General features: G+C 42.3%; 3 protein-coding genes and 1 pseudogene across 4 annotated transcripts in view; 1 reads left to right on the top strand and 3 right to left on the bottom strand.

The window, feature by feature from the left end:
• Positions 1 to 11561, top strand: part of FBXO34 (F-box protein 34) — an 80559-nt gene extending 68998 nt beyond the window's left edge. For both annotated transcript variants that reach the window (XM_059373259.1, XM_059373260.1), the window contains exon 2: positions 8313 to 11561. In XM_059373259.1, the coding sequence (XP_059229242.1) occupies positions 8323 to 10461 (2139 nt within the window). In that variant the 5' untranslated portion in view covers positions 8313 to 8322 and the 3' untranslated portion in view covers positions 10462 to 11561. The remainder of the gene's footprint in view (positions 1 to 8312) is intronic.
• A 7178-nt stretch (positions 11562 to 18739) lies between these two features.
• ATG14 (autophagy related 14) lies at positions 18740 to 55126 on the bottom strand. The gene is made up of 10 exons (XM_059373261.1): positions 54869 to 55126; positions 41916 to 41978; positions 40689 to 40731; positions 38151 to 38232; positions 35111 to 35348; positions 32221 to 32450; positions 30375 to 30492; positions 28679 to 28769; positions 28515 to 28600; positions 18740 to 21697 (listed from the first exon to the last, which is right to left on the bottom strand). Exons 1-10 carry the CDS (start codon positions 55087 to 55089, stop codon positions 21391 to 21393), a joined length of 1479 nt encoding a protein of 492 aa, XP_059229244.1. The 5' UTR covers positions 55090 to 55126; the 3' UTR covers positions 18740 to 21390.
• Positions 26770 to 26887, bottom strand: LOC132000574 (U2 spliceosomal RNA; annotated as a pseudogene).
• Positions 55127 to 57125: 1999 nt separating the features above from the next.
• Positions 57126 to 72089, bottom strand: part of TBPL2 (TATA-box binding protein like 2) — a 29713-nt gene continuing 14749 nt past the window's right edge. The window contains exons 5-7 of the mRNA XM_059371285.1: positions 71525 to 71692; positions 66528 to 66622; positions 57126 to 57202 (exon numbers count right to left, since the gene is read on the bottom strand). Of these exons, the coding sequence (XP_059227268.1) occupies positions 57126 to 57202; positions 66528 to 66622; positions 71525 to 71692 (340 nt within the window). The remainder of the gene's footprint in view (positions 57203 to 66527; positions 66623 to 71524; positions 71693 to 72089) is intronic.

The following is a 72089-nucleotide window of genomic DNA, read 5'->3' on the forward strand; positions in this document are numbered from 1 at the left end:
GGCAGAGAGAGAGGGGGAAGCAGGCTCCCTGCTGAGCAGAGAGCCCAATGTGGGGCTCGATCCCAAGACTCTGGGATCATGACCTGAGCCGAAAGCAGAGGCTTTAACCCACTGAGCCACCCAGGCGCCCCACAGACAACACTTTTTAAAACCAAACTTACCAAGGGCGCCTGAGTGGCTCAGTGGGTTAAGCCTCTGCCTTTGGCTCAGGTCATGATCTGAGGGTCCTGGGATTGAGCCCCATGTTGGGCTCTCTGCTCGGTGGGGAGCCTGCTTCTTCCTCTCTCTCTCTGCCTGCTTCTCTGCCTGCTTATCAAATAAATAAATAAAATCTTTAAACAAACCCAAACAAAAACAACCAAACTTCCCTCTCTTTCCCTGCTCCAAAATGCTTAGCCACCTTTTGCACTATCTCAGTAAAAGGTGCCACTCTTCATCCAGTTGCTGAAACTATAAGCTGAGGACCCATCCTTGATACCTCTCCCTCAACCTCCACTTAAAACCAGCAGCTAAAGTTCCTGTCTGTTGTTGCTTATTAATCCATTTACTTGTTGTCTCTCTGCTCACAGCACCTTAGCTGGACTGACTCTTCCTCACTTACCTCAGTTTCCTAAAAGCCTCATCTACTTTTGAACCTCTTAGGACTTTGTCTATCCTCTTTTAGGGCTCAGCTTAGAAAATCAGGGATTCTCTGACCTATTTATTTCTGTACCCTCAAGACTAAGCTTGGTATTGGTGGTTCCATCTCGTCCCTTCCTACGCCCCTTCCATCTGGGTGTTGGCCTCCCCACCCCCATACATGGGCTCTCCCAGCACCCGTACTCTCTTCATAAACACACATCACATTCTACTGTAATTGCTTATTGACTTTCCTGTCGTCTTAAGGGCAGTGATTATGTCTTACTTACAAATTGCACAAGTAATATCCAGCCCAGAGTGTTCAGTAAATTCCTTATAATGAATAGATAGTCAGAAATGGGTGGTGGTTAGTATGAAAACAATGTTGAAGCTGTTATGTTAGTTTTATTGTTCTGGTTGCTTTAAAATTTGCATCTTAGGTGCTATGGTTGGCCTTCATCTACTACTGGGTCCTATAGTGGTTCTGTGCATAAGCGCCCAAAGTGTGAAGTATGGTAGGGCAAAGTGGGAGTGAAGCTGATAGGTGGGCTGGGTAGGTTCCACTTCTCATTCCATCAGTAAAGAGGTTAGGCTTTCTTATAAGTAGCAATCATGTAGCAGAGATAGGATGGCTGCTTAAACCAGGGCACTTGTGCCATAAATGAAGAAGAGGTAGCATTTTATTTATTTATCTATCTATCTATCTATTTATTTATTTTGGGGGGCTGTAACTTTTTAAAAATTAACATATAATGTATTATTTGTTTCAGGGGTACAGGTCTGTGATTCATCAGTCTTACACAATTCACAGCACTCACCATAGCACATACCCTCCCCAGGGTCCATAATCCAACCACCCCATCCTTCCTATCCCCCTCCCCTCCAGCAATCCTCAGTTTGTTTCCTGAGATTGAGTCTCTTACGGCTTGTCTCCCTCTCTGGTTTTGTCTTGTTTCATTTTTCCCTCCCTTCCCCCATGATCCTCTGTCTTGTTTCTCAAATTCTTCATTTCAGTGAAATCACATGATAGTTTCCTTCTCTTCAGTTGACCTATTTCGCTTAGCATTATATCCTCTAGTTCCACTGATGTCGTTGGAAATGGCAGGATTTCATTTTTTGATGGCTACATAATATTCCACTGTATATATATATATACACCACATCTTCTTTATATATTCATCTGTTGATGGACATCTAGGCTCTTTCCATAGTTTGGCTATTGTGGACACTGCTGCTATAAATATTGGGGTGCAGGTGCCCCTTTGGATCACCACCTTTGTATCTTTGGGGTAAATACCCAGTAGTATAATTGCTGGGTCATAGGTTCGCTCTATTCTCAACTTTTTGAGGTACTGCCATACTGTTTCCCAGATTGGCTATACCAGCTTGCATTCCCACCAGTATAGGAGGGTTCCACTTTCTTTGCATCCTTGCCAACATCTGTCATTTCCTGACTTGTTAATTTTAGCCACTGTAACTGGTATGAGGTGGTATCTCATTGAGGTTTTGATTTGTATTTCCCTGATGCCGAGTGATATTGAACACTTTTTCATGTGTCTGTTGGCCATTTGAATGTCTTCTTTGCTGAAATGTCTGTTCATGTCTTCTGCCTATTTCTTGATCATATTATTTGTTCTTTGGGTGTAAGTTCTTCATAGATTTTGGATACGAGCCCTTTATCTTATTTGCCATTTGCAAATATCTTCTCCCATTCTGTTGGTTGTCTTTTGGTTTTGTTGACTGTTTCTTTGCTGTGCAAAAGCTTTTGATCTTGATGAAGTCCCAGTAGTTCATTTTTGCCCTTGCTTCCCTTACCTTTGGTGATGTTTCTAGGAGGAAGTTGCTGCTGCTGAGGTCGAAGAGGTTGCTGCCTCTGTTGGTTGTTCCATCAAAATCCTTGAGGATTCCTGTCTTACATGTAGGTCTTTCATTCGTTTGAGTCTTTTTGTGTGTGTGGTGTAAGGAAGTGGTCCAGTTTCATTCTTTTGCATGTGGCTGTCCCCAATTTTCCCAACACCATTTGTTGAAGAGACTTCTTTTTTCCATTGGGCATTCTTTTCCTGCTTTGCCAAGATTAGTTGATCATAGAGTTGAGGGTCCATTTCTGGGCTCTCTATTCTGTTCCATTGATTTTTGTGTCAGTTTTTGTGCCGGTACCGTACTGTCTTGATGATGACAGCTTTGTAATAGAGCTTGACGTTTGGAATTGTGATGCCACCAGATTTGGTTTTCTTTTTCAACATTATTCTGGCTATTTGGGGTCTTTTATGGCTCCATACAAATGTTAGGATTATTTGTTCCATTTCTTTGAAAAAAGCTGATGGTATTTGGATAGAGATTGCATTAAATGTGTAGATCACTGTAGGTGGCATAGGCATTTTCACAGTATTTGTTCTTACAATCCATTATTATGGAACATTTTCCCATTTTTGTGTCTTCCTCAATTGCTTTCATGGGTGTTCTGTAGTTTTCTGAGTATAGATTCTTTGCCTCTTTGGTTAGATTTTTTCCTAGGTGTCTTACAGTTTTGGGTGCAATTGTAAATGAGATTGACTCTTTGATTTCTCTTTTCTTCTGTCTTGTTGTTGCTGTATAGAAATGTAACTGATTTCTGTGCATTGATTTTATATCCTGACACTTTACTGAATTCCTGTATGAGTCCCAGCAGTTTGGAGTGGAACCTTTTGGGTTTTCCACATAAAGTATAATATCATCTGCAAAGAGTGAGAGTTTACTTCTTTGCCGATTCAGATACCTTTTATTTCTTTTTGTTGTCTGATTGCTGAGGCTAGGACTTCTAGTATTCTGTTGAATAGCAGTGGTCATAGTGGACAGCTCTACCATGTTCCTGACTTTAGAGGAAAAGCTCTCAGTTTTTCCCCATTGAGACTGATATTTGCTATAGGCTTTTCCCATATGGCTTTTATGATATTGAGGTATGTTCCATCTTTCCATCTCTTTGAAGAGTTTTGATCAAGAAAGGATGCTGTATACTGTCAAATGTTTTTTCTGCATCTATTGAAAGGATTGTATGGTTCTTGTTCTTTCTTGTATTAATGTATTGTGTCATATTGATTGACTTGCAGATATTGAACCAACCTTTTAGCCCAGGAATAAATCCCACTTGGTCATGGTGAATCATCCTTTTAATGTACTGTTGGATCCTGTTGGCTAGTATTTTGGTGAGAATTTTTGCATCCATCTCCATCAGAGTTATTGGTCTATAATTCTCCTTTTTGATCGGGTCTCTATTTTTGTGATCAAGGTAATGCTGGCCTCATAAAATGAGTTTGGAAGTTTTCCTTCCATTTCTGTTTCTTGGAATAGTTTCAGGAGAGTAGGTATTAATTATTCTTTAAATGTTTGGTAGAATTCCCCTGGGAAGCCGTCTGGCCCTGGGCTCTTGTCGGTTGGGAGATTTTAATTACTGTTTCAATTTCCTTACTGGCTACGGGTCTTTTCAGGCTTTCTATTTCTTCCTGGTTCAGTTTTGATAGTTTATACATCTCTAGGAATGCATCCATTTCTTCCAATTTGTCTAATTTGCTGGCGTATAGTTGTTCCTAATATATGTTCTTGTAATTGTTTATATTTTTTTGATAAGTCTGACCAGGCAGTTAACAGTTTTATTTATTCTTTCAAAGAACGAGCTCCTAGTTTCATTGATCTGTTTTACTGTTCTTTTGGTTTCTCTTTTATTGATTTCTGCTCTGATCTTTGTTTTTTCTCTTCTCCTGCTAAGTTTAGGTTTTATTTGCTGTTGTTTCTCCAGCTCCTTTAGGTGTAGGGTTGGGTTGTATATTTGAGAACTTTCTTGTTTCTTGAGAAAGGAGGGGGAGCATTTTAGTGACTTAGTGATTTGATATGGTTCGGGGTGGGGAGGATCTTTAATTGACCCAACTTTCTGGCTTGATTCTAGGTACTTGATGCTTTCATTAACTAGTTGTGTTGATTTTTGAGATTGTTTCTGACATCCAGCAATGTCTGTGAGACAGGCAATAGGATATGAAGTTTGGGATAGCACACCACTGGCGAGTCGTCAGTATGAACTACAAGACACACTTACATATGTAGCCTGAGTAATAATGGTCTAGAAAAAGAAGGAGCTCTGCGAAACATGGATGTTTAAGGCTGGGGAAGAAGAAAAGAGAGCTGGGAAAAATCAGTGTCAAACTGAAGAGTTGGTGTTAAAGAGGAAATTTGGCAATAAAAAGGCCATTGTTTTTGTGTGTGTGTGTGTTTTAAGGAAAACATAACAAGTAAGAAAATGGGCTTATCTTTTTTTGTTTTTTAAGATTTTATTTATTTATTTGACAGAGAGAGACACAGCGAGAGAGGGAACACAAGCAGGGGGAGTGGGAGAGGGAGAAGCAGGCTTCCCGCAGAGCAGGGAGCCTGATGTGGGGTTCTATCCCAGGACCCTGAGATCATGACCTGAGCCAAAGGCAGACGCTTAATGACTGAGCCCCCCAGGTGCCCTGTAAATAGTTTGTCTTTAACCAGCTGTTAGCATAGATGTTTTGGTACATGTTACCTGCAGGGCTTTCTGTTGGACAGTTCTTCCTCAGCCAGGAACTCCAGAACTCCACTGACACTTCTTCCACATCCAGAACTCCACTGACAGTCTTACAGCAGATCTAACAATGACCTTTAATCCTTGCCAAGTTAAATTTAATAAAACCAGATGGCATAAATTCTGGATCCAGTCCCAGAAGTTCTGAATCATTGAGCCCAGGGATCTTAATTTTTTATAAGGATATTTCTGATTGTCTAAGGAACACTCATGTGTAGGTAGGTGCTAGAGCCCTTCATTTTGTTTAATTGCAAGAGAGCAGGACTTTATTATGGTGAACATTAAAGTACAATTGTGATGGAGAGATTGGCAACCATGGAAACCTGGCTGGAGCTTTCCATTGCACTGGTCTGTGTTTGTGGGGGTGAGGTGGGGGTGGGCACAGTGCCACCATCTGGTGTAATATGTTAGAGATGGAAATCAACTATCTTACAGGTTTTGTGGCAGATGCCCCTGGTGCCCTGCAACAGACTCTCCTGGTCTACACTGATTTCAACCCAGACTCAGATTTCCAGTTTCTCACTTCACTCTAAGTCTCCCCAACACTTTTCTGTTTTCTGCTTCAGGACCTTCAAGCCCAGCAAAAGAAGGAGGGAGGCTGATATTCTGTGCAGCCTTTAAGTACGGGACAAGAGCCCATACCTAATTGTTGTGCTTCTTCAGGGGTTCCACAGACTTGTTCCCCATGCCCCAGCAGTCACCCTGTTTGTATCCAATGACCTCACTGGCTTTTCTCCTTCCCAGTTCTCACGTCTATTCCCTGGGATCATCTCCTATTTTAATACTGCTAAAACCCTGTCCGCTAGCAATGTGTCAGTTGAGCTGACTTCACAGGTTAATGAATTCAAACAAAGCCTTCCATAATTACATTAGTTTCTTCTTAATGTCCCTGCCTATCAATAATAGCACCTAAAATAATGTGTGGGGGAAGAAGGCGAAGAGAACATACTGTGCAGTGCAGAACGGCACACACATTGCTGAAGTTTAAATTTATTCACAGACACTCTGTAATGAGATCATTTTGTGAGAATTTATTGGATTTTTCAACAACCTCCATTTCTTTTTTCACTTAGAGAAGAGTTGAAGGGAATATGAAAAACCAGAAAATCATTTACACAGAAAGTTAACACTAGATGTCTCTTTTTATTAATTAATCTGCTTTTTAAATATGTATTCATCTTGTTCTTGAATTCTCAGTGGGTCTTTTTGTAAAACATAAATATACAAATGATAGAAAACTAATAAAAATGCTATACTGCAGGAAAGGGGGGACATCACAGATTTAGGATAGAAATTGGGAAAAGTCATCAACAAACCAGTCTAGTCTATTTCAGGGATATCTATGAAAAGATTCTTTGTCTTGAATGCAAGATTTTTCTTCACTTCGCTAGAAGATATTCAGATTCTTGTTTCTTCTTATAGCTGAGCCCAGACTCAAGAAATTAAGAGTTGAAAGGTGAAGAAACTTGTCCTGGATGATCACTTTCATCCTTGACAACTAGAATTAATATCTGAAAGCAATTATCATAGAGGCTGACATGTTACAGGCACTCACTAAATGTTATAAAGTGAACAATAGAGGAATATGACAAGTTGCCGAATTTGTGTGTCCTAGACTGGTGTCTCCACAGGTGAGAGTAGGGAAACTCCATATGCTTAGACTTGTGGGGGCTCTTGCCGCCAACCTTTGATTGTTTATGTTTATTGTATAGGTTTATTTTGTAGGAGGCCAGGCATCCCTACAAAACACTTTTTCTCAATTCTGGTAACATGAGATCATTAGTTATTTTAGTATTCTAACCCCTCTGTCAACATTTCAAGTCAGACCCAGAGAGGAAGTGACTTATCCAAAGTAAACTCACCAAGTCTAGCTAATTAATGGTACAGCAAGGACTAAAACACACATGTATGTGTGTAATCACATGTAATCATCTTTCTAATTTATAAGATGGCTCCCATCTCTTCCAGCCTTGGTCAGGGAATAAAATGGCATTTGAACTAGTTCAAAATGGCTTTTAGACTTAATCAGGATTGTGGGTTCTATATTTAAGGCATTTGGAGGAAATTTGATAGTTGAGCTTATATAAATAGAAGATTTAGAAAATCAAGACTAGAGGCAATCAGGGACGCCTGGGTGGCTCAGTCAGGTAAACATCTGCCTTCGCCTCAGGTCATGATCCCAGGGTCCTGGGATGGAGCCCCCGCAGTGGGCTCCCTGCTCAGTGGGGAGCCTGCTTCTCCTCTCCCTCTGCCTGTTCTGCCTGCTGCTTCTCCTGCTTGTGCTCTCTCCCTCTTTCTGACAAATAAAATCTTAAAAAAAAAAAAAAAAAGAAAGAAAGACTAGACAAGCCTGGGTGGCTCAGCTGTTGTAGTATCCAACTCTGAATATCAGCTCAGGCCATGATCTTAGGGTTGTGAAATCACATCTTGTGTTGGGCTCCCTGCTCAGTGAGATTTGGCTTGAAATCCCCCCCTCCCCCGCCGCCCATCTCCCTGCTTACGCATGTGCATTGCACTTTCTTGCTCTGTAGCTCTCTCAAATAAATAAAATCTTAAAAAAAAAATAAGGACTGGTAGATGGGCAAAGTACATAAACAGGTGAAAAATTATAAACATCTAAAATAGTCAATAGTAAGAGAAAAGCTTAGAAAACAGCACAATATTTTGACAGACTGCAGCCAATAAAATGCTAGCTGTGATGACTTAGAAATAGTGTCAGTCCACTAGGGATTCTGGCCAGTTCTTTTAATCTTTTCCTTCTATACTGTACCTTGTATTTGGAAGCTTTCAGTAAGTTATTTATTATTTTTTTTAACATTTAAAGGACCAATTTTATGTAAGAATGTTAACTAATGTCCATTTCTGAAATTCACTGTCTATTCAGCCTCAAATTTACCAATTTATTTTCTGGCCTGTACACCACAAAAAGTGGTTTGCTCTTGTTATTCTTGATCTGTATATTAAAAACAGGCTGAAATGAGAGTTGGTATGGTAAAGATTTAATGGCCTGACAAAATGTTTCTATTACTCGCTAGAACTCTCCGAGATTACATGTTAAAAAAAAAAACTTTTCTAAGAACAAAGGTACTATTTTAATCAAATACGTATTTCTTTCCTGTAGAGCCTCTGTTATGCACCTAAAGCCATACTGGAAACTCCAGAAGAAAGTGCGACCTCCGGAAATCAGCAAGGAAACTCTGAGAACTCCTATGAGCCACGAAGAAGCTATAAATGATGAAAAATGCAAAGCTAGCTACATGAAACCAAGTGTCTTCCCTTCACCCTCTCTTGGTAAAGCATCATCTCGAAAGCCTTTTGGGATTCTTTCTCCAAATGTTCTGTGCAGCATGAGTGGGAAGAGTCCTGTAGAGAGCAGCTTGAACGTTAAAACCAAGAAGAATGCACCATCTGCGACAATCCACCAGGGTGAAGACGGGGAAGGGCCGCTTGATATCTGGGCTGTTGTGAAACCGGGAAATACCAAGGAGAAAATTGCATTCTTTGCAGCCCACCAGTGTAGCAATAGGATAGGATCTATGAAAATAAAAAGCTCTTGGGATATTGATGGGAGAGCTACTAAAAGAAGGAAAAAATCAGGGGATCTTAAAAAAGCCAAAATACAGTTAGAAAGGATGAGGGAAGTGAACAGCAAGTGCTACCAGCCCGAGCCCTTTGCGTGCGGCATTGAGCACTGTTCTGTGCATTATGTCAGTGACAGTGGCGATGGCATCTATGCCGGGAGGCCTCTGTCAGTCATCCAGATGGTCGCCTTCCTTGAGCAGAGAGCCAGTGCCCTGCTAGCTACTTGTACGAAAAACTGCACCAGCGCGCCTGCTGTGCTGAGGCTTCCCGGGCCGCCCAGAGGCGTGCTCCCAGCCTCCGAGCCCTTTCCTGCTCCAGGAGCTTGTGAGGAATCCACGGAAAGAGGAAGTCCTGAGGTCGGCGAGCCGCAGAGTGAGCCAGTCCGTGTGCTTGACATGGTAGCCCGGCTGGAGTCCGAGTGCCTGAAGCGGCAGAGCCAGCGCGAGCCTGGGAGCCTCTCGAGGAATAACAGCTTCCGTCGAAATGTGGGCCGGGTGTTGCTGGCGAATGGCACTCCGGCTGATGGAGGCAAAGCTAACAAAGGCGCCTTGGAGGCACCAGACACTCAGGTGAATCCTGTGGGGTCTGTAGCTGTGGACTGTGGCCCCTCACAAGCGGACTGTTGTTCTCCCGAGGGGAATGAGGCATGGGACAGTGCTCCCCGGGGCTGTCCCCCGCTGCCAGCAAGTGTGAATTTCCTCACAGACAGTGCAAAGTTTGAGCCAGATCAGCACAGTGCTATGAAGAACAGCAGTCGGTATGATGTGGAAATGACAGAGGAACTTGCCGGGTCACCTTTTCCTCCTCACACCTGCTCTCAGGCCACAGAGTCGCGCACGGATGCTGTTGATTGTATGAGCGGAGAGCTCGTGCCACTTCCAAGCCAGGATCCCGAGCAGAGACGGAAGGAATCTTTGTGCATTAGTATCACTGTGTCCAAGGTAGAGCAGGGCCAGCCTTCTAGTTTAAAGCCCTGTGAAGACCCACTTCCAGGGATGTTGTTTTTTTTGCCACCTGGTCAGCACCAGTCAGACTGCTCCCAGTTAAGTGAAGGCACAAGGGAGTCTCCTGAGGCCGGCCGGCTTCGAGATGCTGCGGAGGGTGACAGCGCTTCTGAGGACAAAAGTGTTTCCGCTGATGCATTTGTCCTGCCAGCCTCTCCTGTGGAAAGTACATTACCAGTGCTTGAGACGTCCAGTTGGAAGAAGCAAGTGTCTCATGACTTTCTGGAGACCAGGTTTAAAATCCAGCAGCTTTTGGAGCCTCAGCAGTACATGGCATTTCTGCCCCACCACCTCATGGTGAAAATCTTCAGGTTACTTCCCACCAAGAGCTTAGTGGCTCTCAAGTGTACCTGCTGCTATTTCAAGTTTATCATCGAATACTACAACATCAGGCCGGCAGATTCCCGCTGGGTGCGAGATCCTCGATACAGAGAGGACCCTTGCAAGCAGTGCAAGAAGAAATACGTGAAGGGGGACGTGTCCCTGTGCCGGTGGCATCCCAAGCCCTATTGCCAGGCATTGCCCTATGGGCCAGGGTACTGGATGTGCTGCCACCGGTCTCAGAAGGGCTTCCCCGGCTGTAAACTGGGGCTTCACGACAATCACTGGGTCCCTGCTTGCCACAGCTTTAATCGGGCAATCCATAAGAAAGCGAAGGGGACCGAAGCTGAAGAGGAGTACTGAAGTCTGGAGAGGTGACAAAAGGACAGATTTTTAAAATGGCGGAACACCACCTAGATCTACCATTCAAGTGAATGTTGCCTCTCAAAGCCCTCACTCCAGGAGAATCTGTACTTCCTCCAGCAGGACGGCCATTGATTGCTCAGGCATTTTTTTAAACTCTTGCTTTATGAGCTCTACAAGGAACTGATCTCATTGTTTTAGAGTGGCACCTCCCTTTGGTCCAGGGTGGTATCCCACAATTTGATTCACTTGCCTGTGAATATGCCTGTTCTCCCAAATCAAATCCACCCCCAAAGGACGAAGACTTGCTACCATCAAGGACATTCAGAAGAGTTCATTGCAGACTATGCAGGCAGTCCCCCGAAAGGGGTTCCAGAAATGTTTTAAGCACTGGCACCATATTTGAAATAAGCAAATAGCGTCCTATGGAAATAAGAGCAGCACTCTTGGATGAAAAGTATGCTTACAAAGGAAAAGTCAGGCACCTTACCTTAGCCCTTGTATGCTTGATCTGTGAGATTGAAGTTTGTGGTTGGAGATGGATTTCATGCCCTGTGGTGTTTACAGTGTATATAATGGTTGTGTTTTCATAGGGCTATGAAAGTGCACATTAAACCCGAGCGCCTTTACCTTAGATGAGTGCTTTTGGCCCCTCTGTAAATAACACTATTAAATCCAGTTGTATATAGTGGACAGCAGACTGAACATACTCCCCACAATGCAGCTAGGATAGTGTTGCGGCTACAGTTGTGTGGTTTTTTTTTTTTTTTTTAATTGTCTCGTCTTAAATTTGTACATCCTGTATAAAATATGAATGTTTCCCAAATAAACTATGAATGTTTCCTGTATAATATATGAATGTTTCTGAGAAGAAACTCTAAAATAGTTAAGAGGTTAACCTGTTGAAGATACCAAATAATGGTTTAACTGGACAACCTTATAATTAGCATAGAGAACAATCCTGTTATATTTTAGTGATCCATCAAGAATGAGAAGATATTATATAGTCAGATTATAACATTCTTGTCTACTTTACTCTTTGTCTGGTTACAAATTTTTTTTTTTTTTTTAACTTCAATAAAAACGCATCTTAAATGGAACCGGAGTTGTTTTTTTTTACCCTCCTTTTTTGAGGTAATTAATAATGGAGAATTGTGTTGTGAATTGAATCGTAAGAATTAAAAAATTTTTTGAGTTGTTAGGGGATGGGGGAGAGAAAATTGTTTTTCTGCTGTGGAAAAAAGACCATCTTAACGTTATGAGCTTACATTTTTGTAACACTTTATGCTTACTTTGAATTTGTTGTCTTCCCAGTACCTGCTGCATCTCCTGATGGAGGATGTTCTCACAGCTTGTCTAGGCATGACTAGTTAATCATTAAGAAGTAATTGAGGATATGACCACCTAAATCTGTGGTCATGTAATGCTGGGTGGGAATGGAAGGTATTGGGCCCCAGAAGGCTCCTGAGAAGGACCTAAAAACTAGGTCAGTTTGAAATCTGGTACCCATCAGAACCCATCAGGTTCCCGCTGTGGAGAAGCATGATGAATGTTCCAGGGGGGAGCTGAGGGGGAAGTGGTGAGTGCAGGCTGTCATGGCCCCGAAGGACAGTTAAAGGTTGAGTATGCTCTGGCTAGGTCAGCCAAGCAGAGTGGGACAGAATGGTGCCAGGTGGAGCAAGGGTCACCTGTGGCGGAGGTGTTGGGTGGCCACGGAGCGGCTTCCACGCTGGAATCCGCCTTGGGCTCTTCTGCCACTTCTGCCCCTTATCGGTAGGCAAGCTGCTCCTCCCTGAAAAGGCAGGATACTAACACTGAAAAGTGTCTCTCAATGGTCTGACCCTGTCAGGCAATGATAAGGATGCTTCTGACCACACTGGGCCAGAGCCTGTGACCCAGAACAAGGAGGGGCTGAGGTGCCCTTCCTCACGTCTTGCCCCAGCGGAGGGAGGTAGGTGGGAAATGCTTTTCAGTTGAGTGTCCTGGGCTGAAGTTTCCAGTGCCTGCCCTCCTCCCCTGTGATTTGCTTTAGACTGGCAGTCTCTGCACGCCTTCCTGCTAGCTTTGTCATGGCTCATGACTTAGGATTAAAGCAGATCTGCACACAGGATTTCGAGTACAGCTGGGCAGGTGGGAAGCACCGGAAAACACCGCTGGCATTGTTACTGGCTGTCGGGTCTACCTTTGCCCAGGTGGGTGCACAGCATAAAAAATTGGTTGGTTTTCCCAAGTCAGCCATTCCGGATCTGGTTTTCGCATGGGACACAAAGCCATAACTCAGGGCTGCCTGAAAGCAGAGGAAAGGTAAGAATGCCCCAACCCCATCTTGGCATGTGATCCTCAGGGGCCTTGGAAATCAATGACAATGACCCCCCCCCCTTTTTTTTAAAGATTTCATTTATTTGACAGAGAGAGATCACAAGAGATCACAAGTAGGCAGAGAGAGAGGGAGGAAGCAGGCTCCCCGCTGAGCGGAGAGCCCAATGTGGCGTTCGATCCCAGGACCCTGAGACCATGACCTGAGCCAAAGGCAGAGGCTTAACCCTCTGAGCCACCCAGGCGCCCCTGACGACGACCCCTTTTGAACATTGCAGCCAGACCCGGTTCCCAGTGCTGTCAGAGAATGACGGAGGATTTTTAGCAGGTGGCACCCCCTCTCTGCTCTTGCTGTAGACTAGTGTGACTTCTCTCTTCGGGGAAAGACGCTGTGCTTCAGAGCCCCCTAGTGCCAAGCTTCTGAAAACAGTCAGCCTTGCAGCGCTCCCTGCTTTCCTGCACTGCTGTAGAATCATAGACTTGCAAGAAAGGAAGGAACAATATGGACACCAGGACTCTAGCCTCCTCCCTGCCCTGGGGACCCAAAGAAGACTTCCACCTTTCGGCTTTTGTTCAGAGGCTTTGATGTGCCTGGCCTAGTTTTCCTGTCCTACCATTAGAAAAAAATCAGAGAAGTCTGGAAGTCAGAGAGCCCTCTGCCCCTGTCTCTGGGACAGTTTGGCTTTGTCCCCTACTCAGCGGATGACATCAGATATCCAAGGCAGGGAGGAATTGGAAATGGGAAAGGGGCAAAGGTAAAAAATTTGTTTTCAGGCCTTATCAAAATGACTCGCATTAAAATGGCCATGTGAAAGGATCCTTCCAAACTGACCACGTACCCCGCCTGAGCATATGGTTAGCTCTGTGTTCAGGGGCACCTCTTCTGGGAGTGCCCTGCCCTACCCCACCCACCTCACTGAGCTGCCATCTGACATCGGCTGCCACTGTCCCATCTTGCGGGTCGATCTTGCTCCCTGACTACTCTAGGTTCAGAGCGAGTAGCTCCGTCCCGCCATCCTCTCCGTGCCTCACACATGGTACGTGCTGCTGGTGACCGTCTCACTGTAACGGGTGCTGGCGAGTTCTGATGGCCCTGAGTGATGCTGTAATTTTCCATCTGAAGTATGAGAATGCCGAAGTGGAGAGGATTATAGCTGGTCCCATGGGGGCGTTCTTGGTTAGGGACGTTCGCACAGCAGCCCCGAGTCTGCTGGGTAACTGTCCTGCATTTGATATGATCTGGCCTCTGTTGCCGGTGGCTCTCCTGACCACAGGCTGCTTTGGGCCTTGTGGCTGCAGAAGGCTGTGGGCTGATGGTTATGCATGATCTCGGAGCTCTGTTTCTGGGCTCTGTTCAACTATCCCTTCTAACTCGGACTTGTAAGGGCGTCTCTGCCTACCTGTCTGGACTAGCCTTGGAGACTCTTTATTACATGGGTATTCCCAGGCATCTTCCACACCTTTCACTGCCTTCATTCTTAGCAGACTGGCAATTTATCCTCTCCTTTGTCCCACAGAAAGAGCCTACCTCAAAACCAGAATGAAGCCCGTCTGCGCCAAACTTCTGGCTGTATACGGCGGACGGCACTAGTAAGACTCTCCCTGTTAGGTACCATTGAAATGCTTGGTCTCCTGTGCACATTGCCTGGCATTTGGAGAAGCTGATCTTTTCTATCCCTGTTTTCCCTCTGGGTTCAAACGAGCTAGTGTTGCAATCTTTGTGAGTTGGTAAAAGTGCCTCTGTGGGAAATGTGCAATCCCTTCTATTGACGGTCATGCTGTTCCGGAGTTTGTGGCCGTAGCTGGTGTTTGCACAACCTCATGGGAAGAGCAAACATCCTTGTGTTCGTGCTCCCTTGGGTGACTTCCAATGTATTTATGCCTAAGCAAAACCAGTCAGGCAGCACCCCTATTCTGGGTGGCTCATTTGACTTTGGTGTTCTCTTAGAGGAGCAGAGCCACTAGTGTTGGTAGCTGGGGAGTCATGAACAGAGAGGTGACCGTCTCTTAAAATGCAACGAGCCTGGTGAGAGGTGATGTTCCTCTAAAAATCAAAATGAGCCCCCCTCAAAGGCCCTCCTGTTCATGCTTTAGTGAGCAGAGAAAGGCCTCAGGACAAGTTGGTTTGGGGACAATCTGTTTCAGATTCTCTTTGGAACAATGAAACAGCAGGAATTAAGTTCTAAGGTTGGCATTTAGGGGGGGAGATGGCATATGGCTGAATTACTCTTGGAAATCCTTTGAGTCCATCACCCAGTAGAGAATGATCTAGGCCCTGCATGGTGGTGGGAAATGTGTAGGGCTTGAGAGAGGAGGTTCTTGCGGAGGCTGAGCTCAGCAGAAACTGACTTGAGGAATGGCACAGCCCATCTCCCAGCTCATCAGGGCAGTATCACCTGTGCTGCTTAAATGACTTCCTCTCTGCCCACCACCCCTGAACAGTTGATCTATGAACTGGCATCTTCAGGTGTCTGTTAAGTAGTATGAAGAGTATGATGCAGTTCTTCAGAAAGTTACCACTCAGTAAAATGTGGAGAGCAAGTTTGTATTTGTGTCAGTCCTCGTCTGGTAGGAGGTGAGATGTCCCATTTGCTCAACAGTTTGCAGTCCAGTGGGAGTAGGGGTGAAGCCAGGCCTGGCCCACCAGTCTTCCCCATCCTGGGACTCCGCTCTTGGCTTTCAGTCTGGTCATCCTCAGCAAGCCTCTGGAGGCAGCCGGGCAGGGTTTTCCTGCAGGGCACGGAGCCTGCCAAGGACAGCTCTTGCATTTCAGCCCCGGCTCACTCCCCCTTAAGTAGAGGTGGTAATGACACTGCCCCAGGACACAGCTAGGACCTTTCCCATTCCCTCTTTCACGGGGCCAGTAGTCTTGGCTTAAGGCCCCTCAATTTGTTCTGGTCTGTGCTCTGCAGAGGGTCTTAAGAGGAAACGGAGAGGGGAGAGGGGCACACCCAAAATGAGCGAATTCAAGGAGGACTTATTCTAAGGGTGTAGGTATAGGGGCAAGTCTTCTCCAGTATATTTGTGGCTCAGGGCAAGAATACCAGTGTGACCTTTTGCAGATCCCCTCTTCTCTGGCTCTCCATCTTTTTTCACATTGATTACATGTTGAAATAATATTTTGGGGTATTTTGAATAAAATATAAAAATTTTTACCTACCTTTTTAATGAGGCTAATAAAATTTAGTCACATGCAAATTCCATTATTTCCACTGAATGGTGCTGATTCTGATTCAGGGGTGTCCAAACTCTTGCATTTTTAAAATACACATATACACAGAGACTCATTTATAATTCCATCTTTTAAAAAATGTTTATTGGAGTGTAGCTGACAATGTTTTATTAGTTTCAGGTGTGCAACGTAGTGATTCAGCAATTGTATACCTTACTCAGGGCTCACCACAGGTAAGTCTACTTACCATCTGTCACATACAGTGCTGTTGCAGTATCTTCCGTTTCTGTGACTGCATTTTAAGTAAGCTCTATGCCCAGTGTGGGGCTTGAACTCACGACCCTGAGTGAGTTGTATGCTCTACAGATTCAGTCAGCCAGGTGCCCCTGTGACTTACTGACTGATAAGTCTGTATCTCATCACCGTCATCTGTCTCATCCATCCCCTCTACCTCTCTGTCAACCACCATTTCTGTGTGTTCATTTTTTCCAGATCCCACATATAAGTGAAATCATGGTATTTGTCTGATTTCATTTAATGTAATACCTTCTAGGTCCATCCATGTTGTCACAAAAGGCAAGATCTTGTTCTTTTTTATGGCTGAGGAATACTCCATTGTGTATACAGACCGTATCTTCTCTGTTCATCAGTTAGTGGACATCTGAATTGCTTCCATATGTTGGCTATAGTAAACAACACTGCCATAAACACAGGGTACCTCTATCTTCTTGAAACTAGTGTTTTCATTTTCTTTGGGTAAATACCCAGTAGTGGAATTACTGGATCATATGGTAATTCTATTTTTACTTTTTGAGGAACCTCCATAATGTTTTCCACAATGGTGCTACCAATTTACATTTCCACCCAACAGTGCCTGAGGGTTTCCTTTTCTCCACATCGTCACCAGCACTTATTTCTTGTCTTTTTTATGTTGGCCATTATGATTGGTGTTGAGGTGATATCTCATTGTGGTTTTAATTTGCATTTCCCTGAGATGAGTCATGTTGAGGGTTTTTTCATGTGTCTGTTGGTCATCTGTCTGAAGATTTTAAGTAAGCTCTACACCCAGTGTGGGAAACTCACAACCCAGAGATCAAGAGTTACATGCTCCAATGCCTGAACCAGCCAAGCAGTCCTTTCCCTGTCTTCTTTAGAAAAAATATCTATTCAGGTTGGGACTTGGATTGTCTTTTTTGTTTGTTTGTTTTTGGTGTTGAGTTGTATAAAGTATATTTTGGATACTAACCCCTTATTGGATTTATCATTTGTTAATGTCTTCTCCAATTCAATAGGTTACCGTTATGTTTGTTCATAGTTTCCTTTGTTATTCAAAAGCTTTTTATTTTGGCGTAGTCCCCAAATCCCATACTGTGTATGTGTTCTTTGAGTTTTATGGTTTTGTCTTGCATTTAGGTCTTAACTCCATTTTGAGTTTTCCTGTGTATGGTATAAGAAAGTGGTCCACTCTCAGTAGCTGTCCAGTTTTCCCATAGAAACTATCTTTTCCACATTATGTTCTTGCCTCCTTGATAACATAGATCAATTGACCATATACAGGTGGGTCTATTTCTGGTCTCTTTATTCTGTTCCACTGATCTGTTTTAGTGCCAGTACCATCATGTTTTAAGTACTACAGCACTGTAGTCTATCTTCAAGTCTGGGGTTTATGATACCTTCAGCTTTGTTTTTCTTTCTCAAGACTGCTTTGGCTATTCAGGGTCTTTTGTGGTCCATACAAATTTTAGGATTATTTGCTCTTTTTTTTTCCCCAGGGTATTTTTACCCCAGATCCTCGGAGTGTGCTGTTGGTGGCTTTCTCTCATTGAGCATTTCACAGCTGAAGTTTAGAGGACTTCCCCAAGGCCCGCTCCATTTCGCTGATGTAAGCTTTAATGACCACTAAGGACAGAGCTATCGTTCATGCTTCCCGTTTGGTTCACCCTGTTTCCTGCATCAATCATGACGTAACTCTGGGGTATGCACTAGACAGGAGCGTGTTTTTAAGTGTAGAAGGGCAGTAGAAGGTAGGTAGGAGGAGCTAGAAGGGCAGTAGCCCTGAAGCACATGCCCTATTTGGGAACCCTTCTGTTTGCTAGCCTTGGTTCCTCCTGCTGCTGGACTGCAGGCAACAGTTCCGCCGTAATCACTCCTGGTATCCCTGTCTGCCTGCAGGTGGCCCCACTCTATAACCTGAAAGGGGTAGAGGGCAGATTGGAGGGGGTGATTCTCCAAACTACTTGGTTCTCCTCTCAAATGAACAGATCCCCTCTAACCTCCGATACTTCACTTTCTCTCTTGTCCTGAAAAGTCTGGGCAGATTCCAAAGGCAACCGCCTCAAGGAGCTGTCTTTAAGGCACGGAGTCACTGTAAAGCAATTAGTTCTCAGCTTACCAGAGATAGACCATTATTGTTAATCCACCATAAACTATAATTTTGGGGATTACCAGACCTTTTTCCTTACCTAGCAAAAAAATTCTTAAAAAATTACCCTACAGGGCGCCTGAGTAGCTCAGTGGGTTAAGCCGCTGCCTTCGGCTCAGGTCATGATCCCAGAGTCCTGGGATCGAGTCCCGCATTGGGCTCTCTGCTCAGCAGGGAGCCTGCTTCCTCCTCTCTCTCTGCCTGCCTCTCCGTCTACTTGTGATCTCTGTCAAATAAATAAAATCTTTAAAAAAAAAAAATTACCCTACAATTTGTATAAATTATTCCAGAGTTAAATTTCATTTTTGCTACCCTCGGTGTATCAATAGAAATGAGTAATCAGAGCTTGAAAAAGACACACATATTAGTAAAGTACTGTTAAAAGATTTATTGCAATAATACAATAAAAGTTTAGAAAACATTTGTTATGACTCAAACTGGTTTGGAAGTCGCAGAGTAATGGGAAATTCCTGCAACATTACACCACAAGGAGATTCTCAGACACTGTGGTTCTTTTAAAAACAGCATGGCCCTGAATGTTCTTTCCCAAATTATTGATACATGAATCCTTAAGTGAATCCTGTCCATATACCCAATGTTAACATACAGTTTTTCCCTTTAATTTACAGATGTGCAAAACTTCTCCTATAGTCCATCCCAAAAAAGAAGTCTTTAATCGACCATTTTAAGCAGTCTATTTGGTGCCTGTAGGTTTTTATTAGTATTACCTTGTTTCAACAAGTCATTTTATATGGAAAACATGACCCAAGTTCTATGGCTTTTGTTTAAAAAAAAAATACCAGCTTCAGTTTTTTAAAAAGCTGTTTACATATGGTTCTGGCACCTACATGAAAGATTTTAATGAGCAGCAAAGAGAGTAGGAAAAAACAGTGGTTGAAATGTGTATTTAAGAATATTTACAGAGTGGATCCAGTGCAAAATAATGAAAACCAAAATATCTCAGCAGTGTAAGCCAGTATGTTGGTGTTCCAAACCACTAAAGGGTTTGATCATTTAACCCTAAATAAAGTGCTTCTAGTTGATATAAAAAAACAACAAAATATACTCTATCAATCCCTACTTCCTGTGTCCTTTAAGTTTTGTTGACTTACTCTTTAGACAGGAGTTGTGATCTCTGGTTTCTATTCTTTACTGTAATCTCACACTCATGGTTTCTTAAGCGGCCTACGGGAGAGAAACCATGATAACTGTGCATCTTTTATAAGTCAATCTCTATCCCCAAGCCCCAAATCTGTCTTCCGTATTCTCTCAGCTTGAAACTAAACTCTTCTTGAGGATTTGAAGTGCCTAGACAACCCTAACCTCATGGGATTTTAAGTTCATTTGGTATTTGTTCAAGTCTATGTACCCATTCCCTACGAACTTCCGACCTGGGTGGTACTACGCTAGCTCAGCCGTCACGAAGCTGAGTACTGACACCAGCTACTAAGAGCCCACATGGAGCAAAGCCTGTTACCTCCCTGAGTGGAAAATTCATAGAGTCCGGGAACTTGGAACTCCTGGATAGGAATAAACACCCTTCTTCTGCAACTCTACCAAACGTTAAATATACCAATAGCAAAAGCTATATAGCACCTCGGATTCGGAGGCAAAGTATCAACTATAATAATTACAGGAAGAAAAGAAGCTAGGGTAGGGTAGGTCTCTGAATGATTTATCTGAGGTACGGTCATGCTCATCACACTAACAAGATACGGTAATAATGCCTGTTAGAAATTTTTCCATAGGATTTCTTTTTGTAGTTGTTACATAGGAGTTTTTGCAATTATTAAAAATAAAAAACTACTTACACATTTGTACATAATGCCTCTCTACAGTTTTCTTGTGAGATTGTCACTAAGAGAATGACACGACAACACATTGGCTGAAAATGATCTCTTGGTGAGGGAAAATTCTGTCAGAGAAGAGTAGGATCAGCTGTGATTCGCTCTGCATTTCTGAGTGAAGGGAGTGTCCCTAGAGCAACAAAGACCTCTAAGCAAGCAAGCAGGATGGTTTTCCCTGGGAAAACCCGCCACCTACTGAATCCCTTAGAAAAAAACGGGGACACCAGAAGAATGACCAGAGGCCATTTAGTTAAGTGGCTTTTAACCTGAGCCCAGGTAGGCATTTAGCTTACATAAGGGAACCACCTTAATGACTTTTCACTCAAAAAAATAAGTTCAATTTCAAAATGCACATAGTATAGATGGTAGAATTCAATAACCTAGGTGAGAATGAATTTAATTCCTTTCAGAATATAAGAATATAGTTTTTAAATGTCCAGCCATACTTGCAGCTGGGATTTCTTCTGTTCATGGATGTGGGTGCAAAAATAAAGACCTTCATTTCTTTGGCGTGTGGGAGAAAGAAAAACAGGAATGTCTGACAAGCTATGACAGCAGCAGCATGAGTGAAATAACTTTCTACTACCCCCTCCCCAAAAGCCCCTCCCAAACAAAACCAACATCCTTGACCTAAAAAACAAACATGACCATATTCTAAAGAAATCAAGTATTTCAAATTGCCTGCTGGTGCTCCATACAAAAAATGATGGCATAAGCACAAACTCATATGAAACAGTTTTTATCTTTCAAGTTCTAATCATCAAGAATCACTGGCTTGTGATTCAACTTCTAAAACATAAAGTGTTCAGGAACAGTCTCGGCATCACAAGGACCAAAGTGTCAGCCTGCCTCTGCAGGCCCAGTGGCCCATGACCAAAGGGAGCCCAGGTGAATTTTCTGCTTCAGCAGACCAGCACACACATGCTCGTCTTCCACCAACACGGGTCTGGGCAGAGGGACCCCTGACCTAGCTATTCTAGCATAAGCATGTGGGTCACCCCATCGACCATCTGATACATAGAAATGCTTGTCCTCCCTGCTTTAAAAAAAAACCAACAGTTTAACCTCTTTTTGTTCCAGGCACTATCTTAACGGAACACACAAAGTTTACTCGAGTGTAGCGGAAGAACAACTTTCTTGACACAAACCTGGCGCACTTCGGCCGGTGCGCACTAGCGGTGTCCAGTGTAAGCCTTAAACCAGGAGGTCACCGAGGCGGCGGCGGACGAGATCATCCCGCCCGCACTGCTGCTAGCGATGGGCGGGGACACCTGACTGCTCTGGCTCTGGGAGCCCTCCACGGGCTGGGAAGGGATATCACAGAAGCGGGGACTCGGCAGGTTCTCCCAGTCCGTGCCCAGGTCTGTCTCCTCATCACTGACGCGCTCGTCGCCGCTCTCGTCTGATTCCCCAGCAGCGCTGGGGTCCACGAACTCCATGGACTCCTCCAGGTCAGCTCGCACTTCAAAGGGTCCCGACCTGCACGAGCACACAAGCAGCATTGTGACAACAGTGACCCAGGCCTGCCGGGACCGAGGAGGTCCAGAGCCTGCACTGTACCCCCTGGTGGTCTGTAACGGCAGATATTGACCCAGATAACTGCCCTGGGAGGAATGCACACCACCACGCGCCCACACTGTTCCTCGGTCCCCCGGCTTGACTGGTGGAGCTCCGGGATGCACAGAGACCAGCCGTCCTGGTCCCAGGGACGACTTCCTCTCTGAACAACTGCAGGATCCACGCATCTCGGGGGGACAGTCCCACCAACAACCGTCACTTGCTGTATACACTGCTGTATCACTTGGTGGCACAAGTAATAAATGGTATAGAAAAAAAAAAGTACAGCTGTTCTCTGCCTTATGGAAACTCCTCATTTCTACGTTCTTAGGACTCAAAAGAGCTAAGTGGCCCAGCTGTATGCGTGTTAGCAGTGCTTCCTCGGACTGCTGCCAACAGCAGGCTCTGCACACATTTTCAGACATGATCACAGTTTTCTAGGGGCGCATTTATAACAGAATGAGCTATAACTATTAAGAATATAGTCATCTGGAATAATGCATATTTCTGCACTGTACTTTAGGAGAAAACTATTCCCCAAAGGTCCCTGATGACATCATCCTCTCCAAATCTAATAACCCTTCTCAGGCCTCACCCTCTGGGACAGCTGCTGATGACCACTGTGGGTCGGCGTCAGCAGACCCCACCCAGGCCCGCTGCTGCTCCTCCCCCGCCCCCTTCCAAGTGCCTGTCCGCCCCTGCCTCTGGAGAGCCCAGCTACACTCGCTCCGGGCAGGCAGTCCTCCCACAGACCCTGCTCTTCTCCCAGGATTTTCCTGGAGCCAAGGCCCTCCAGCAGCCCCTTTCTCTCCACCATTGCCCCCACGATAAGGACACATGCCTCTGATAATGACTTTGGGGGAAATGATAGGGGTTAGCAAAAATAAAATGAGATATCCTAGAATGGGTAGAGCTTGCCATTTTAGTCTGTCTAAAATTCTTTATGGCCTTAACAATGACAAAAGCCTAGCACTGGCCTCCAGTGTACCTCACCAGGCCTGCACCTTCCAGCTCACTTTCTCCTGGGTCAAGCAGCCTTTGTTCCTCCAAGACAACCTTGCATCCTGGCTGTACCAGCAATAGTTAACAGCGAACATTTCTGTCCCAGGCACTGTTTTTAGGGCTTTACCTTAAATTGGAAGATGTACCATGGGGTCTCCCCTTGGTCTCCCTCAAGCAATTTACATATCAAAAAGCCCCTCTGACCAGGGGTTCCCAAGTCCTATCTAGCCCAGAAGTCCTTACTTTGCAAGGGCTGAAGGCATTAAGAACCAAGAACCTCTCCCCTTGACCCCCTGCAGCTTTTCCAAACAAACCAACAACTGGCATCTTATCTGAGTATCCCTTTCCTGTCTCCTTAAAAAGCTCTCCTTACAATTCCTCTCTTTTCTCTCTTCCCCTCCCCCCACCCCTTGGTAAACAGGTCTACTCCAAAGATTTTCTTCCGAAGATGCCTCTCCTTCCTCCTAGCTTCATGGCGTGCCAGAGCTCTCCACGTGAGGGCTAACCTCTCCGGCTCATCTCAGGTCATCTGAGCCAGGCGACCCTTCTTAAAACAAGGCAGCGGGGCTGCCGCCTTCACGCTCCTGCCTGGTATCACCCAGTAAGTCCCCCCTCAATGCTCTGCACGTGTCCCAGCTCAGGTCCTCTCTGCAGCAGCACCTCCTCGAAGCAGCGTCTGCTTGCAGCCAGCGGCAGCCACCTCTTCCCTTCCGGCGTCACCTACGCACAAATGTTCACAGCATAGCACCTCAGCTAGGTTCCCTCTTTCCCTAAACACAGCGCCTGCTCATTCCGTTCTTTGAGCTTTGTTGTCCAAGGGCCTCAGCCCCTAGCGCCACATGAAGCCTGCCTCCCTGCTAGCTGGGAGGCATAGCCTGTTTTCTGTTTCTCTTCCATGTTGCCTTACCTACATGGCACAGGACTGCCACTGTCCCCAGACCCCCTCTCAAAAGTTTTCCCAGGAGACAGACAGGAGTGATATTGGGTGGGGGGTGATACTCCCTCCAGGCAGAGCTCCGTGGGAAGTCACTTGGGACTCCAGTTCTCTGCTGGAATCCCACAGGGCAAAGTCTGGTGACATGCAGCAGACACTCAACGAAGTATTTCAACTGAAAAACCACTGGATGATCCCCAAAGTGGCCAGGTGGAGCAATTTTTGTTGCCCAGCATATGCTGAGTCAGACACATCACACAAAATTAGCAAGACAATGAAATCTTTTATACTTAATGTCACCAGGGAATAAAAATTACTAATTTTCTCAAGATGCTGCAGGGCATTATTCTTATTGATTAAGGTAACAAAATGACCTTTTTGGTTTTAAAACTCTCTTTTGCAAAATATTTCAAAAATATTACTGGACAGATATACAACAACAAGAATGAGCTCTTTGTAAACTACACAGTCTGGATGATAACGATATTAATGTAGGCAACATCACAGTAAAGACTGAATCTGATAAGAAAAATCAACCAGTATTAAACCCAGGGGGAAATTCTGATGAGCACAATAACTGCATGGTCTCAAAGTGTCTCCGCACAGACTGCTGCTTAGTTGCAAGGAAGGAAAAAAAATCTAGGAATTAGACAGTGGAGAAGGTGGAAAGCATCGTGACTGGGTGATCAAATTAACATCACCAATGAGGGACAGATGGTCACTGTGGCCCCGAGTGTCCAGGAAACACTCCTGGCCCAGGCAGTATTCTACCTCGAATGCTTGGATTCTTGGAATCTCACTACGAAGAAATACCAAATTCAGAAAGAAAGTTCTAGTAATATGAAGGGAAAAGTGTTAATGTCGTAAAAGACAAAGTAGGCCATGGAAACGTTCCAGATTTAAGAGGTTCAAGAAACATAGCAACTAAATCCAGCACCAGACTCTAGGTTGGATCATATATGGAGGTGAAAGTGCTATACAGGACATTAATCTGGTCCACAGACAAAACGTGCAGATGGGCAGTGGATTAAACTACTGTATCAATGTGAAATTTGCTGATGTTGCTTAAAAGGAAAATACCCTTATTTTTAGGAAATACAGATATAAGTATTTAGGGGTCAAGAGCCATGATACATGTATGTAACTTCCCCTCACAGGGTTCAGGAAAAAAAATGTGTGTATGTATGTCTTTATGGAGATTATACAAATGATAAGGCAAAACAGTAACAAGGTGAGTCTGGGTAAAGATATATATGTCTTTGTACTACTTTATTTTTTGCAATTTTGACTATTTTTGCAAGTCTGAATTTATTTTGAATAAGATTTATGTTGGATTCTGGATGGGATCCTCACTTCAGCTGGTCTCCATGGAAACAGGAAGTCCCACCCAGGCTCCAATATCAGTCTTTCTATAGCCTTGACTCTGACTGAGGCAGGTCTGGAAGGGGACTTCTGAAGCTCTAGCTCCTGGACTCCCGGCTCACGGACGACCAACGTGGATGTAATGAGCCCGACTGAGCATGTACACTTCACAATCATCACACAGACCCCTACCCTAACTGGAGAGCTGACTCAAGGGCAAGCCCAGAGAAAACTTCAGACCCTCCAAAGAAATCCACCCCTAGTAGGACAACCACCAATACTGGGTATCATCCATCCTTTCCATTTTTGCCTAACTGATGGGTAAAAAACTGGAAAGCTGTTTTGAATTGCACTTCTTTATTCTTCACTGAGGCTGAAGACTTTTTTCATTTGGATACTGATTACTTGCATTTCTTTTGTGTGAACTGCCTGGATTAATCCTTTGGCTATTTTTCTATTAGGTCTGCCTTTCTTTTACAGATTTGAAATTTTAAGTGGTCTAGATTTTTAATCCATTGTCTGATATACAGGCTGCAAAACATACTGTTGCTTATCTTTTAACTTTCTGGTATCTGGTTTTTTCCAGAGGCATTTAGAGTTTTTACACAGTAAACTATGTAACTCTTTTCCTTCATGGTTTGGGGGTTTTGTGGCTTGCATGGGAATTCCCTCCCCACCCTGTGATTATAAAACACTGTCTTTTCTCCTCGCTATTTTATAGGTTGTTTTTTTTTTTTTTAAATAAAATAAGGTATTTTCTATCATCTGGAATTTATTTTTACATGCGGAAAGTAGTATGAGTCCAGCTTTGTCCCTGTATGAATACTCACTGGCCCGCTGCTATCGATCTATTATTATCTGGTTCAACATGCCGGGCCTTGTCGTGGTCCCCTCCCTGCAGGGACAGGGCCCGTCTCTGGACTCTCTTCTCTGTGTCTAGTTGCTCCACCTACCTGCATGCTAACAGCACCTGGTTTAATCACCTTTACGCTATGTTTTAAAAGGGGCCAAGCCCATCCTTTACTATTCTTTTCCAAAATTTCCTTGCAGCCTGTGCTTCTAGCTCAACTTCAGAATTAGCTTGTCAAAGTTCCGTGAAATATCTGTTGAAATTCTGATCAGGTTTCCTTTTGGGGAGAAGGAGCATTTTTATACTACTCAGCCTTTCTCTCCAAGAAAATCCTGAGGGTGTTCCCTGCCTCAGGCTTTCTTTCATCCAGGCCCACACCTCATGCGCTGCCTAGCAGAAATTCAAGAAATAGATGTTGAACCATTTTTTTCAAGTTTCCTATTTTCTATGGTTTGCACATGTTTTGTAAAGATTATTCCTACGTAATGTATAGTTGTTGCTGCTACAGTAAAGGGGAGCCTTTCCTCATTCTGTTATCTGACTAGACGTCAGCACATAAGCAAGCAAGCTCTCCCGGATGGCCAGTTCAACCATTTGCAACAACGCCAACCTAGTTTCTTTCTTCCCGGCATAAATAGACCTTACTTCTTTGTAAAACTGTTCGGCTTCGCCTAGGCCTCCAGAATGAAGTGAACATAGCAGCGACAACAGACCTCCTCTTGTCCTCACTGTAGAGGAATGCCTTTATTAAACATCCACATAAGGAACATGTCACTGAAATAGTCTTTTCTGTAGGCTTAAGGCAGATATTCTTAATAATTTTTTAATTTGGAACTAATTTTCTTTAATCATTCACAGGAACTGAATTTTATTCACTGCTGTTCTGGCATCTATCAGGTTGATCTTATTAAACTGATAAGAACAGATACTACACTTGATCTTAGCCAAAAGGCCGAGAAGCGATCAGGTTGATCTTATTATTATTATTTTTTAAAAATCTGTTCATGTGATTAAGTAGTGTGTACTGGTTAAAAGCACGAGCATCTACCACTTTGTGGAGTCAGATGCGGGCTGGGACTGGCTCTATTACTCTGAATGCCTCTGTGATCATGAGAACGAATTACTTGATTACGCTAAGCTTCAGTTACCAGCCAGCCCCTTCTGTAAAATAAGAATAATCAGCACACCTATGAAATATTGGCTCAATAAACATTAGCTCTTATTATTAAGGATTAATTTCCTAATGTTTAGGGGCACCTGCGTGGCTCAGTGGGCTGAGCCTCTACCTTCAGCTTGGGTCATGATCTCAGGGTCCTGAGATCGAGCCCAGCATCAGGCTCTGCTCAGCGGGGAGCCAGTTCCCCCACCCCCCTGCCTCTCTGCCTACTTGTCATCTCTCTGCCAAATAAATAAAATCTTTTAAAAAAAATCCCTAATGCTGAACTCTTCCTAATGTTGAACTCTGAAATAAAGTACAAAGAGGATGGCAAACAAACCCACAGAAATCAACCACTAAAAACTGGGGTGGATTTCTAACAGGTTCTTGTGCTTTGTCAACTAATGAATGCAATTTGAAGCAAGGAGCATGAACTCCCTATAAAACGGCACAGAATTCTAGATGTGTGTGTGCAGTTCCCCAGAGAGAGTGCACAGCTTTTTCCACAGGGTTCTAAGTCCCAGGTAAGTTACTGTTTTAGGTGGGGGTGGGGGGGGTGCAGAAAACACAAGCCAGTGGCTAAGGGCAGATTCCCATGGAAAGTTCCCTGCCATGGGGAGGAAGCCAAGCACCCTGGCCGGAGTAAAGACCCCCCCGAACCTTGGTTCCAGCTGTAAAGGCAAATGAACGATGGGAAGGGGACTCCCCAGAAGAACATCCCTGCCTTTTCTTTAGCCTCTTTCAAAAGTGCAAATACATTAACGAAGTCGTATCTCAGAAATGTAGGGACAGACTGTTAAGAGCATGGAAAAGGGGTATGTACTCAAGAGGGGTTACCTGAATGGTTCTAAAAAAAAAGCTTCCTCTACATTGGGCTGAGGGCCTAGAAGGATCCCACAGACCAGCCCTAGTTGGTCTTTTTTGTTACTGACTCTCGTTCTTAACCTAATGGATTTTAAACTAGTTCACCCCTGAAACTTCTAATACCCTTTATCTCCAGTTGATGGTGGCCAGAAAGACAAAAAGATGCCTGGGAAGAACTATTACGGTGGCAGGAGGCATGAAAGGAAAGGCACAGGAAAAGGGACAGACACTACAGAGTGCTCAGAAGAAAGGGACATGGAGTCCAAGAAATAGCTTCTGGTCTTCAAGCGTGGCACGAGGCGCCCCCCTCCGGGAACATCTGGGGTCTTCTATTTCATTTTAGGTGTTAAAAATGTCTGATATTAATTTTCCAAGAAATGATTATGTAAGGACCATAAAGGCTCAAACTTGACTAGCTGCTCTGCCCTTCTGTACAGGACCACATTATTTTTGTGCTTTGTGGAGACTCGGGGTGAGGACCAGGCCCCTGGGCTCTGCCGACACACACAACCACTAAGCTTTGAAGTACTCACAGCACTACCACTTAGAAAAAAGCAAGAAGCATTCTTACCTGCCCAGGTGTTCAGAGCTCGGACTGACCAGGTACATTAGGTTCCTGAGAGTATGCAGTGGTTGTAACTGATCTAAGTTTACATGCTAGAAAAAGCAAAAAACTGATTAACATTTTCAACCAAGTAACACATTAAAAATGAGCTCACAGCATATTTTCCATACCTGAGAAAAGCACAGGTAAAGAATATTTGCATTCAGTTTCTTCACTGCTCGAGTAAATTTCTGTCTACTGAGATTTTCCCCACAAAATTCACTGGAAAACAAACATACAGTTTGTAAAATTGTATCTTTCCGAGGAAATTCTATGGTAAAATGTCTATTTGGAAGAGTGTATTTTACACCACAGTTGAGTATAAAACATACCCCACATCCTTTGCTTCTTTATAAGTTAGACTCAACAGAGACTTTCTAAGAATGAACTGCTGCCCTCATGATGAGCGATTCCACCACATCTATAAAAATCACGAATGCATATTCCCTCTGACCAGCAATTCCACTTCTGAAAAGTTACTCAACACAAATACCTGCACACTAATGAAATGACAAATGTACAAGACTATTCTGTGAACAGAATTAGGGGACTGGTGAGATCGTGGCACACTACACCGAGAAACCTCTGCTAACTGTCCGCTCTGTGCAGAATGACAGCTGGAGGCTCACAATGGCCCCACGAGGCCCACCCAGTTTTTACCCCCATCTTCCTCACTGTCCTCGCTCTCCCCAGGGCTTTCTCTTGGTGCCAATGGACCCACGTGGTCTGCTCCCATCTTTCCTTCCCTCAGGGTCACAGGTGATTGCACACGGGCCCACTCACATACTGCAAGCCCCTGCCTCCCTGTCCCCCTCTCCTCCACTCTGCTTTTGTGTCCTCCACGGGCTTCATGACCAGCGGACACACCGCTCATTGATTATCTGTCCCTCTGTTAGAATGAAGGGCCAAGAGGGCAAGGATTAGGTTTTCATCACCACTGTACCCTCTCAGTGCCCAGAAAAGGGCTCAAATATTTGTTAAACACTCAAAAAGCAAGATGTAAAACACCCTGGCAACTTTTGTGTTTAAAAGGGGAGAGAGATGATAATACATATTTATTTGGCTTGAAATGTAAGGATGACTCAGCAGTGGTAGAAAGGGCTGAGCAGAACTTAGAACTGAGTATGCTGTAAATGTTTACATTTTTTTTTTTTTTTAAAGATTTTATTCTGGGGAGCCTGGATGACCCAGTCAGTTAAGGATATGACTCTTGGTTTCAGCTTGGGTCATGATCTCAGGGTTATGAGACCGAGCCCTGTGTCAGGTTCCCCACGCAGGGCAGAGTCTGTTGAAAGGACTCTCTTCCTCTCCCTCTGCCTGCCCCACCCCCGGCCCCTGGATGCGCAAGCTCTCTCTCAAATAAATCTTAAAAAGAAAAAAAAAATTCATTTTTAAGTAATCTCTACACCCAACGTGGGGCTCAAACTCACAACCCAGAGATCAAGAGTCACATACTCCCCCAACTGAGCCAGCCAGGCATCCTTACATTTTTTTTGAATTCTAAGGCACTTGTTTTTTATTTTATATTCAGGTGTTATGATTTACCCAGTTCTTACATAGGAGCGTACCCTCTGAAGATCCTAGTTTTTCCTTCAATTACTTTCACAAGTGGGAGAATTCTCAGTGGTCTTCTCGAAGACTTCATGTGCAATTTTAAGATAATGAAACAAACTTGCACAGTAGGCTTTGGAAATTAATCTCAACATTTCCCAGTCGTTTTTCTGGCTTAATAATACTTAAATTCCTATTTTTGGTTTAATTAGAGTAAGTACTAATAGGAAAACGAGATCTGTGATAAAGAGGACTTCGTCACCTTCGATTACTTGCCTGTTGCACAGCTTTTTAGGAAGATTTATGTCAAGTATATGAGACAAGATGTTGAGCAGCTGAGTCGCGTAGCACAAGGCGGCGCTGATCGTGTAAGCGGGGTTACTGTGCTCCATGTCTGAGGCAGAGAAACAACCACACACAGCTTTAAATTCGACAAAAAATGCCAGGGAACCTAGATTTTATGATCTGTAATTTTATCATTACATTGTTGATGGTTCTGTTTTGCTCCTAATAGACTAATAACACGTTCCTGGCCGCACATTAACGTTTCGTCACTTCTGATTTTTGCAGTGTGGAATGTAACCCAAGCAAATGAGCCCAGACAGACCCAACATAAATGAAATTGAAGTCTGAACTGCTTGGACCTGATAATGTATTATTTATTAGAACAGTAAATGCCCAACTTAAATGTCACCTCCTCAGAAAGGCCTCACCTAGGCTACACCTGTCTTGATGACATCACTTTGTCTCACCAGCACCTGGCACCATGCGTGACAGAAAGCACACACTATGTATTTGCTAAATAACTAAATGAACAATCTTTTCTCCACCAAAGAAAGCTACCAGAGTTTTAAAGGGTTTTTCTATTGGGCAATTTCTATCTCCGTTTTGGGCTGCTAAAAACAAGCTCTTTACAAAGATACTACAAAAATGACTCTACTGGATAAATATACTAATTAGTGAGGTCTTTTATATAAATAAAGCAGTAGCAGCCCCCCAAAAGTGAAATACCTAAAAATGGATATAACGTGGAATATCCACATTACATACAATGGAGTATGACCTAGTCATAAAAAGAATGAGATGCTAATTCATGCCACAAAATGGATGAACCTTAAAAACACTATGCTATTTAAGAAAAGCCAGACACAGGGTGCCTGGGTGGCTCAGTGGGCTAAAGCCTCTGCCTTCGGCTCAGGTCATGATCTCAGGGTCCTGGAATCGAGCCCCGCATCGGGTCCTCTGCTCAGCAGAGAGGCTGCTTCCTCCTCTCTCTCTGCCTGCCTCTCTGCCTACTTGTGATCTGTTAAATAAATAAATAAACTCTTTAAAAAAAAGAGAAAAAAAGAAAAGCCAGACACAAAAGGTCACACATTATCTGATCCCAATTCTAGGAAATATCCAAAATAGATACCTCTAGACCTACAGAAAACAAAATAATGGATCTTCCTCGACTTAGGATGGGGTTATGTCCTGATAAACCCATTGTAAATTGGAAATATCCTAAGCTGAAAATGCATTTAAGGCACCTAAATAACTACCACCATAGCTTCACCCGGCCTGCCTGACCCAGGCCCAGAACAGGGACGTCAGCCTGGGCAAAGTCATTTACTTATAAGAACATGCTGGACATCTCACGCAATGCACTGCATGCTGTACTGAAAGTGAAACATGAAACATTATCGGTGTCTCTACCAGCTGTGGACCCTCACAGCCGCAGAGCTGCCTGGGGGCCTCGGGGGCTTGGCACCCTGAGAGTACACATGCACAGCACCGGCCCAGGAAACGATCCAAATTCAAAATTCAAAGCGTGAACTCTACTGAACATGTATCGCTTTTGCATCATCATAAAATCAAAAAATTGTAAGCTGAACCATCATAAGTTGATCTCATCTGCAGGGGCTGCCCAGGGCAGGGAGCAGAGGGGACAGGGGCATGACAGCTACGGGCCCCGGAGCTCCTGTCTGAGGTGATGCCAGCGCTCCGGATACCAACACACAACACGGCAAATGTTGTGCCGCGGGATGGTTCACTTTACAGCTGTTCGTCTCGTTATGTAAATTTTACCTCAATTAAAAAACTTATGTACTTCTAAGTTTTCAAAGACTATTCTGATTCTCACCAGGCCCCTGCGTGGTTTTCTTCTCTTCCACCCAACTGTAGTAGGCAGAGTAGTCCCCGTTGTTGGGAAGGCTAATCCAAGGCCCTGTGATGCTAATGCTGGTGTCCCCGTTGTGATCGTCACAGACCCATCTTCCCGAGAGGTAAGTCGTCCTCCGGGCTTCGGCAAGCTTGCTCACGGTGCTGGAGGTCATGGCACTGTCGCTCTCTGAGGACACATCTGCAGGATCTCTGAAAATCAGAACACACACACAGATTTCATGGGAATGGGTTTCAAAGAGCATCCAAGTTACCCGCCTGACCAGCAGAACACTGAAAGATGCACACGCGAGGACAGGAGTTTAACTGGAATATACAGAGGTGAGTAACTCTGTCAGAGATGAAGCTGAAACCGCTGTGGCACAGAAGGCCGCACCGATGTGAGAGGGTGGCACCTGCCGCCTCACTATCAGGTTCTCGAACTATTTGGTCTCATGCTTACACACTTGCAATTTTTGGAGAACCCCAAAGAGCTTTTGTGATGGGCAGATTATTGATATTTGCCTGTATTAGAAATCTGAGAAAATTTTAAATGATTCATTCATTTGGAAATAATAAACCTATTATGTTAACACAGTATATTTTTATGAAAACAAAACCAAAAAAACTGCTGTACTTTTCAAAACAAGAAAAGTAGTGAAGAGTGGCTTTGTCTTTTAACCACTGAAACACAAAGCAAAACAGCACTGGTCAAGACTTCTGAAAATCTCTTTCACACTCAAGTCTTGCAGTAGTTCTTTCAAGTAAAAACTGTGTCCTATGCACACAGCAGCTCGTCCCGCCTGCAACTCACTCGAGTGCTTTTTGATAAGCTGGCTTCGGCCCTTCAGAACAGAGCAAAGGAGCTTCTGCCCACTTCCCGTTTCATCGTGTGGTCTACTAAAACGATGTGTACACAAGGATCAAGACAATAAAATTTAAATAAAAATATAATTTCCACTGCTTCATCAAGAGCGTCCTTGACATGAAATGCCTTTCTCTCAGAAAATGCAAGTACACGGTAGAATAATACAACAACAGGTGACACAGTTGGCGTCACTGCTCAGACATCTGTCAAGGCAGCAGTTTTGACCCACAATGGCTTCTGGGGCATCAGTGCAAATGTCTGCACCATGAAAAAGGGAAATGCAGTGTTACTATTCACACAGAAATACTTGTGACAGTGTGGATGGCGCTCTGAACTGAGGGCCAGGCGAGTGGGAAGGCGCGAGAAGTCAGCACGCCCCATCAGGGGTGGGGGGCAGGTGTGTGTGTGCGCGGGGGACAGTGTGTGCTCAGTGGTGGCGCAGGGACAAGACGATCCCTGCCGTTGGGTCGGTGTCAGTGTAGGAAAAGTAGGCGAGAAAGAGGCAAACTGGGGAGGGTGTCTGCGCTGCATTAAGCTGAGGTCCTGTTCTCAATTCTTTCTCCTCCAGCCACCCCATGCCTGTGGGGCGAGGGCCCTGGCAGTCACAGGGAAGGGGGGCAGGGCACTACGGCCAGTTCTGGGCGACACTTCTGCTTCTTCCTTTTTCCATGTAACAAGTTTGAGAAATGTGAATGGACAAGAAACCTTTTTACAGAAGTAACTTCAGAACTATGGGCTTTAAAAAAGTACCAGCATATAGTATCATATACTGCTATAAAAGATTTAACAGCACAGAGAAGAGAAAGTTTTTCTCCGTGTTTTCTCTTCTGCAAGTTCGCACTCAGCTGCTGGTCTCCCTGGTCTCCTCCGATCTGAGACAGTGTCTTAAGACCGTGTCTTTGTTTACTGTTTTAACACTGATACCTTAGTCCATCAGAATCTAATTTAGCACTGGGGCTGCCCGGCCAGCTCAGCTGGAAGAACACACGACTCTTGACTCTTGGGGTGAAGAGCCCTATGGGTGTAGAGATTACTGAAAAAATAAACAACTTAAAAAAAAAAAGATTCTAACTTATCATAATGTTTCTGTTTTATGAGCTTTTTCCTCCCCAAAGGCCTGGTCGCCTGTTCTCCCCACTGACCCAAAAGGCTACCTTAGAGTCTATTTCTGAACTTCCTATTCTGCTCTATTTTGAATCTGCCTTTTTATTTTTATATTTGCCTACTAATTACTAATTACTATTATTACTAATTAAAAATTACTTGGTAGAGAGCGGGGTTTCAAGCCAGAAGAACAATGAGACCTCTAGGCTTTTAGGAAGTTAACTCAGGCAGAGGCCGAAAGGACACAGTGAAGTAGAGGGAGCAGACAGAGTAATGGTCCTCACGAGTCATAGTCCACGGACCAGCCGGGGAAGGGTGCTGGACAGTGAGGGCAACCAAAAGAGACAGGAAAATCCTCAACTGGAACAACCTGATGGTTAGTGAGAAAGCAAATGAACTCCTCCATAGCAGTTTTCAAACATCATCATCTTGGGAAGTTTAAAAAAAAAAAAAAAGATATTACGAGATAGGCTGGGGACCGGATGATGTGTCCTCTGGAACCTCTATTTTTTTAAAGTTCCTGAGTGACTCTGATGAACATGCAGGTGGGGAACCATGGTCTTGTCCATCCAATGACTCCTGAGGGTAGCCACGCACTAGAGCCTAAGACTAAACTCATGGTCTTCACTGCTTGCCAGCAGCTAGTTACCAGGAAAAGGCTAAGTCAATAGGTCAGTCAACAAGTGAGGGCCCCACTTCTCTGAGGGCCACCACCCTCCACCTTGGCAGCCTCCCCAATTTCATGCAGCGTGTACTGTTTGCTGAAGCAGATAAGACTTTAGTTTCATTACCAGGAAAGCCAATGACCCCAGAATGAACCCAATAAATGAGGTGCTGCCATATTTGAAATATACTTGCTCTGAAACTTGATCTATTCCTAGAGTCGAAAGACTCACTGTACCTCACACTAGTCTTTACTTCCTCGATTGGAAAAATGACAGAGGTGAGCTCTAATATATGAGATCGCCGAAGTTTTGCCAGACGCTCATAATGACTTCTTAAGTCAATGGTTTTTTTTTCTACCAGGTCACCAAGTCTGCGATTGTGCCTCTGAATCTTCTCCTTTTTCTCCTGGTGCCGCTGTGCCCGAGTGTAGAGCTTCTGGTTCTTTTCCTTGGTTTTGAGAAGGCCTTCAGAATCTGAAATAAATCACACCCAACAATTAACTCTATAAATAGCTCCTGGAGACTACAGAACCCACCTCCCAAGGGTAAGCATCTTCCTGTGGTTTAAACCAAAAGCAAAACCTCCATCAGGTTAACTACATAATGTTCACTAAGTGAAAACTGGGAGTTCAGCTTATGTAAACAAATGAATCAAAGGGGCCCACCACTGAAAGGGCTCTGGGTCTCCATCTGTAGTCATCATTTCAAAGAATCACTCAACAACTATCAAGTTTACCTGACTTACGGTAAGCACTGAAAAATAACCATGGCGGGCAGAAAAGGTATCTAATCCAGTTTGAAAAACTTACTGGCTATCTGGCTATCTATTAGGCACTTCGCTGCAGGCCTAAGGTTTCCCGCAATTTTATTTCCCCTCACTTGTGCATTCTCTTTACCAGTCTTGCTCAGTGTGGATGTTCTAATGTTTAAGTCACTGGTTCCATCACGCTTATCTTCCAGCAAGCTCACTCATTTTCATGATCGCTACTGAGCTCTTTACAAGTGCTCAAATGAATGTCTGGCCAAGGCCCCCGGTCATGGTGGTCAGATTTTGTAAGAACAGTTTCCAACTTGATATCATGACCCTTCCCAGGTGGCAGGAGATCACCAGTCACCTAATCTGCACTTGTGCAGACTCAGCACTCAAGAGTTTTATTTGTCCTTCTCTCCATGCCATCTCTCCCTAAACATAAAAACACTCATGCTATTTCTGTCATCTACTGTTGCTTGTCTGGATAAGTAACTTTATAACACCGATCGACTCAACCTTAAAGTTCATACAATCCAACTTCCTTATCTATACCATATAACGTATCTGTATTATTCTGTATCATGACACATAACACCAAAAGATTCTGGAGAAATACTCATCAGGTTCTACAATTTATAATATATGACCTTTTCTGAATATATGTGGTATTTTTAACAGCAAAAATTTTTAAGAAATACTATTTGCTGAGATATGGGATACGTCTAAGGATACAGGGTTTCTAAGAGGACTCTGCTAAAATCTGACAACCATTTACGATGAAGGATGTGGTACACTAATACAATGTAAGAATAATACAGATTGAAATGTACATGAGACTCACTAATGGAGAGAAAAAGCCAATATTCTGTGGTTCTGGAGTGAACTAGTAATTATAACTGAGTACCAAGCTTCCTGTTAGCGAAGGCGAATGGGAAATATGTATTTAAGAAATACTATTTGCTGAGTAACAAGCTCTTCATCTGTGGACTTGAGACCATGCATAGTTTCTGGAATTCATGAACTCCCCTAAAATTGTTTGCAGAATTGTCTGAGTCTCGTCTAAAGGGTGGCAACTAGACTGCATTTATGTTCTAAAGAGCAGTGGTTCCCATCCCTTCGTAAGTCATCAGTGCCACCCAGAATAGTACTACTCAAAGTGTGGCCCCTGGATCTGGGCCCGTCAGTAAACTTTCACTAGTCAGACAAGAGAGGTACAGAAATACAGAGTAAGCTCAGCAACATTTCTCTCTGACATGGCAATATGACACGGACATACCATTCAAGTGTGCAATCATTTTCCTAGCATTTTATGGTATTTTACAAAAGTACTGGGATTAATTTATGACAGATGAGAAATCAGAGAGGGAGAAAATGGTCTTTTACTACAGACAGTTTGAGAACCACTGACCCCGGCCCCACGCATGAGACTTGAACTTCCTACATCCAAGGTGGGTCCCAGGATTCTCTCTCTAAATTGTACAAGCATCAACAGGTGACTGAGGATTTGTAGGGATGGGAAGCACTCTCACAGGGTCCACTGCTCTAGGGCCAAATCTTTTCTGTGGTGGTCGTTTTGTTTTGGGGAGTTAGGAATCTGTGAAATTCAGCTCATCAAAGATTTAAACTTGCTCATCAGGCGAGGCACAAACTCAGTGAATCCAGCAGTTCCAGGACGGTCACAGACACCTGGGAGCACATGTGAGCATCACGGGAGGATGGGGAGAGAGGGGTCAGTCATAGGCTGCTACACTGCTGCTGAACCAGAGCCTCTGGAGGCACAGGCAAAGCTCCGTGGGTAACCGGCTGTGTGTGGTTCTGAGCAGCTCTTCCCCACGCGGCCCTCCTCTCGGGCTGACTAATCCTGTGAAACTCCACAGGAGCCCTTTATGAGGACAAACATTTTCAAAGGAAGCTTTTGCTCTATTACATACCACTATAAAATACTTGCTTCTGAAAGCACAAGCAGACAAGAAAGGGAGTCATAAGGCATGACGGTGACTCACTCTGAACTTTAAACAATGATCTTCAGAAACAGACAGGATACGTCTAAGGACACAGGGTTTCTAAGAGGACTCTCCTAAAATCTGACAACCATTTACGATGAAGGATGAGCTACCTAATACAATGTAAGAATAATACAGACTGAAATGTACATGAGACTCACTAATGGAGAGAAAAAGCCAATATTCTGTGGTTCTGGAGTGAACTAGTAATTATAACTGAGTACCAAGCTTCCTGTTAGCGAAGGCGAATGGGAAATATGTATTCCTTAACCTTTTTAATTGAGAAAAGTACTTTATTCAAACGTCATTATATTTGTGTGTATGTGTGTATATAAAATACAGGTATTTGTGAAAATATTTACTTAAAATTCTTATACAAATGCTTGATTAAGAGAAGCAAGTAGGAAACCTTTCCAGGTTGCTGTTGCCTCCCCCCCACTTCTGTCTCTCTAGCTTATGAAGCCAATGACATTCCACACTAGCCCTTTATTAGGTCTAGAAGAAGGGGGACAGATTACTTACTTATTTTCATTTCTTCATTCCCTTTACATATTGTTTGTTTCAGCTGTTCAATCCTCATCTTGCAGGACATTATTTTCCATCTCTTAAAAAAAAAGTATGCAAAAAATATCACAAATGTTGGTCTCTTATGAGTAATAGGATTATCAACCTAGGATCACCATTATTTTGAGGCATATCTTAGAAAACATAATGAAGAAAAGACCAATATATTTATTATAACTTTTGTGGCTACAGTGGATTATGAAAAAACAAAGTGTTATTCTGGTTCAGTGCAGAAGCTGGTTGGAAATTAAGACAGAGAGAAAGAAATACACATAGTTCTTTTGTGTGTTAATGAGGACAGAGAAAAAATGGCAAAGTATATGCTCTTAACCTGCTCTGTCCAATATACAGCTAGTGACCACATGTGGCTATTTAAAAGTCATATGAAATTCAGTTCCTACTCAACACTACCCACAGGTCAAGTGTTCAACGCCACATGTGGCTAATGGCTACCATACTGGTGGCTTAAGACACAGAACATCTGCATCACCACAGAAAGTTCTACGGCTGCACTGCTCTAAACTCTTCATGCTGTTTACTAAGGAGAACATTAACATCACTGTATTATCTCACTAACACAATACACAATTATTACTAGCAAAATAATCAAAACTTCAATAAAAACAGAAGGTTTTCTCCCCCAAGACCGAAATAAAAGATCAGTAAAAATGCAACCTAGTAGTCAGTTAAAAAGTAGGATTACCTATTCTATAATGCCTCTATAAATGTGGATAATTAAAAGCTTAAAACAGCATTCAAATATTTATGGTGTTTAATGCCGGCCTAAGGAGCCTGACAGTACAAGACAGAGCAGACTGCAGAGCTGCCGCAGGTACGAAGTGCCACCCTCCCTGGAGGGACACTTGAGAACAGACCCATGGGACCCCGTGGACTGACTCAAAGATGAAACAGCCAGAAGACGTCCTCACTTGTAAACAGTATTAGTCTTCAAGAAGCAATACTGACATTTTTGATAGAAAAATTAGAAAACAGTACATGGAATTTAGAAAAATGGGGATGGGATTCTTTATAAATAGTCTTTTCCCATACAGTGTATTTTGTTTTGGCAACTCCAAGTATTTAAAAATGATGAATGATGCTTATTGTGAAAAAAAAATTAAACATCACAGAAGAGAAAAAATAAAGCGATCACAAACTGGACTCCTTCAGGGGTAATCTCAATTAAACTTTGATATGTATGTTTTCAGATTTTTATTTTTTTTAATTTAATTTAATTTTTTTTAGAAAAAAGATTTATTTATTTCACAGAGAGAAAGATCACAAGTAGGCAGAGAGGCAGGAGGAGAGAGGGGAGGAAGCAGGCTCCCCACTGAGCAGAGAGCCCAATGCGGCGCTTGATCCTAGGATGCTGAGATTATGACCTGAGCTGAAGGCAGAGGCTTAACCCACTGAGCCACCCAGGCACCCCTCTTTTCAGATTTTTTGGATTTCAGATTTTTCAAAACACACACACAAAGGGAATCATACTTTATCCTAGCCTACTTTTTGTTTGCTCTACCATTAGAAAACTCTTGGATATCACTCCATATCAATACTTATGGACTGGGGATTCTTTTGAACAGCTACACAGTATCAGTTATCTCATCCTGTTTAATGAGCTTTTAAGATATTTATGGATCACTACCCACACTCTGGTCAATCAGTTTCTTTATCCATTAATCTCTGCCTTCATGTATTTTCTTAGGAGGAAACCTGCCGAAAATACCACATGTGTGAGAAAAAAACCATAAACACCCCAACAAACCACCAACTTGTTCTCCAACCAAATACATCGATGTATACTCACACCAACACGGAATAAAAGTGTTATCAATCGAACTCCTTATTTTCTTTTTTTAATTAATTGTTTTTATTAACATATAATGTATTATTTGCCCCAGGGGTACAGGTCTGTGAATCATCAGGCTTACATACTTCACAGCACTAGCCATATCACATACCCTCCCCTGAACCCCTTATTTTTATATGCTATACTCATTTTTTCCCAGTTATGTTCATTTTGCCTAGAGTTTTCAATATACAGAACTTTAAAACTTTTATGCAGTCTGTGAAGATGTTTTCCTTTATGGCTTATAAAGGTCTGTTCATCAGTAGGTTACATTTATAAATACTCTCCCATATTTTAATATTTTTATGAGTTTACTTTTCACATTTAATCATCAATCTGTATAGGGAGTGTATGTTTACAATGAGTTTTTCCAAAAAGGATAGTTCGTCATTCTTGTATTCCTATGTCAATATCAGACTTTGTACTTACCCTTTATAATGGCTCTATAATTAATTGCCAGTACTCTGTGTTTGGCATCTAGATAAAATATTTGAGAGCCCACACTACAAATATATTCAAATAGAGGGCTGCCAAAAAATGATTAAAATAAAGTTAAATTCAAAGTGATATTCTAAGCACCACCAACTGAAAAGCATGTAACGTCAAGTATAAAGAATATTATTATTTAAATACTTCTTACAGCTTACCAACTGATCTGTTATCCATTTTCCTTCCATAGCTTTTAACACTCTGCACAGAGAAAAGACAATAATAAATGTTGTGAAGCTCAAAAATGTAAAATCAACATTTTTTTAAAGTAAGTTCTTAAAAATGTCTGAAAATACCAAAGTGAGACTCAAGCACTTAATAACGTTTTCCAGGGGGTCCCTGGCCAGCTCAGTCAGTGGAGCATGCGACTCTTGATCTTGGGGTTGTGAGGCTGAGCCCCACACTGGGTGCAGGGATCATTTAAAAATAGAATCTTTAGAAAAATAAAAAATAAAAATGTTTTCCAAATTCCAAATTCTCTATTTTTTTCTCATTTCCTTCTCTTTGCACTTTTAATGCTGCCGAGAACCTTTCTGTAAACATTTACAATTTCTAGTAATAGCAAGAACCTTTGTCCTCAGTCATAATCAGTAATTTCTATCAGTCACATTTATTAACAGTAACAGTTACAAGAGAATTCATAATCTAAAATGTGATGCTCAGTTATCAAAGAAATGGCACAAGCCGGCATCTGTAAAAATCTGTTCTGTGGACTGAAGTGCTCTATGGAAGAAATAAAAGTTTCTGTGATTAGGTTAGAGAAATGACAAATAAATCTAAGCAGGGTTCTGTAACGCAGGGCATCTTAGAAAATTTTAATCTGCTCACAGATGTTTTCAGAGACCTGGGGTGCATCTGGAGAACAGCGACTAGGTCAGTTTGGGAGAGAAGATTCTACGGACGATGCTCAAATCAGCGGGTGGGATTCGTCAGGGGGGCAGATTCCAGGGCCTTCTCCTCCAGACCGCAGAACAGCTGACGGTAGAAGATTAAGGATCTGCATTTTAAACTGTTACCTCAGCTAACAAATTCTGATGGTCTTGATACCAAGACCATGCTTAGGAAAATGCTGATCCAGAAAATGGAAGGCGTGACGTCTTACAGGAACTACCACTTGTCTGCCTGCTCTAGACCCACTTGCCGCACATCAGTTATCTGGGCCAGGGGTCTTGCTCATGGGTCTAGTCACTGAGCAAAGGGACTGGGTCTGATCTCAATGATTTCCAGGAACTTGAGAATCTCTATTTTGCTTCTCCCAGAGGCACTGTTCTTCCCCACTTTGAGACTGTGTCCTAAATTCAACAAGTCAGCCGTCCATGTGTCTGCATACCATAGCACTGAATTAAACCACACGGTGACAAGAGAAAAGCAAAAGGGAAACTCACTCTTTTTGAAATTCTTCTTGCTTGCTCTTAAGTTGGCTTAACCTTTCTTTCTTGTCTATAAACCTATAAGAAAAAAGTGTAATATTTTATTAAATGTTCATTTTTTCCAGTTCAGTAGATTATACAAATTCCTAAGAGCCAATCACTTCCACACTCTTCTGGAGATGCCAGGGTCCTGACGGTCAACACACGTCTTCTCAAGGGGGTGTGCACACAGCTGCTTACACCATTTGCTCATTTTAAAACGAAGTTCAAATTCTCAGCTTTAAAATACTTGCATGGGTTCAGGGGTGCCTGGCTGGTTCAATCAGTAAAATTCTTTCATGGTTTATAAAATATGTCTAGAAGCTACCCCCTCACCCCACCCAGATTAAATTATCTTCCAAAACAGGCACATCAGAGCACTAGAATGAATCTGCGTTCAAAGAAATTGAAGCTTCTCACATAAATATGATTTTAATTATTTAGTTTAATTCAATCCTTATCTTACCTATAAATTGGTTACTTATAATTTTTCAAGTACACTGTTGGTTTTTTTTTTCTTACTAATTTTATTGCTGATCCTTATGGGCTAACAAGTTACTGAGTACAAGTTATCAAAACGAAGAGATACCACATTGTAGTTCATTTTCTCTACAGTCTTCTCCTCTTATCCTTTTCTTCCTGTTACCTTAACTGGGGTTTAGTCCTTTTTTCCCTTGTGCAGTTTAAGACAAAAACTTAGATCATTCATTTTAAGCCTCTCCCTTTTAATTATAACCATATAAAGTTATACATTTAGTATAATGTGTTAGCTAAAGTATTGTGTTAGCTAAACCCCAAAGTGTCTGATAGGGTATATTTTCATATCCTTTAGTTTGGAATTCCTGATTTTCCAGTAATTCCCTCCTTGACCTCTAAGTTATTTAGAAGTATAGTGCTTAATTTCCAGATAGAGGGCTTTTCTAGGTAACTTGTTAACTGTTTTCCACTTTCTGACGTGGTCACAGAATATACTCTGTGAGATTTCAATCTTTTGATTTCAGAGTATCTTAGGGCCTTGCATCTGGTCTGCCCTGGTGAAAAGTATCCTGTGTACTTGAAAGAATATGTATTCTACGTTTGTTAAGTATTGTGTTCCAGAAATGTCAACCAGCTGAAGGTGATGAACAGTGACATTCAGATCTTCTAGATTTGTGCTACTAAGAGAGCCACCGGTCACATGTGCTATGAGTACCTAAAATGCAGCCTGTTGCCTAACAGGGATCTGCATTAAAAAAAAAAAAAAAAAAAAAAAAAAATATATATATATATATATATATATATATATATATATATATATATATAAAATATATGACTAACATCATGCAGCTGACTTTTAAACAAGCTAACAGTGGCTCGCTATTTAAAAAACACATGATAATGCCATATGCTATAGTAACATAGTATGGTGTCCAAGATTAGGTTTCTGGCAGTCTCCCAAATTCTTAGCCTAAATGAAAACTAAAAATTTAACAGAATAGTAACAAACCTAGAAATTACTTCCTTAAAATGGTCCAGACTAATAGCAGTCTAAAATATTTCTAAAACCCCATTTTTGAAACATTTCCTAAGATACCTACTTCAAAATGGAAGGGATGGATAAAGAAGACATGGTAAATATATATGATAGAATGTTACCAAGAAAAAAGAATGAGACTTTGCCATTTGGGGCCACATGGATAGACCTAGAAGGTATTATGCTAAGTAAAATTAGTCAGTCTGACAAATACTGTATGATTTCACTTATGTCTAGAATCTAAACAAAACAAACAAGAAAATACTGAACTATATATAACTGGTGGTTGCCAGAGGGGAGGTGGGAGAGGGGAGAGCAAAATAGATAAAGGGGATTAAGAGGGACAAACTTCCAGTTATCCAGGAAATAAGTCACAGAGATGGAAAGTATAGCATAGGGAACATAATCAACAATATTGTAATAACACTGTATGGTGTATGTGACAGATGGTGACCACACTTACTGTGGTGAGCACTGAGTAACATATAGAAGTGTCAAATTACTGTGTTGTACAGTATGCCTGAAATTAATTTAACACTCTAAGTTAATTGTACTTCAATTTTAAAAAGAGAAAAAAAATGGGAGGGATAAAATATTCTAATTATGACCCTACCATTTAATAGGTAGTCACTGAAAATGTATAATGTATGTTAAACAAACAAAAAAGCAAATCAACTGGTATTATATACTTGAGTGACTAAATTAAAATAAGATTAAAAATTCAGTTCCTGGGTGGCCCAGTGGGTTAAGAGGCTGCCTTTGGCTCAGGTCATGATCCCAGGGTCCTGGGATCGAATTCCCCATTGGGCTCTCTGCTCAGTGGGGGAGACTGCTTCTCCTCTCCCTCTGCCTGCCACTCCCCCCGCTTGTGCTCTCTCTCTCTCTCGTTGTCAAATAAGTAAAAAAAATTAAAAAAAAAAATTCAGTTCCTCCATTCCACTAACCACACTTAGCTAGCACCCATGGCTGGGAGTATCTCACTGAGCAGCATAGATACACAACACCAGCGTGGTAAGGTAGGAACTGCATGAAGCAGCAGAACACTCAGAAACCAGTGTGGAACTGAGACAAACTCATAGATTCATCCATGACTTTATCAGGCAACTTACAACAAAACATCTGTCCGAAGATTAATAAATCTAATTATATATTCTGCAGCTGTGTATTCCTTGACATACTGTTACGTGCTTCCATCTCCACATATCAAAAGTGAGAAACTAATGTGGTATTTACTTCTACCTCACTGATGCAATAAGGTGATTCACGTTCTGATAACCTGAAGGAAGTGATGAACTCACAAGACTCATCAAACCAGGCAAACAAAGACTGACATGGAAGACAAAATCTTGTTTTTAAAGGCTATAAAAGCTCTCCCTCAGATCTGTTGTAGAAATGCCACTCGGCACTACAGTGAACTGGGATGACAAACAACCCTCTCCAGCTTTACACTGAGCTGGTTCTCTTGGGCTTCATTAAAAACAAACCAACTTAAAATGTAAACATACAGTCACCATCAGGGCTAATAAACAAAAGATAACCATTCCTACTGTATCAACCACGTCATGAGTAATGGTATTCTTCATGAAGGAGATTAAAAATAGGTGGTGTTCACAAAGCTAAACAGCAGATGAGGTCAAGGAATGTGGTGAGTCAGCATTTCGACAGCTCATCTGCACACTCATCCATTCTCTGCATTCTCTGTCCCCCTACTCATGGAAAGATAAATTCGTTCCACAATTCTGTGCTTTCTCAATAGGGTTTCCAAGAAATAGAAAGATTAATGCAGTCATCCGATTCAAACTAGATTTTCTTTAAAGCTTTTATTTACTCATTTGAGAGAGAGAGAGAGAGAATAGAAGTGGAAGGGCAGAGGGAAAGGAAGGAGACTTTGCACTGAGCAGGGAGCCCGATGCGGGGCTCGATCCCAGGACCCTGAGACCATGACCTGAGCCAAAGGCAGATGCTTAACCCACTGAGCCAACCATGAGCCCCCAAACTAGGTTTAAGGATACATATTTTACCAAAAAAAAGAAAAAAAAAAGGTGGGGAGGAAAGTAATATTTTATGTACTATCTTCCAAAAGTAGGGTTTATCACATAAAATATCTTGTGTCCTTTTCCATGTCGGGACATACCAACTAATTCCATTCTTCAACAATACACAGAATTTCAGTGAATGAACATCCTATAATTTATTTATGTGAACTCCTATTGATGAACATTGGCATCACTTCCAAATTTTCACTATTATCAGTAATGTTATAAGTGAACATCCTAGTGCACAAATCTTTAAAAGCTTTTAGGTTTCTCAGAAATTCCTATTAATAAAAGAAACTGCTGGGTCAGGTATTTACATACAAAATTCTGGCAGTTATCTTTAAATTTCCTCAGAATCATTTCATATAATTTACAACCCCACCAACATTGAGTATCTCACTCTCTCCAAATTGCACACTTTTTAGTCTTTGCTAAGCTGACCAGCCTCCCCCCTCCTCCCCCAAAGATCATAATCCGTCTTTTTGCTTTTATTTCACTTTAGAAATGTTGAATGCCCTTTCCTATCTTATTGGCTACTTACTTTTCTTTTGTTGTTCCCGTGTCTCTTGTTCATTTTTCTGTAGCTTTTTTAAGGATTATTAGGAAAATTAGCCATTTTTCTTTCCAACATCTTGAAATTAATTTTTCTCACTTTGCTTTCTGACTAAAGTGTGTTTCTGCTCTACAGAACTTTTCAAACTCTTATGCAGATACATTTAGCAATTCTTTTGCTATTGTCGAATGGCTCTAGTTTTGGGCTGATTCCTGAAGGGAATCTGCCAGTGAAACTGTATGAGGCTCTGGGGATTTTACAATACCAGATTTTCTCTCCCAATTTAAAAATGCCTTGTATTTACCAAAAATCCTCCACATGTAGCATAGTTTTTTCCCTAAAAAAAGTACTTCCTTAAATGGACTTTGTCTCCTAAATTCTCCCATACTTTGCAACTATGACCCCCCCCCCCCATTAAAAAAGTACTCCCTTGGGCAAACCTGGGTGGTTCAGTGGGTTAAGCAACTGCCTTTGGCTCAGGTCATGATCCTGGGGTCCTGAGATTGAGCCCCGCATTGGGCTCCCTGCTCAGCAGGGGGTCTGCTTCTCCCTCTCCTATCTGCCGTTCTTCCTGCTTGTGCTTTCTCTGTGTCAAACAAATAAAATCTTAAAAAAAAGAAAAGAAAAAGTACTCCCTTAAACTAACTTTTAAAAAGTTCCCCTAACTTTTAAACAGTTCTCCACTCCTCTGCAGTGGAGACAGAGGAGAATAGGGGTTGGTGGTCCCACAGTACGGGGGTGGTCCCAGCATCGGCACACAGCCCAGCTCAAGGCGTCATGCCTGTCTGGGCTGACTTGGGGATGGGTTAGAGCCGGCCCTGAGAAGGGAAGGAAGACATGACAGGCAGAGGGAATTCTACCGTTTCACAAGACAAAGAGCTAATTTGTCCTGCATGAAAGCATTTCAACACAGCAGGCAGGGTAACAGGGTTAGGGGTGTGCTGCTGCTGCTGAGGCGTCAGCTAGGAGTGTGAGCCCTCTCTCTCCACACTGTTTCAGGGCCACAATCACAGGCAACTGAGTGGCTCTATCCACAGGCTGGATTATTCACACAAATCTGCTCCATACCACCAGAAAACCAGCACCAGGCTGTGTACTCTATCAGGGATCCCTTTCATTAATTCGGCTATTAAGTCTAGGTGATAACATCCTCATAACACCCACAAATTGAGTACTTACTATGTCCTAAGCATGTCTTTTCCTAAAATAACTAATCTCTCCACCTGCTTGCCCTGTCCTTGCCCTCATCCTAGCAACATAAGTTTACTTTGTGCCTAAGAATATGGCAAGAGAAAAGTCTAAGAGACAAACACTAATGGATTTTAAGAAAAGCAGGAAAGAAATAATAACATTTCAAATGTGGAGTTGAGAGCCTTAAAAATATTAAACCCTTTGAACCAGTTAATGCAGTTCAAAGAAACAGATCAGAGATGAGGAGGAAAATTTATATCTGAAGGCACCAATCATGAAATCGGTCATAATAGCAAAAATTGGAAACAACTTTGATGTCCAATAGGACAATTTATCAAATGATACTATATTGCCATGCAGGAGATTATAGTATTTTTGAAGATAAGTTTATGAGATGTTGAGTTAAAAAAAAAAAAGGTACAACACACCATACACATGGCATGTATATATTTTATTTTCCAAATGAAAAAAAATCTGTAAGCACACACATACACATGCAGATCAACAAGTCTGGAAGGAAATATAACAAATTATTAACAGAGCTGCAAAAATATGGGTAAAATTATCCTTCTTTAGGGATTTCTGTATTTTAGTTTTCTACAATAATGACATGTCCATCTACAGTCAGAAAAAGAAATATACCAATCAATCAAAATTTCTCGTGCTTCTCCTCAGAGGATCATATATTACCATAAAAATATATACATAATCCCCTAAAAGTACTTAAGTTCTTGGGTCTCCTGAGTCAGGTAATAGTCCTTGGGGTCCTTAAATTTAAAAGGGGGAAATAAGTACTAACAGTTTTTAGGTTGAAAGTGGAGAAGATTCCCCATCTCTGATTTGGGCACAGGTTTGTTAGAAGAATTAATGGTAATTTCTGGTTCTAGAAACAAGGCAGTGAGAGCACTGATCTCTCTCTTATGTAAGCAGAGACGGTTAGAGAACTAAATATTTCTTCAATTAAGATACTAACATGGGGGCGCCTGGGTGGCTCAGTGGGTTAAGCCTCTGCCTTGGGCTCAGGTCATGATCTCAGGGTCCTAGGATCGAGCCCTGCATCAGGCTCTCTGCTTGGTGGGGAGCCTGCTTCCCCTCTCTCTCTCTCTGCCTGCCTCTCTGCCTACTTATGATCTCTGTCAAAAAAATAAATAAAATCTTAAAAAAAAAAAGGATACTAACATGGTAAGAATTCCTAGTCATCAAATTTTTCTTCCTTGAATTCCTTAGGCATACAAGGGTATGCCTGAGGAAGGTTTACAGACAAATGCAATATGAAAAAAAACAACAACAACATGATCCTTATCAGGATGGTTCTTTTATCATGTTAGACTACTTAGAATATGAGAAAATAGGATAAAAATATACTCTCCTGGCAGGAATGAAGGGTAAGTCATTAAAAGAAAATAGAAACAAAGCACTGCTTAGTTTCCTCACTCATAAAACAGGAACAAGGCTTATCCTACTTGGTTACAAGGATTAAATAAGATAAATGTGAACATTAAGGCATTAAGGTACAGGCAAGTTTGTACATAACATATGCTAGTTTCCCTTTTTCTTCATTGCAATGAGTGATTTTTGTACTTAATCTCACTAATGTATTAAACTGAACTACATATATAAAAATATAGTTCAGAACTGAAAGCAAGTTTAAGAATTAGCAGAGAGAGCCCAGGAGTAAATAAAGATACAAATACTCTATTTCCTCATGTTAAAAATAGGTTCATAACTCATGGGTTTGAGGTAGGGAACAAATGAGATCATAAATGTGAAAGCCTTTTACAAATTCTAGAAGGCATAATGATAAGAGTAGCCACTGATACCGACTGAAACAGAAACTGCTATCTTCTTAGCAGACGTACATATGTTGGTATAAACACAATTACTAAGCTTCACGGGATGGCAGCTGAGTTCCTTCCTGAAGGACACAGTCATAAAGAGAAGAGAGGTTGACAAACTGAATAGGGTATTCAAATGTGGGCTTGGAACTGAATTCTCAAGACAGTAGATCCTTATAGGCTACGTCAACTGACAACCAAAAAGATCTGGAGAACAGAAATATCTGAAGAATAATTCTGGGTGGAGATGGGAGGGCACCTGTGTGGCTCAGTCGGTTAAGTGTCCGACTCTTGATTTCAGCTCAGGTCATGATTTCAAGGTGGTGAGATCCGGCCTGGGGTCTGGCTCTGTACTCAGTAGGGAGTCTGCCTGAGATTCCTTCCCCCTCGCTCCCTGCCTCTTCCCTTGCTCTCTAAAATAAGTAATTAAATTAAAAAAAAAAAAGAATAATTTGTGGACATTGGATGAGTCGTCCCTTTGAAATCTTTAATAACATTTAAAATTTTCTGCTTGTCTTATATCCCACCACCCAATTTATTTAGCACCTGTATTTTTCTGGTAAAAGTGTAACATATACTCTTAAAAGTCCTAAGTGAAGATAATTCTCCATCATTTCTGAAAACCTACTTATAAAAGCAATATTCATATGCTTATAAATGTCTTTCTTTTCTGATCCATGAGTTAAAATAACTGGTTCCTAAACCAGCAGGCGGACTTTTGGGGATGCTATAGTCTCTGATTATCCTCAGATTATGTTCCCCATCTCATTCCTACACTTATCATTCACTTTATGGGTTGAGTGGAAAGATTAGTTTAACTTGTCAGTTATCTACTGGGTAACAGTATTATTTTTGGTGTCAAATAAATGTAAATCCAAAAATTATGTTCCAGTAAAAAGCACTGTAATTTTAAAACGTTAATCAAAATTCACATAAGACTGTGCTGAGAGGGCTGCTTAGTATCACTCCTCTTCATCTCTTAAAGAAGTATACAAGAGGCAGATAAAAATCAGAGAAGAAAGTGGGTATTGTTTTAGGAATGGGGCCAAAGTGGGAGATGAGGACAGGAGAGTGTTGGTAAGGATACCATTATTATAAATCTTCCCACTGAACAACAATAATAAAATATTCATTTAGATATTCTTCAATCAATCTATCTTCCAAACTCGTTCAGTCCACAAAATTATGTGAAGACCCATGTTCCCTATTTAGGAGTCAAAGGAACTAACTATTGTGAGGTAGACTGTTGATATCTAATTTTCTCTGAACTGCTAAACTATTAGAACCTTTACATTCAGCTAGTCTATTAATGAAGACTGAAAAAATAAATTTATAAGAACTCTGATACACATCATTGCATCCAAGATCCACAGAGGCACAGCTAATCCGGCTAATTTACCAAAAAGAAATCGGAGGTTAAACAAGGGTTTTCCAACCGTGCTGTAGTGTCCACATTCTATATCTAAGTGTTTTCCCGAAGCTAGTGAGGGGCTTCTTACAGAGTATGAGGGACTGAAGGCAGCAAAGCAGAGAATACAAAATTTTTCATAAATACTGAGAACAGGGGGCGCCTGGGTGGCTCAGTGGGTTAAACCTCTGTCTTCAGCTTAGGTCATGGTCTCAGGGTCCTGGGATCGAGCCCTACATCGAGCTCTCCGCTCTGTGGGGAGCCTGCTTTCCCCCCCCCCCCCGTCTACTTGTGATCTCTCTCTCTGTCAAATAAATAAAATCTTTAAAAAAGAAAAAAGAAAAAAAATACTGAGAACAGGAGAATATTTCAAAATCAAGCTATGACCTGCACAACTTAAGGCTTATTAGTATTAAGTGTAATGCCTGGAGAGTAAGAGACCTTTCTCCTCTATAACTTGCCAGGGTATTTTGTGCAGATAGCTGTGCCCACTGAGAGCACATTAAAAATCATTTCACAATTAGGACAGTGGTCCTGGGTCTTAAGAGATTCTTACATCCTACTGGATATTGGGCACTGTTCTGCGGAACAACAACAACAACAAAAAAACACACAAAACATTCCACTTATTAAGGAATTAAGGAATGCACAGTTGGGAAAGGGGAAAGATGGAGAATGAAGTGAAGCGGGATGGGCAGAACCCTAAAGTTTCTTTTTTATCTCTAAAAATTCTGGATGATTCTGGTATTTGCTCTTCATTTGTCTGCTTGGTCAGAAAAAGAAATCCATGATTGCAAACCCCTCTTCTGAAAATTCACTTTAATGTTCAGATTTAGCAAAAAATTTTGATCTTAGTTTTGAAAGTGGTATTGCCTTTGCCACTCTTTCAACAATATGCCTACCATGTGCTACCCTCGGCTGCCACACTCAGCACCAGTGATCTGACTGAAAAAAATCAGAATCCACACTGTCACGGAACTGCATTCTGGAGGCAGGTATCTTCCCTGAATAAATAACATCATGTATCATGCTCAGTACCATGAAAGAACAGAGTATTGCAACAGAAAATGACGGCATGGCGGAGGGGAGATGGAAGTGGGCATATATCTTACTGAAGGTCAGGGCAGGCCTTGCTGACTAAGTTACATTTAAGGTGAGAGTTGAAAGACAAAGTGGCAATCGGAAGGGAAAGTGTTCGGGCACAAGGAACAGCAAGGGAAAAGGCCCAGTGGTGGAAAAGTTTTGTATATTTGAGGATCTGATAGAAGGTTTCTGACTACAGAGAAGTATGAAGGAACATGGCATGAGTTTATTTTCTGAGCACTTAATATATGCTAGACATCATGCTAAGTACTTTAATGCACACTCTTACATCATCATTACCAAACCTATGAAGTTAGAGTTTCCCTTCCCATTTTCAAAAGGACCTAAACAAGCATAGGAGAGATTAAGAAACTTGTTCAAAATCACATAGCAAGTGGTGGAGTGTGGATTCAATTCAATGCAACATGAATCCAAACTTACAGCCAAAGTTAGAAGATAAGCAGAAGACAAATCAAATAAAACTTTATATGCCACAGTAAGGAGCTTGAATTTTTTATTCTAAGTGCAGTGGAAAGCCACCAAGAAATTTAAACAAAACTGTGACATTATCTGATTTACATTTCTGTGGCTGCTGTGTGGAGGAGTTATATGAGTAAATGAAAGGAAACCAATAAGGCATCAGGAAAGAAATGGTATTTGTCTGGACTAGAAGCAAACCAAACCGAGACCTGTTTTGGAGCAAATCAAATTAGCCTTGCCAATGACTTAAAGACATGGGATAAGAAAAAAGGGAAAGTTGGGACACCTGGGTGGCTCAGTTGGTTAAGCAGCTGCCTTCGGCTCAGGTCATGATCCCAGCGTCCTGGGATCAAGTCCCACATCGGGCTCCTTGCTCGGCAGGGAGCCTGCTTCTCCCTCTGTCTCTGCCTGCCACTCTGTCTGCCTGTGCTCGCTCTCGCTCCCTCTCTCTCTCTGACAAATAAATAAAATCTTTAAAAAAAAAAAAGAAAAAGAAAAAAAGAAAAAAGGGAAAGTCTAGAATAACTCCCAGGTTTCTGGCTTTAGTAACAAATAGATGACGATGGATAATCATGAAATAGCTTAGGATCAGACTAAGTTTAGGAAAAAGGGGTAGTGTCATTCAATTATTCAATAAATCTTTACTAATTCTAACATGTGAAGGTACAAGAAAGTACAAAACTGATGTAGTTCTGTCTTCCTACAGCTTCCACCACTGGAGTGTGGGGGGGTAGACAAATTGACATGTAAACCATAAGAGAGTGCTAAGTGCTATGGAAGACAACAAAGCAGGTGGGAAAGGAGGTTACAATTTTAATTAAATGGTTAGAGAGAGCTTCTCTAACATATGAGTTGAGGTTTGAAGTATACAAAGGAAGCAGCCCTGAAGATTTCTGGGAGAAAACAGCTCTTGGCAGTGTGAGTAAGACTGCCCTGGCCCTTAGGCAGGAGTGTTCTTCATATGTTTGAAGACTGGCAGGGAGGCCAGGGTAGTACAGCAGAGTACGTAAGGGAAAAAAGAAATCAGAAGGGAACAGACAATATGGAACTTCTGTTAAGGATTTCACCTTTTTTTACTTTGGGTAAAACAAAAACCCTTGCAAGATCAAAGATTTGTAGAGTAGAGGAGTGGTGTTACTTCAGCTGCAAGATGGAAATTACACTATAAGGGAGCAAGGGTAGAAGCAGAAACTCAAGAAGCAATATTCCTCTCGTGGATCAAACCAGGAAATAGTGAAAGGGTCAGATTTAGATAGGTTTTAAAGAGCAAACAGGATTTCTTGACAGAATTAGATATGGTGGTGTTAAGAAAGAAGTCAAGGAAGGCTAGGAGGTTTTTCTGACCTGTATCAAGAACAATATAAGCTACCATTTACTGGGTTGGGATGAGCATGGGAGGAAAAGATTTATCATGGAAAACCATGAGTTCAGTTTGCCATCTTAAAATGGAGATACTTAATTACAAATTTAGAAACAGATGTTGAGTAGGCAGCTGCTTACTGGATCTCAAAGAGGTCTGGGTTGGAGATACAAGTCTGACAGGCATCTTTTACGCATGGCCATTATTTAAATCATGGCAGCGGATCTGGGAAAAAATAGAGATAGAGAACTGGGGCCAGAACCAAACCTCGATAAACTCCATCAGTTAGACCCTGCCATCTCGTGCCTGGTAGTCTTATAGTGAAACAACTGGTTTAATTTTTAAAGCTATCACTTATTACACCAGCAATTTCTAAAGCCATCAAGAGCATCAATGAGACACAGTAATGAACTAAAAAATTACCATACAAAACTCAAAAGAGAAACTGCATTTATGATGAGAGAAATACTAGGAACTCAAAATGTCTCCAAATATAGAGATTGTACAATCCTGTAGTTAGGTACATGATATGCGATATACTCAGGCTGTCTGGATTTTAATTCTGGTCCCTGTGCTTATTATCTGTGCGACCAAGGCAAGGCACTTACTGTGCAGTGGCCTCAACAGTAAGTTGGAGATAAAAACCTACTGTCTTGTTGTAAATGAATACTTGAACTTTCGCTCTCAAAAAGTTACCTTACTGTCAATGACACTAAACAAAAGCTGAGATCCTGCGGTTAATCACACTAATTTTTCAATTATCTTAACCAGAGACCACTAGCTCTGTGTTTAGTTTCAAAACAAGGCCAAAACATGCTTTGATATTTAATTCTCTTAACTAAAGGCTTATGGCTCTCAGTCTGGATTTTTAAATAAAGCCAAAACATCGCCAAATGCCTTAATATCCAAAGTGATCTTTGGAGGCATAGAGGGGGAAAGAGAACAACTAGCTAGTCCTATTGAACACATCAGAATAAACATGTCTCCTAACAAGGTCCAGCTGTGACATAGGGCACCATGGCCCGAATCCTCCTCAATCAGTTATCTGATTCTCTCCTGGTCTCTCCTCTAGAGAATGAACGTGCTTTCGAAGATAAAGAAAGGTTAAACCCAGCTTTTGAATGAAAATCCAGCAAAGTGCCGAGAATCCAACCCTATGACAGCAATAGGGGAAAACTCCTCCAGGGTCACCATCTATCCCTTACCTTTAGTACCCAGGAGCACCGTAGGGTTGGACTCCTCTCGGGGAGGTGGGTGCTGGGGGGGAAGGATGCTGGTGGGGAAACCACAACCTTCCCTCTTCTGGTCCCCACCCCCGACCCCTGGGAGCAAAGCGGCTACCCTCCCCATATTCCCTCTCCTCTCGCGGGGCTCCGGGCCCCGGACCCGAGCCCCAGGCTCTAACCTCCATTCGCAGAGCAGTAGGAGACACCCAGGGAAGAAACAATAGAGCCGTGGCGGCTGCCGTACCTCTCCCGGTCGCGGCCGTCGAAGTAAACGAAATCGCCGTTCTGGACGCACTTGGCGCAGGTCAGCCGCCGGCGGGTAGTGTTGCACAGCGGACACCGCTCGACAGCCACGTACAGCCCCTCGGCATCGTCCACAGAGTCCACCAAGTCCCGAGCGAGCGGCCGGGGCCCGCAGCCAGGAGCCTCCGGCGCCCGGGCTCCCTTCCCACTGGGAGACGCCATGATGGCCTGAGAGCAGAGCCAGTCACGTGGGATTTTGTTTTCAACCAGGTGCATCCTGGGCGAGGAGGAGGGGCCTGGGGAGGCGCCGAGAGCGCGGGCGGGGTCCGACGAGCCCCTTGCCCAGCCCTTCCGAGCTCGCGGCCGGGAGGGCGGGTCGCGCTGTTGCTCTTCCTGTCTGCGGAGGGGGAAGCCTGCCCGAAGCGTGGATGACGTTAGAGGAGCGAGTCAGCCAAGCAAAATGTCATCATCCGTTTCTTCACGCCAAGGCTACAAGTTAAAGCCTCAAGCTCGTGCAAGAAATAGTAATATGGTGCCCTAGGGATTCTGGGGAGACGGGAACAAAATAAGGGAATTTCTTTAATTCGCTACGGGTGGTTTTAAATTTGCTGCAAGTACAGCGAAGTCGGGTGAGGGGGCTGGGTCGTGGAGAGAGGCAGTATTTGGGCTCACCCACCTCCTTTATAGGTTTGTGATTTGGGTCAAATTCATAACTTCTCTGTACTTGCGTTCTTATCTGTTAAATGGAGATATTGCCCCTACCCAAAGTCGGGAGGATGAATCATACGTTTAACCGTACTCCGATAGTACTCTACTGATAATAGCGAACAAGTGGAAACAATCGTGCTAAACGTGGAAATCAACGTTCTCTTTCTGAAAACTGAATTTTAAATTAATGTCCAACATTCTTCTACTCTGGGCCATGCTCTGAGAAAGAAGGTGAACTAGGTAGAATTTAACCGAATTCGATGACTCCAAATTACTTTCTGTGGAGGTAAACAGGGTGCGTGGGAAGATTAAGGTAGAGTAATTCGTGTTTGAAAATGCCTCCAAACTACAGAAGGAAAAAAGAAAAGTGTGCCTATAAGTCAGTTTACCTAGACCAGTGACTCTCTGGGATTCTTCTGGTAGACTGTCAAGTGATAACTGCCTTGAATTCTCTAGCTGCGACTTCTCGCCCAGGTATCACACCCAAAGATTCGCAGCTACCTCAGAGGCATAAAGCGATGGAAGGGGAACACCACAAACTTGGCAAGTCAGAAACTGACTCTCCCTCCTCACAAATCGGTTTCCTCATCTTGGTGCAAGACGTCATAGAATCCCTGACCACTTGGGAACCAGAGCCATGAGTCCTCTTAGCCCCATCTCTCCCTGAGAACCAGCACATCTCCATCAAATTCTGAAGATTCTGCAATCTAATTAGGTCTTGCATCTGAACCCTTTGCTCCATCCTCCCAATCTGGTCTATTGTAATACCATGACATAGAATTTTAAAGGCACAAGAAAGCAAGAAGTCCCTAAGCTGTTTTAGCTTACGCTAAACCTGAATGGTTCCCCAAAGTTTCTTTTAAGCAAGAAGAATAATTTCCTCTGATCATTTCAAACAAAAGGATATATAATTTGTCTTAAGGTTTCAGACTTTCACGTTTCACTTGTATTCTGATCATTTCAAACAAAAGGATATATAATTTGTCTTAAGGTTTCAGACTTTCACGTTTCACTTGTATTCTGACAGGATCCTTCATAGTGCCTGTATAGTGGCCAGGACCATCCCTCAATATTTTAAAAGGCAAAAAAATAGACACAATTTCTACCCTGCCAGATGATGTTGCAGATATAATCTATTCTATGCAGTTATCTGAAACTTCTGTATATTACTGTGTATTTTCAGAGAACACATTAACAGACTAAATCTTTCACAAGAGCAGAATATTAAATTTTAATGATTAAACATCATTAACATCATTCTAGCAAGGCCCTAAATCTCTCAAATTCTGAAGTGTTTACTTTTTCCGTTTTTAAAATAACATACACGTCATTTTTGAAAAAGAAATTTCTTCAGTTCTTAGGCATGGATGCTCCCATAGAATCATCCTTTAACAAATAGAGTCAAAATCTGTGTGGAAAATCTACAATCCAGTGGTTTGCGCTGGGCTTATGCACACACTCAAAACAGTATAATGTGAGATGCTGAGTGACTTGCTCAGGCTTATGCACACACTCAAAACAGTAATAATGTGAGATGCTGAGTGACTTGCTCAGGCTTTTTTAAAACCCTTTAGAATAGGATAGATGTTTTCAAATGCTTCATAGATCTCAGAACGTTCTTTGGCACCTATAAAGAAACCCAAGTTGATACAATCTTTAATATAAAGACAATACCCAAATTTTCTTAGGACTAAAATTTCATTGTTATCTCCAAGTACTTTTAATACAAATACATCTCCTTAGGTTTACTTGGGAAGTAACATTTTGGTAAAGACAAAAGAATTTGCTGGTGACAGCCATATCCCACAAACACATACCCTAGATCAGAGTTTTCTAGTAGTTCACTACATGGGCGTATCAGTTCATCTTTTGCCTCACAGAGCACAGTATGAAATATGGGGCTGTTATCACTCAGCATGTCATGAACAGGACCACAGAACATGACCTTCATCAGGACCTGTGGACACTTAGCTATCAGCAAATGGGACTTCCTTTGATCCACTCAGATCTAGTTAATATCTTGATTCCCTAATATTGACTAACAGGGTGAGACAAACTACAGCAAATGTTTTACATTTCATTGTATGAGAAGAGATTATTAGAGGAAGAAAACTGTACCCCTGCCATTCCTTAGTGACTTAAGTTTCAAGGGATCTTTCATTAGAACTGCTGTAGGGATTAAAATAGATAAAAACATGAATTAGACATGGTCTCTCCTCTTGAGAGGTGATCAGTCAGATGTTCATCTCTCCCCACCACCCACTGCCACTACTTCCACCTTCAAGGCTACACAGGTACACTGTACAGAGTGGGACGGTACCAGGTTATAGACCGGTAATACTGATGTTTAGATGGATCTCTCAGCTAATCAGGAAACTACTGCCTGATACCACTGGCAGGAGGTTAAGGAAAAGAATATAAAAACAGCATGAAGAGAAATAGAAAATAGCTTAAGCTGATAAAAGACTCTTCCTTGAGAGCCATAGAGCTAAGGCTCAGTAAGAGAGAAATTGCCAGTGAGAAGTGGTTATCTGGTTTAATCACAAGACTAAGAGGAGGGGCGCCTGGGTTGCTCAGTCAGTTAAGCATTAAGCATCGCCTTCTGCTCAGGTCATGATCTCTAGGTCCTGGGAGAAGCCTGCATCCAGTTTCCTGCCCAGCAGGGCATCTGCTTCTCCCTCTCACCTTATGCATCTACCCCCACTCACAGTCTCTTTCTTTCTCAAATAAATAAAATCTTAAAAAAAAAAAAAAAGATGAGAGGAAATCACCAAAAGGAGGATCACCAGATTTGAGAATCAGGTAGAAATCCCAATTCAGAATCAAGGATGAGCTGTAATAATAATTTTTAAAATGGAAAATAAAAAAGTTTTGGCAAAGATACGAAGAAATTAGAACTCTCATACATTGGTGGTGGGAAGGTAAAATGATTCAACCACTGTGGAAAACAGTTTGGCAGTTCCTCAAAAATGTTAAGAATTACCATATGACCCAGCCATTCTACTCCCGGGTATACACCCCCCAAATTGGAAACAGGTACTCAAATGACGTGCATGCAGACACGTATTCATGTGTCTATTCGCAAGAGCCAAAAAGTGGAAATAACTCAAATGCCCATCAACAGATGAACGGATAAACACATTGTGATGTATACATACAATGGAATATTACTTAGCCACAAAAGGAATGAAGAATGAGGTTGTTATACATGCTATAGTGTGTGAACCTCAAAAACATTATACTAAGTGAAAGAAGCCAGACACGAGAGGTCACACGTTGTAGGATTCCATTTATATGAAATATCCAGAATAGCTAATTCCAGAGACAGAACGCAAATTGGAGGTTGGCAAGGGCTAAGGGGAGGTAGGCAGGGAGAGAAACTGCTTAATGATATGGGAATTTCTTCTGGAGTAATCCAAATGTTTTGGCACTAGCAAGAGGTGGTGGTTGCAGAAACTGAGTGTACTAAATGTCCCTGAATTATTCACTTTAAAATGGTTAGGTTTATGTTATGTGCATTTCACCTCAAGTTTTTTAAAAAATGTTAGAGAGTCAGTAAGTCCTTATAAGCTTAAATTTCTTTGAGAGGTTGGCGAAAAGTTACTTATTTGGGACACCTGGGTGGCTCAGTGGGTTAAGCCTCTGCCATCAGCTCAGGTTGTGATCTTGGGGTCCTAGGATGGAGCCCTGCATCAGGCTCTCTGCTTGGTGGGGAGCCTGTTCCCTCCCCACGCCCCCACCTGCCTCCCTTCCTATTTGTGATGTCTGTCAAATAAATAAATAAAATCTTTTTTAAAAAAAGTTACGTATTCATGGCTGATGAGTTTACTATGTGTGAGTCTCTGCCTTCAAAGAAGATGTGGGGTGGGGGGAAAGGATGAGGAAGACAGTGAGTTACTGACATGAGTAACAAACTCTGTACCTTGAGGGGTAGGGAAAACTCCATAAGCCTCAGATTTTTATTACAGGATGAATATTTTAATTTCTCAAGTGATCGTTTTTGTAGAAACCAGTGAGTTGGGAAAGCAGTAAGTGAAATACCGTAACAAAAAAATCCTGCCTCTGGTTTGATGGACCTTTTCTGCTTCTAGGTACATTTGAATGTGACAGCTTTCTTATTAGGAGACAGTGAAGTGGAGTAGATCTAGCAAACACCCACCTACCCATTCAACCTTCAATCCCACCCACCAAAATCAGCATTCCTTTTATATTTAATTAGAAACAGAGGGTCTAGGTCCAACATTCTAGGTAACTATGTACTTCAGTTTTTCGTAACACTTAAATCATACTTACGAAAATTTTGATGTCCCTGTTTAGCATTCTGGCCTCTGCTAGAGAGCAGAAAACACCCATCGCCCAGGAGGAAACAGACACTGAGAATGATCATTATTTTATATCACTGAAAAACTTCTGTAGACACAAAAGGGCTTTATGGGAATTAACTAATCCAATTCCCTTCATTTCCTTCATGGGAAAACAAGGCCCACCAAGATGAAGTTCCTCTGAATCATGGACAGCAGCCATGGATGAAGTCCTCAGTATCTAGTATCCCTTCTAAAAGTCAGAAAATACTATGTACAGAAGAATGAAACTCAACCATTCTCTTACACCATACTCATGTTAAGACATGAGGCTGGAATCTATCAAAATCCTAGAGGAGAACATAGGCAGTAACTTCTTCAACATCAGCCACAGCAACTTCTTTCAAGACATGTCTCCAAAGGCAAAGGAACAAAGGTGAAAATGAACTTTTGGGACTTCCCCAAGGTCAAAAGCTTCTGCACAGCAAAGGAAACAGTCAACAAAGAGGCAATCCACAGAATGGGAGAAGATATTTGCAAATGACACTACAGACAAAGGGCTGATATCCAAGATTTATAAAGAACTCTCAAACTCAACACCCAAAAAACAGATAATCATGTCAAAAAATGGTCAGGAGACATGAACAGACACTTTTCCAAAGAAGACATACAAATGGCTAACAGACACATGAAAAATGCTCATCATCATTAGCCATCAGGGAAATTTAAATCAAAATCACATTAAGATACCACCCTATACCAATTAGAATGGCCAAAATTAGCAGGACAGGAAATAACAAGTGTTGGAGAAGATGTGGAGAAAGGGGAACCCTCTTACACTGTTGGTGGGAATGTAAGTTGGTGCAGCCACTTTGGAAAACAGTGTGAAGATTCCTCCAAAAATTAAAAATAGAGCTACCCTATGACCTTGCAATTGCACTACTGGGTATTTACCACAAAGATACAGATGTAGTGAATAAAAAGGGGGGGCCATATGTACCCCAATGTTCATAGAAGCAATGGCCACAATCGCCAAACTGTGAAAAGAGCCAGGATGCCCTCCAACAGACAAATGGATAAAGAAGATATGGTCCATATATACAATGGAGTATTACTCAGCCATCAGAAAGGACGAATACCCAACTTTTGTATCAACATGGATAGGACTGGAGGAGATTATGCTGAGTGAAATAAGTCAAGCAGAGAGAGTCAATTATTATATGGTTTCACTTACTTGTAGAGCATAAGGAATAACATGGAGGACATTAAGAGAAGGAAAGGAAAAATGAGTTGGGGGAAATCGGAGGGGGAGACAAAGCATGAGAGACTGTGGACTCTGAGAAACAAACCGAGGGTTTTGGAGGGGAACAGGGTGGGGGGTTGGGTGAGCCTGGTGGTGGGTATTAAGGAGGGCACATATTGTATGGAGCACTAGGGGGTGGTGCATAAACAATCTTGGAACAGTGAAAAAAATAAAAATTAAATTTAAAAAAAGTCAGCAAATAAACATAGCCAGCATTTATAACTGGGTATTACCATGAGGGGATTTGGTCCCTTTAGTCAAATACTTCCTCACCAAAAATAAGTATCACAACTTTATGGGAACTGCCATTGGTCCTGTAGTCTTAATAATCTATAATCAAATATCTCAATCTGAAGCACCAGGCTCCAGCTAGAGGACTCTAGCTTTTACGCAAACCTGACCAGTCTTTTCCTTTAAGTAATAACGAGCACCACTGTGGGGGATAAACACCATTCCTCACCATGGTGACAGAGGTGGAAACTCTGTGGCCTGTGCAATAAAGAAAGGACTGGCTCTGAAATCACTCTGGATGAGCTTAAATACCAGCTCTACCATTAACTCGGTTTGAATATCATGGGCAAGTTGTTCAACTTCTGAGTTCCCATTTCCTTACCTGTAAAATAGCCTTCTCAGAGGGCTGCTATGAGTTTTATGAGTGAACATTTGTAAAAAGTCCTTTGTAAGCCATCCCATTTTATAAAATCTAAGCCATTATTATTGTCCTAGAAGAACAGGCTTCAGGATCAGGGATGTCGGGACAGCTGGCCCAAGCACACATGGTCTAATGTAAGAGCCAGTTCTCACACAATCTGTGTCCTTCCCCAGGGCTGATTCCTGGCGGGGACTATGGGGACTGCAGGAGATTTGCTTTTCCATCCTCAGCACCTAAAAACAGTATGGGTACCTGATGGGCACCCAAAGTTGATGAAATATCTGCCATCTGTCAAGAAGGTTTATAAGCTCATCCCTACCCACTTAGCCAGCCCAAACATCAATTTCCAATACTGCTTGGATTTTCCAATTCTATTTTTACGCCAAGTCATAACTACGTACCTTATTTTCCCTATGATACCATATGTGTATGCACACAAGGGAAAAGGCTTACAAATTGCAAGAGACGGCATTAAATCCTTCCAAGTATACATTTTACAGCGTATACTAACTTGCTTTATTGGGGGACTCCCAGTAATGACTGGCAGGGGTATGCTCTCTCGGGCCTACTCGCTAACAAGAACTGCGGATGTCTAGCTGATGGACAGTCCCCCGAAGTAACAAAGACCCAGCTTCTTAAGAATTATGCTGGAGGGAAAGAAAGAACTGTGAAAGCATTTTAGATGCTAGACTAAAGCCTCTTTAGATGTCAGATTCCCATCATCAGGACAAGGCAGCACAGCAAGACTCCAGTCTTCCAATGCTAAGGGGGAAACCAGTGGGCTTTCACCAAGGGAGCACCAGCTAACGTTTATAACACATTCACCGTCCACTGGTACTGTTCTTTGGCCTGCTCACACAGAGCAGGTAGTTTCTCTGGCCACCTGCCTTTTACAGGTGTGGAAATCAAGGTGAACTTAAACTCACCCAAGGCCACACAGCCAAGAAATGGTCGAGCCTGGATTCAAAGCAGACAGTTGGTTCCCAGAGCCCAGCCTCTTAGCCATCACATGTGCTACTACCTCTCACCACTAAAAGCATTTCTCTTTCCTTAAGCTGATGAGGAAGAGAAGGGAAAAGGTGACCTCAAAGACCACAGAGGCGTCTGCACAGACACCTAAGGAGCTGGGGGACAGGGTGAGTACAGGGAGGGTGGGGGCTCCGGAGCCAGGCTGCTCAAGTTCCCACCCGTGTCGTAGCACATACAGTTGTCTGACATTGTTAATGACTTCTCCACTGGCCCCATTTTCCAGGTGAGGAAACTGAGCTCCTCAGTGCAACCTCATAGAATTAACTAGAACCCACATAAAAGCTCTTATCATGGCACCTGGAACGGACACACCCAATGTATGTTCACTTTATGGTGTCTGACCTTAGAAATGAAAGCTGACATTATTTGCTGTTCATTGTATATCACTCCAGCAGATCCTAGCTATATTAGTTTTACTGTGGTTTGAGAAAGAAAAATCCTAGGTCCTAAATATCATACCAGCTACAGGAAAACAGCATGGGCTTGGGAAAACAGAGTTAAGCTTGGCTCAGGTCCTGTTGCTTTCTGCTGTCAGGGGGCACAATGCAGTAGGGCAGTAGGGCTTCTTTGCCATCAGCTCACTTAACTATAATTAGAACATTCAGATGTAGCCTTGGACATGGTGGCCCCAGCTTTGGCACCTCAGGGAGTAAGACAATTTTACACGGATAAGTTATTTTCAGAGGCCCTGAAAATGGCACATGATACAACGGTTTAGAATTGCACTTACGGTAGGTGTGCTGGTATTCTACAGTGCCTCCCTAGGGAAGGGCTGGGATCCATCATTTAATTACAGCAGAACGCAGAATGCATTTATAATTTCAGTACTCTAACATTTTCTAGGCAAAAATTATTAACTCTTGTTGGGACCTTTCAAAACAGCTCTGCAGTCTTGCTGTGTGGGCCTCTAGGAGTCTCCTGGTGCAATAATGGTCACACTCCACGTGACCATCTCCTGCTAAAATACTAGAAGCAAGGCTAAAGGGAGGCCTCCTTGGTCCCTTTCCTTAGGTTTATACCCAAAATTGGGTCCTTGCATTTTTAAACCCTTTGCAGGTGAAAAGTCTAGATATGCAAGGATAAGAGAAAAAGAAATATGTGTCTCAAAGTGTGAAGCAAACATAACCTAAACCATGGACTCTAGAGGAAGTGCTTTTAAGACAGTATAGTGCAAGCAGGGAAAGATCCCAATAGATAATTACTCCTATTTCAGTATCAAGACATCGGTTGTCTTTTTCTACATATTGTAAGCAGAAGTTTGGACTTCAGTTAATACAACTCATTCCTCCCTTCACAAAACTGATGATCTGCACCTCGCAAGAATGAAGAAGTTCAGCTTTGTTTGTTCTACATGCTGAACTCATAACAAGCTTTCAGGGAAGGGTACTGCATTGTCTTTGGCATTGCACGTAGACACCACTTCTGTCACTCGAAACTTGTAGCAAATGTGTACATGCAAGTTGTTTTCCTTTTTCCTTTTAATTGGGGTAAGCAGGAAAGCTGGTTTGAATTAAGGATATTTAAAGGGGCTTGTTTTGTGTATCTATACTAGAAACTTAGCCTGTGCTTGTCAACGGGCACTTTTAATAAGACTGATTAATAACGACACATAGCAAGTAGGTGAACGTGCCCTTCCCAGGATCTTCAAAAGTTTGTTCCTTTCCATAGGCTGTATGCTTGTTCCAATATTTATATTGTTCAACTTACTTGGCATACTTTCCCCCACTTCCTTCAGGACAGATAGGAGTAAACTTTATGTCAGTCACTTGGAGGTCTTGATTATTCTAGACTCTACATTCACGGTATCTGAGAAGCTGTAGGTTTGCTGTATTTGAAAGGCTCTTGAATTCCAAACAAGCTTTCCCCACTTCAAAGACTAGTTATTTGTTACAGTAAAACAAACAATGAAACTTTACTGGGAGTTCTAAAAGAAGACTTAAGAACAGAAATTCCATGTTTTTGGATGCTGAGTGATAACTTCATATAGAAATATAAAGGTCAAATGGAGTCATCATGAATTAATAATAAGGAGACTGATACATCATGGGAAGCTGGCTGGCTGGCTGTTTGACGTTGGGCGTAATCAGTATGGCCTCCTGCCGTACGAGGTCAGCATTCATCTCGATAGAGAATAGTAAAATGTGTAAGAAGTCAGACACAATTAGATAAAAGAAGCAGACTTCAGGAAGATGGTATGGAAAAGAGTCTTAACAATTTACCTCAAGAATTTTAACCCTTCTCTATGTAAAAATAAACCAACTGGAAAAAGCTATAAGTGTAACAAAGAGTAATTACTTTCAATATTATGGTGAACTCCTATAAATCCTTACGGGAAAAAATAATTTAAAAAGTAAGTAGACAGAAAGAAGTAAGTTATGTACACACTCTACAAAAGATAAAATGCTATTACTTGAAGAGGTTTTAAAAAATCATCAATTTCTATTTCTGATTACCAGTGAGGTAAGGCAGTGAGATCATTTTCACTTACAAATTTTCTTTTGTGCCATTTTTGTTTTGAATGCTACTGAGAGTTTGTAAAAGATACTTAAGCAGGAGCACCTGGGTGGCTCAATGGGTTAAGCCTCTGCCTTCGGCTCAGGTTATGATCTCAGGGTCCTGGGATCGAGTCCCACATTGGGCTCTCTGCTCAGCAGGGAGCCTGCTTCCCCCACTCTCTCTCTGCCTGCCTCTCTGCCTACTTGTGATCTCTCTCTCTCTCTCTCTCTCTGTCAAATAAATAAATAAAATCTTTTTAAAAAGGATACTTAAGCACATTGCTGGTAAGAACATATCATGGGAAAGAACTATACTGCGTATCCCTTTAAAAAAACAACTTGGTAATTTGTACTCAGAATCTTAAGAATAGACCTATCCTTCAACAAAGTTCCACTTCCGAACATCCACAGTAATTATTCTCCACACATAAAAATAGCCAAATGTCTGTGCCATTATAAGCAGCAAACAAAGAAGGAGCATTTAAATGTTTTACAATGGAAAAATAAGTTTGATATGATAATATGTTAGAGCAGAAGTCAGGAAACAGACGGCTAGTCCTATTTTTGTATAGCCTATGAGCTAAAAATGGTTTTAAATTCAATCATTAAAAAAATGGATGGGGGCAAAACAAAACAAAACAAAAAACAAAGAAGAATATTGCATGACCCATGTAAATTATACGAGTTATATTAAATTTACATTTCAGCATACTTTCTTTTATGTAATGTCTATAGCTACTCTTGCACCGAACATGGCAGAGTTCCACTGTTGCAACAGAAGCCCTATGGCCACAAAGCCTAAAATATTTAGTGTTTGGCCCTTTACAGAAAAAAGGTTTGATGACCTCTCTGTTAGAACACTGTGCAGCTGTGAAAAGTGTTCTTGAAGAGTTTGTAACAATGATCGAAGCTACGTGGTATAATGGTTAATAAAAATGCAGGATGTGAAGATAAGCATATATCAAAAGGACGTAAAAACATGAAAAAATTATAATTTTTTGGGTATTGAGACCAATGAGTGATGGTATAATCCTTCCTGCTTTTTTTCCCCCAGGTGTTCTACAATATTAAGACTTACTTTATAATGGTGAACAAAGCTATTTAAAAGGAAAAGCAAAGCAACATGTAGCTACGGAATTTTATGAAAGTCAGAAAATAACCTTAGAACTTACCTGTCAACACAACTTTTCCAGATACAAAGATAAGCAACACAATCCGTGGTTTCACCATTCTATAAATAAGGCCAGGAAACAGTTCAGGTTCATAACTGTTCAGATATAAAAGGAAAAAGTTAAAAATAGTGCTATTCAACTACTTTCCCAAAACATTTGAGATCCAGCATGTTAAAGCTACTCTACCAAAAACTTTTGGCCATCTTAATAAAAATAGTCTGGAGTGCCCTATGCAGTTCCTTGTGACGATCAAGAACAGAATTCATCTTTGATCATAACATTTTTTCAAGTGCAGGCCATGCTAAGGTAGAAACTAAGGTAATGTAGGGCATCAAATTTAATGTATTAAGATCCTGTTGGTTAAAAAAAGTCTATCGATAATAATACATAAACACACTTTCTAAATTTCTTAAATTATCCAAGTTTCCCAATAATGAGAATATTTTCTATATATTTATAAACTGCTAAAGATAACAATTTTAGAACCTATGAAGTTTTCCAGACCACCATCATTTGTCTCTGGACAAGTGCTGTAAAGAAAACTAAACTACCCCAACACTTAAAAATTTAGGATTTGTAGGGCGCCTGGCTGGCTCAATTGGAAGGGCACTGGACTCTTGATCTCAAGGTCATGGGATCAAGCCCCATGTTAGGTATAGAGATTACTGAAAATAAAAAAATTTAAAAAAAAGAAACTTAAATTTAGGATTTGGTCCTATAAATAGTAACTCACTCGTATTTACTACTAAATGGAGGAGGAGGAGGATAGGGCTAAGAATTGCTTTAGTCTCCCCCATAGAGAAGTAGAGAGACTCTTAGAAAGGCTTAAGGAGACTTCAAAGAAGAAGTCAAGAGTTAAAAGGAAGCTGACAAAATAAATGCAATGGCTAAGAACAGATAAGGAAAAAAAAAGAAGAAATCTGAGAAATGAAACACAACACACATAAATATTTGCTTTTAATGGGTGAATCAGGACCACACAGAAAAAGTCCCTCTGTTTCATTCTGCAATGAGTAAGACCCATACAACAGATGTGAAATCTGAATGATTTGCGTTACAGCGGGGAGGCTATCCTTCTGAAGCATATGGAGTTGGCTCTGGGTAGACTTGTCTTCCTGGGATGTTACTCTTACTACAGAAGGCCTGTCAAGACTTTACCCATTTACCACCTCTCAATACGGGAGTCAATGATACTGGCTGGAGCCCTGGAAAATTTGTATGGGAGCAGAGGTTTGAACCAAGAAAGTGAAAGCTAGAGACACAGAAGGAATGCTTCCATTTGATCTTCCAACAGAATCTTAGCATTTTTAAGGGGAAAGAGGTGGGGGTGTGCCTTGTTGACTCAGTTGGTTGAGAGTCTGATCTTGGTTTCAGCTCAGATCATAATCTCGCAGTTGTGAGATCAAGCTCCACATTGGGCTCTACACTCAGCAGAGAGTCTGCTTGGGCTGCTCTCTCCCTCTCCCTCTGTCTCCCCCCCTGCTTGTGTTCGCTTTCTCTCTCTCCTCTCTCTTCCTCTTGAAAATAAATAAATAAATAAATAAATCTTTTAAAAAGAAGAGGGAAAAGAGAAAACAAAGTCTTCGGTATGTAAGTGATGGCAGACTGCTGTTGGCTTTCACAACCATAGTTTTAAGATGCCAGCACAATAAACTTCCAAGGAGACACTTACTTCATTTTACTTATCCTCTGCCTCATTGCAAGAGAAAAGTTGAGGCAAGGGGGGAAAAAAGGAGATTTTAGAGAGGGATGGAGAATTTTGTAAGTTCAAGAATAACAAACTTTTGCCAATCTCTTGCCAACCCAACTTCAACTCACCATTCAAGTCCTGGCTTAAATGTCACTTCCCATGAGAACTTCGACCTGCACACTCCCCTGACCCTATTGTATTAAATATCCTGTTTAATGGTACCATGGCACTGCAAGGGGTGCCCACCTTGGAGTTACTGTGTTATCTTTAGTTACCATATTGTCTTTAGCTTTTCGGTCTTCCCTTTTAGACAGTGAGCTCCATGAGGGCAAGGAACAGTGGCCATATTTTTTTTTCTTCTTTTTTCCTTTTCCCTTTTTGAGGTAAAGAGAGTGAACCAGCGTGGGTTCAGGGCCTGGGAGGGTAGGGCTCAACCTCACAACCCTGAGACCATGACCTGAGATGAAATCAAGAGTCTGATGCTCAACTGACTGAGCCCCCTGGTGTCCTGAACCCTGGCTGTACTGACTATCATGGTCGCTGTAGCATCTGCTCCATGGTAGTCACCTAGGTATTATTCACTTAAGAAATAGTTATTATCAGGATAGCTTGGATTTAGAAACTGAAGGAAAGGAGAACAATGCTCAGGGAAAACTGGAAATAAATACGGTGTAGACATACTGACATCCCCCAGTGACAAGGGGATACTTGTGGTATCAGATGCTACTACACAAACTTGTAGAACCAGGGGAATTAAAGAAACTTGAGGTTTTAACATAGGCTAACTTTTTTTTTTTTTTAAGATTGTGTTTATTTGAGAGAGAATGAGCAAGCACGAGCAGGGTAGAGTAGCAGAGAAAGAGGGAGAAGCAGCCTCCCTGCTGAGCAGGGACCCAACATGGGGCTCAATCCTATGACCCTGAGATCATGACATGAGCCCAAAGAAGATGCCTAACTCATGGAGTCACCCAGGCACCCCTTGACATAGGCAAACTTGACCTAATAATTACAACTGATGTGGGCCATGGTTCCCCACACAGTTGCAGACACTTAAAGAGAGGCCCCTTTTTTTTTTTTTTTTTTTTTTTTTTAGAGTTTATCTGGTCAGAGAGAGAAAAAGTAAGCACAAGTAGGGGAGTGGCAGGCAGGGGGAGAAGAAGACCCCCCACTAAGCAAGGGGCCCCATGTTGTACTCTATCCCAGGACCTGGGGAACATGACCTGAGCTGAAGGCAGACACTTAACCAACTGAGTCACCCAGGCGCCCCATGAGAGGCCTCACTTTAAAGACACAAACCTGTTGGAAGAGAAGTGTTTTAACGCCCAGTGTCATCAATACACACACTGGAGCTGTAATCCATAACGTAACAGTAGAGCCTGAAGGGCAAACTTTTGGAGCAGGCAAAAGAAAGACTAGAAAGATAGTGGGAGGGATACGATGCAGGCTTTCTTGCTAAATTTTTTGAAAAGATGGATGAGATCATAAAACTGTTCCAGAATGAAGATAGAGCAGTGATGGACCCCTCCAAGTGGCTAAAGTCAGCTCATATGATGAACTCTCATCTTGCCCTGCTCTCCATTTTATCTCTCAGAACGTGGCAGTAGTGACAGGAGGCACTCCTGCTCTAGACTTAAACCCGAGCTACAAAGACGACAGTGTTGGAGAAAAAGAAATGAAAGGCACCTTGGGAGGAACAGCACAGATCATTTTAGAGCCCTTAAGAGCCAGAGAGTGGAGAGCTCAATCTGATGGAGACAGGCAGAATTCAGGCAGAGATCTTTCATACATTCAGAAAAAGTGGGTTTGGAGAAGAGACAGACTGGTGGCCCATGGTTGAGAATCTGGAAGAAAAAATAGCTTCTGTGTGAGATACTCTTAATAACAACGGTTATGAATTTATAAACCATCCCAAGATTGAAGAAAGAAAAAGATCCCTAAAGAGGCAATATTTCTTGCATGGGGAGCTTTGCAGTGAGCTCAACATGCACCCAATAAGCACACATTGAAAGAAAAATTCATGCAGGGAGGAAAAAAAATACAATCAAGGGGAAAATAAACATTGCCTAAAGAATATCACCAAAGCCAAATCTCAGCATGAACTTGGATTAAAAAAAAAACAACTAGGAAAAAACAATGCAATTTTTAACAGCTGTTCAGAGCATGTCTCAAAAAGAAGGCCAGCGAGTGTTAGAAAAAGCTCTGCCGCAGGACCCCTGCTCACTCTGTTCATAGGAATGACCACTCCAGGGCAAAGGGGAGGAAGAAGGGAGCAAAAGGACAGAAGTTGAGGCTAGAGAAGGAGAACGTTAAGAGCGTCTGTGATTCTGAACAGCTCAGTGGCCTTGAACTGGTATATGTGCTCCAGGGTGGTGGGGCCCCAGGGCTGACCCATTCGCCTCTGTCACTGCTAAGGGCCCGACAGTCTGGGAGAAGCATCAAAGCAGCTGAGGGGAGAGGACCCCGAGCCTCTGCTGGTGAGACAGGAGGTTACGTGGGAAGCAGCAGCCTACAGAGGCTCCCTGAGGAGCAGGAGTCCACTAAAGAAGAAACTGGAGAGGGGGCTAGAACACAAAACCCCTGGAAATCAACAGGACAGTGGACACTCGATAGACTTGCCTTCACAGAATGTGCTAGGCCACTCTTTCTTCATCCTCTCCAACCCTCTTCCCCATGCCAGCTGTCAGCCATCAGCCCCTTCAGACCTGCCTAACCCGTCTCATAAGCCTTCTCTTCTGGGGTCCCACCCTGCCCCCAAGGCAGGTGTGCCTATCTCGGAAATCTGCGCGGTAGTGAATCTCAAGCCTCTGATGAGCAGGACTGACACCACCTGTGAGCTTGTTAGAACTGAAAATTCAAGGGGTGCCTGGGTGGCTCAGTGGGTTGAAGCCTCTGCCTCGTGGTCCCAGGGTCCTGGGATAGAGCCCCACGACATGGGGAGCCTGCTTCCCTTCCTCTCTCTCTCTGCCTACTTGTGATCTCTGTCAAATAAATAAATAAAATCTTCAAAAGAAAAAAATAAAAAAGAACTGCAAATTCAAGCAACATCTGGGACGATGCAGCCCAGGTAGCAAAGTGTTTTCAGAAAAGCAGGCCAAGTGATGACTGTGCAGTTTAATTTTGAGAACCATGTTTCAGAAGACTGGACACATGCAGTAACCAGGAAGGAGTTAAGCTCAGCATGTTAACCCTCTCACCTACAGTCATGAAAAAGAAAAACTCCATTTTCTCCAAAAGACACACTATATATGGGGCCCATAACATAACTGCCGTATCTTTGTAAACTCAGAAAGTTACAGAAAGGTCATACCTACTGAACTGCTGGTGGGTTAACACCAGACCTTCCAGCCTGATGGCGAATCTCACATCGCAGCTTCCAACCATGTTCTGAACTTTAAAATCGAGGAATCTGGCTGGGAACCCCAGCTTCTGCACCACACGAGCATACTTCCTCGCTGCAAGTCGAGACTGCTCCTCACTGGGGAAGGACAAGTGTGTTTAAAGAGATCTTCATCGTTCTATCCTCTATACTGCTTGAGCTGTGCTCACACACTTCCCTGATTGTACTTTTAGCTTTTTTTTAGTACTAGGTCTATCTTTCAGTATATCTACAAACCTGTAGATGTGGAGGACACAGCCCAGCCTCCCCTACTTGTGTCCTTAGCACCTAGCCAAAGGTATGGCACAATGGTCAAAGCCAAGCCATATACACGTTTGCGTCTTACTTTGACATCTCTCACATATAGCGTATTTTTCTCCTTTACTTGTTTTAAATGCAATTAGATAAAATTAACTATTCCCCTGGTTCTCAAAGTGTGTGCAGCAGAGCAGCACCACCTGAGAACTTGCTAGAAATGCAAAGTCCCAGGTCCCAG

This window comes from Mustela nigripes, chromosome 13 (assembly GCF_022355385.1).
Source record: "Mustela nigripes isolate SB6536 chromosome 13, MUSNIG.SB6536, whole genome shotgun sequence".
NCBI lineage: Eukaryota > Metazoa > Chordata > Mammalia > Carnivora > Mustelidae > Mustela > Mustela nigripes.

What these genes read in the sequence shown, in the direction of transcription:
- ATG14 (XM_059373261.1), bottom strand. Translation starts at nt 55,089, where the DNA reads ATGGCGTCTCCCAGTGGGAAGGGAGCCCGGGCGCCGGAGGCTCCTGGC. An exon ending in GAATGAAGAAATGAAAATAA is followed by an intron (nt 35,349 to 38,150) that starts GTAAGTAATCTG and finishes GATTTATTTCAG; the next exon opens with ATTCTGAAGGCCTTCTCAAA. An exon ending in AGCTCTGAACACCTGGGCAG is followed by an intron (nt 21,698 to 28,514) that starts GTAAGAATGCTT and finishes GTGCTCGTGCAG; the next exon opens with GTCGGGACCCTTTGAAGTGC.